Below are 66,651 nucleotides of genomic sequence, written 5' to 3'. Positions count from 1 at the left end.
GATAGGTTTAGGGTTAGGGTGAGTGTGAGAATGAGGGTTAGGTTTAGGGTGACTGATAAGGGGAGCGTGACAGTAAGAGTTAAGGGGAAGGTTAGGCTGAGGGTGAATGTTCCCCTAAGGGTGAGGGTTAGGATTAGGGTCATTGTTAGGGTAAGGGTTAGGGTGAGGTTTAGTGTGAGGGTGAGGGATAGATTGAGGATTAGAGTTAGGCTTAGTGTGAGGTTTAGGGTGAGGATGAGGGTTAGGGTTAGGGTGCGTGTTAGGGTTAGAACTAAGGTTAGGGTGGGGGCTAGGGTGACGCTGAGGGTTAGGGTTAGGGTTAGGGTGAGGTTTAGGGTTAGGGTGAGAGTTAGGGTTAATGTGAGTGTTAGTGTGAGAGTTAGGGGTAGTGTTAGGGTGAGGGTAATTGTTAGGGTGAGGGTGAGGGTTAGGGTTAGGCTTAGGGTTAGGGTGAGGATTAGGGTTAGTGTTTGGGTTAGGGTGTGGTTGAGGCTGAGGATTAGGGTCAGGTTTAGGGTTAGGGTTAGGTTTAGGTTTAGGGTTAAGGTTGGGATTATGGTGAGGGTCAGGGTTAGGTTTAGGCTTAGGCTTAGGGTTAGGCTGAGGGTGAGGGTGAGGGTGGGGGTGCGGATTAGGTTTAGCATTAGGGTTAGGGTTAGGTTTATTGTTAGTGTTATGATTAGGGTTAAGTTTGCGGTGACGGTGAGGCTTAGGGTGAGGGTTATGGTTAGGGTCAGGGTTAGGGTTAGGGTTAAGGTTAGTGTTATTGTTAGGGTTAGGGTTAGAGTTATGGTGAGGTTGAGGGTGAGGGTGAGGGTTTTGGTTAGGGTGAGGTTTAGAGTGAGTTTTAGGGTTAGGGTTAGTGTTAGGGTGAGGGTGAGGTTTAGGGTTAGAGTTAGGGTGAGGGGCAGGGTTAGAGTGAGTGTTAGGGTTAGGTTTTTTGTTAGGGTTAGGGGGAGGGTGAGGGTTAGGTTGAGATTTATGGATAGGATTAGGTTTAGGATTAGGGTTATTGTGAGGGTTATGCTTAGGCTTAGGGTTAGGCTGAGGGTGAGGTTGGGGGTGAGGATTAGGATTAGGGTGATGTTTCGGGTTTGGGTTAGTGTTATTGTTAGGGTTAGGGTTAGAGTTACGGTGAGGGTGAGACTGGAGGTGAGGGTTAGGGTTAGGGTTAGGGTGAGGTTTAGAAGGAGGATTAGGGTTAGGATTAGGGTTAGGGTGAGTGCTAGGGTTTGGGTTAGGGTTAGGGTTAGTGTTAGCTTGAGGTTTAGGGTTAGGATTAGGGTTAGGGTGAGGGTGAGTGTTAGAATTAGGGTTAGGCTTTCCGTTAGGGTTAGGTTTAGGGTTAGGGGTAGTGTTATTGTTGGGGTTAGGTTTAGGGTTATGGTGAGGGTGACGGTACTGGTGAAGGTTTGGGTTATTGTTATGATGTGGTTTAGGGTTAGGTTTAGGGTTAGGGTTAAGGTGAGGGTGAGGTTTAGGTTTAGATAGAATTTTAGTGGGAGGGTTAGGGTGAGGGTTAAGTTTAGGGTTAGTGTTAGAGTTAGTGTGAGGGTGAGGGATAGGTTGAGGTTTAGGGTTAGGATTAGGTTTAGTGTGAGGGTTATTGTTAGGGTTAGGGTTAGTGTTAGGTTGAGGGTATTTGTTAGGGTGAGGGTTTGGTTTAGGGTGAGGGTTTTGGTTCGGGTGAGGGTTAGGGTTAGGGTTAGGGTTATTGTTAGGGTTAGGGTTAGAGTTACAGTTATAGTGAGGGTCAGAGTGAGGGTTATGTTTTGGGTTAGGATGAGGTTTAGGTTTAGGGTTAGGGTTAGAGTTAAGGTTAGGGTGAGAATGAGGTTTAGGGTTAGAGTTAGCCTTAGTGTTACAGTTAGGGTTACGGTGAGGGTTAGGGGTATGATTAGGCTTAGGCTAAGGCTTAGGCCGAGCATGAAGTTGAGGGTTAAGGTTAGGGTTAGGGTTAGGGTTAGGGTTAGGGTGAAGGTTAGGGTGAGGTTTAGGGTTAGAGATAGGGTTAGGGTTAGGAATAGGTTTAAGGTGAGGGTGAGGGTGAGGGTTAGTGTTAGGTTAAGGATTAGGCTTAGGTTTAGGGTGAGGGTTAAGTTTAGGGTTTCGGTTAGGGTGAGGGTGAGGATGAGGATTAGGATAAATTTTAGGGTTAGGGTTAGGTTAGGCTTTCATTGAGAGGGTCAGGCTTAGGATTAGGCTTAGGCTTAGGTTAAGGGTGAGGGTGGGGGTGAAGATTAGTGTTACGGTTAGATTTCGGGTTATTGTTAATGTTGTGGATAGGGTTAAATTTGTGGTGAGGGAGAGGCTGAGGGTGAGGGTTATGGTTATGGTTAGGGTTAGGGTTAGTGTTATTGTTAGGGTTATGGTTAGCGTTACGGTGAGTTTGAGGGTGAGGATGAGGATTTTCGTTAGGGTGAGGTTTAGGGTGAAGTTTAGGGTTAGGGTTAGGGTTAAGTTTAGGGTGAGTGTGAGGTTTAGGGTTAGAGTTAGGGTTAGGGGGCAGTTTATGTTGAGGGTTAGGGTTAGAATTAGGGTTAGGGTAAGGGCTAGGATGAGGGTGAGTTTTAGGGTTAGAGTTAGGTTGAGGTTTAGGGTTAGGGTTAGGGTTAGGGTGAGGGTGAGGTTTAGGGTTATAGTGAGGGTTAGCATGAGGCTGAGGGTGAGGATTAGGGTTAGGGTGAGTGTTAGGGTTAGGGTTAGGGTGAGGGTTTAGCTGAGGGTGAGGGTTAGGGTTAGGGTTAAGGTGAAGGTGAGGGTTAGATTGAGGTTTAGTGTTAAGGTTAGTGTGAGGTTTAGTGTGAGGATGAGAGGTAGAGTTAGGGTGAGGGCTAGGGTGAGAGTGAGGTGTAGGGTTATTGTTAGGGTGAGGTTTAGGGTTAGGGTTATGGTTAGGGTTAGTGTGACGGTTAGGTTTAGGGTTAGGCTTAGTGTTAGGTTGAGGGTTAGGTTTACGGTGAGGGTTATGGTTATGGTTATGGTTAGGGTGAGGGTTAGGGTTAGGGTTAGGGTTATTGTTAGTGTTAGTGTTAGGGTTATGTTTACCGTGAGGGTAAGGGTGGGGGTTAGGGTTGGAGTTAGGATGAGGTTTAGGTTTAGGATTAGTTTTAGAGTTTGGGTTAGGGTGAGGGTGAGGATTAGGGTTAGAGTTAGGGTTAGTGTTAGGGTCAGGGTTAGGGTGAGAGTTAGGGTTAGGATTAGGTTGACGGTTAGGGTTAGGGTTAGGTTTACGCTTAGGCTTAACTTAGGCTTAGGCTTAGCATGAGGGTGAGGGTTAGGGTTAGGGTTAGGATGAGGTTTAGGTTTAGGCTTAGGGTTAGGGTGAGGACTTCTGGTTAGGGTGAGGGTTAGTGTTAGGGATAGGGTTAGTTTTCGGATTAGGGTTAGGGTGAGGTTGAATGTGAGCATTAGGCTTTGGGTTAGGGTTAGGCTTAGGGTGATCTTGGGAATGAGGAATAGGTTTTCGCTGATGGTTATGATTAGGGTTAAGGTGAGTGTTATGATGAGAGTTAGGGTTAGGAGTAGGTTTAGGGTGAGGGCTAGAGTGAGGTTGAGTGTTAGGGTTAGTGTTAGGCTTAGGCTTAGGTTTAGGCTGAGGGTGAGGGTGAGGGTGAGGTTAGGGTTAGGGTGATGGATAGGTTTAGGATTAGGGTGAGTGTTTGGATGAGGGTTAGGGTTAGGGTGAGTGTTAGGGTGAGGGTGAGGGATAGATTGTGGATTACGTTTAGGGTTAGTGTGAGGATTAGGGTGAGGATGAGGGTTAGGGTTTGGGTGAGTGTTAGGGTTAGATTTAAGTTTAGGGTGGGGGCTAGGGTGTAGCCGATGGTTAGGGTTAGGGTGAGGGTGAGGTTTAGGGTTAGGGTGAGAGTTAGGGTTACTGTGAGCGTTAGTGTTAGAGTTAGGGTTAGTGTTAGGGTGAGGGTAAGTGTTAGCGTGAGGGTTAGTGTTAGGTTGAGCGTTATGGTTAGGGTGAGGTTTAGGGTTAGTTTTAGGGTTATTGTGAGGCTTAGGGTTAGGGGTAGGGTGAGGGTGAGGATGAGGGTTAGAGTTAGGGGAGGTTTACGGTTAGGGTTAGGGTTATAGTTAGGGTTAGGGTGAGTGTGAGGTTTAGGGTTAGAGTTAGGGTTCAGGTGAGGATTAGGATGAGGGTTAGGGTTAGGGTTAGTTTTAGGTTTAGGGTTAGTTTGAGGTTAAGTGTTACGGTTATGGTTAGGATTAGGGTTAGGGTGAGTGTGAGTGTGTGGGTTAGGGTTAGGTTTAGGTTTGGGCTTAGGGTTAGGCTGAGGGTTAGGTTGAGGGGGAGGGTTAGGTGTCGGGTGAGGGTTACGGTTAGAGTTAGTGTGAGGGTTAGGATGAAGTTTAGGTTTAGGATTAGGTTTAGGGTGAGGGCTAGGGTGAAGTTGAGGTTTAGGGCAAGCGTTAGGGTGAGGTTAAGGGTTAGGGTTAGGGTCAGTGTGAGTTTGAGGTTTAGGGTTAGAGATTGGTTTAGGGTGAGTGTTAGGGTGAGGGTTTGGCTTAGTGTTAGTGTTATAGTTAGGGTTAGGGTGACGTTTAGGATGAGGGTGTGTGTTAGGGTTACGGTTAGGTTTAGGATTAGTGTTAGGGAGAGGGGGAGTGTGAGGGTTAGAGTTAGCCTTAGGTTTAGGCTGAGGGTGAGGTTGAGGGTGAGTGTTAGGGTTAGTTTGAGGGTTAGTGTTAGGGTTAGGGTGTGGTTTCGTGTTAGGGTTAGTGTTAGAGTTAGGATTAGGTTGAAGGTGAGGTTTAGGGGTAGAGTTAGGGTTAGGATGAGTGTTATGTTGAGTGTTAGGGTTAGGGTGAGGTTTAGGGTGGGGGTGACGATAAGGGTAAACGTGAGGGTTAGGCTAAGGGTGAGGGTTAGGGTTAGGGTTAGGGTTATGGTTAGGGTGAGATTTAGGGTTCGGGTTAAGTTTACGGTTAGGTTGAGGGTTATGGTAAGGGTTAGGATGAGGCCTAGGGTGAGGGTGAGGTTTAGGTTTAGAGTTAGGGTGAGGTTTAGGGTTAGGGTTAGGGTTAGGGTTAGGATGAGTGTGACCTTTAAGGTTAGATTTAGGTTTAGGTTGAGACTGAGGTTGAGCGTTAGTGTTTGGGTTAGTATTAGAGTTAGGGTTAGGGTGAGGGTTAGGTAGAGGGTGAGGGTTAGGCTTAGGGTTAGGATTAGGATTACGGTAAAGGTTATTGTGAGTGTGAGTGTTAGGGTTAGGGTTAGGGTTAGGCTTAGATTTAGGCTGATGGTAAGGGTGAGGGTGAGGGTTAGGTTAAGTGTGAGGGTTTATGTTAGGATTAGGGTGAGAGTTAGGGTTCGGTTAAGTTTAGGGTTAGGGTGAGGGTTAGGGTTAGGGTTAGGATGAGGTTTAGGTTTAGATTTTGGGATGGGGTGAGGGCTAGGGTGAGGCTGAGGGTGAGGGTTAGGGTTAGGGATAGGGTTAGGTTTAGGAATAGGTTTAGGGTGAGGGTGAGTTTGAGCGTTAGGTTTTGGGTTAGGGTTAGGCTTAGGGTGAGGGTGAGGGTTAGGGTTAGTATTTCGGTTAGGGTGAGGGTGCGGCTGAGGATTAGTGTTAGGTTTAGGGTTAGGGTTAGGGTTAGGGTTACAGTGAGGATTAGGGTTACGTTAAAAATCAGGGTTATGCTTAGGGTTAGGGTGAGGGTTAGGGTTCGGATTAGGGTTACAGTTACATTGAGGGTGAGGGTTAGGGTTATGGTTAGAATGAGGTTTAGTTTTAGGGTTAGGTTTAGAGTTAGGTTTTGGATGAGGGTGAGATTTAGGGTTAGAGTTACGGTTAGTTTTAGGGTTAGGTTTAGGTTGAGGGTTAATGTTAGGGTTAGGCTTAGGCTTAGGCTTAGGCCGAGCATGAGGGTAAGGGTTAGGCTTCGGGTTATGGTGAGGGTTGGAGTTAGGTTTAGGGTGAGGTTTAGGATGAGATTTAGGGTTTGGATTAGGGTAAGGGTGAGGGCTAGAGTGAGGGTTTTGGTGAGGCTAGGTATAGGGGTAGGGTTAGGTTTAGGAATAGGGTTAGGGTGAGTGTGAGTGTGAGAGGGTTAGGTTTAGGATTAGGCTTAGAGTTAGGGTGAGGGTTAGGGTTAGGGTTAGGGTGAGGGTGAGGCTGAGGATTAGGGTTAGGTTTAGGGTTACGTTTAGGGTTATGTTTAGGTTTTGGGTTAGTGTTAGCGTTAGGGTTAGGGTTAGGGTTACGGTGAGGGTTAGGGTTAGGGGTAGGGTAAGAGTTAGAATTAGGCTTAGGTTTAGGCTGAGGGTGAGGGTGAGGGTAAGGGTTAGGGTTAGGTTTATTGTGAGGGTTAGGTTTAGGTTTAGGGTTAGGGTGAGGGTTAGGATTAGCGTTAGGTTTACGGTGAGGTTTAGGGTTTGGGTTAGGGTTAGAGTTAGGTTTAGGGTGAGCGGAAGGTTTAGGGTTAGGATTAGGGTTAGGGTTAGAGTCACGGTTAGGTTGAGGGTTAGGTTTAGTGCTAGGGTAAGGGTTACAGTGAGAGTTAGGTGGAGGGTTAGGGTTTGGGTTAGGTTTAGGTTTAGGATTAATTTTAGGGTGAGGGTTCCTGTGTGTGTTAGGGTTAGGTTTACGTTTAGGCTTATGGTTAGGCTGAGGGTGAAGTTGAGGTTGAGGGTTAGGTTTAGGGTGAGGGGTAGGGTTTGGGTTCAGTTTAGGGATAGGGTGATGGTTAGGGTAAGGGTTATGGTGAAGTTGAGGGTTAGGGTTAATTTGAGGGTTAGGGTTAGAATTAGGGTGATGGTGAGGGTGAGGTTTAGCGTTAGGTTAAGAGTGAGGGTTAGAATGATTGTTAGGGTTAGGATTAGGTTATGGTGAGGGCTATAGTGAGGGTGAGGTTTAGGGTTAGGGTTAGGGTGAGGTTTAGGTTTAGGTTTAGGGTTAGAATTAGGGTTAGGGTGAGGCTGAGGGTGAGGGTTAGGGTTAGGATTAGGATTAGAGTAAGGGTTCTGGTGAGTGTGAAGGTTAGGTTTAGGATTAGGGTTAGGATAGTTTTAGACTGAGGGTGAGGGTGAGGGTGAGGGTTAGGGTTAGCGAGAGGGTTAGGTTTAGTCTTAGGGTGAGACTTAGGGTTCGGGTTAAGTTGAGGGTTAGGGTGAGGATTAGGGTTAATAATAGGGTTAGGGTGATGGTTAAGGTTTGGCTTAGTGTGAGGGTTAGGATGAGGATTAGGGTTAGGATTAGGGTTAGGGTGAGGGCTAGGGTGAGGGTGAGGGTGAGGATTAGTGTTAGGATGGGGTTTAGGTTTAGGGTTAGGGTTAGGGTGAGGGTTAGGATGAGAGTTAGGGGTACCGTGATGTGAGTGTTAGGGTTAGGTTGAGGTTTAGGGTTAGTGTTAGGGTTAGGTTGATGGTGAGTTTTAGGATTAAGGTTAGGGTTAGGGTTGGGGTTAGGTTTAGGGTTAGGATTAGTGTTATTTTTAGGTTTATGGTTAGAGTAACAGTGAGGGTGAGGATGAGGGTGAGGGTGTGGGTTAGGGTGAGGGTTAGGGTGAGGTTTATGGTTAGGGTTAGGATTAGGGCTAGGGTGAGGGTGAGGTTTAGGGTTAGATTTAGGGTTAGGGGGAGTGTTAGGTCGAGGTTTAGGGTTAGGGTTAGTGTTAGGGTTAAGGTTAGGGTGAGGGTTAGGTTGAGGTTTAGGGTTAGGGTTATGGTTAGTGTTAGGATTAGGGTGAGGGTTAGGGTTAGGTTTCAACTTAGGCTTAGGGTTAGGCTGAGGGTGAGGGTGGGGGTGAGGATTAGGGTTAGGGTGAGGTTTAGAATTAGGGTTAGGGTGAGGGCTAAGGTGAGGGTGAGGATTAGGGTTAGTGTGAGGGTTCGTGTTAGGGTTAGGTTTAGTGTTATGGTGACGATAAGTGGTAGGGTGAGGATTAGGGTTAGGGTGAGGGTTATGGTTAGGGTGAGGGTGAGGGTTTGGTTGAGGTGAGGGTGAGTGTGAGAGTTAGGGTTAAGGTTAGGCTTAGGGTTAAGCTGAGGGTTAGGGTTAGGATTTGGTTTAGGGTAGGGTTCTGCTTAGGGTTCGCGTAAGGGTGAAGGTTAGATTGAGTTTTAGGGTTACGGTTAGGGTGAGGTTTAGGGTTAGGGATAGGTTTAGGTTTAGGATTAGGGTTAGGGTGAGGGTGTCGGTAAGGTTAAAGGTGAGGGTTAGCCTGAGCGTGAGGGTTACGGTAAGGGAGAGGGTTAGGTTTAGGGTTGGCTTAGGGTGAGGGTTAGGTTTAGGGTTGGGGTGAGAGTTAGGGTTCGGGTTCAATTTAGGGTTAGGTTGGGGGTTAGGGTAATGGTTACGGTGACGGTGAGGGTTAGGGTTAGGTTCAGGGTTAGTGTTAGGATTAGGGTTAATGTGAGATCATGTTTAAGGTTAGTGTTAGGGTGAGGGTTAGGATGAGGGTTAGGGATAGGATTAGGGTTAGGGTGAGGGCTAGTTTGAGGTTGAGGTTTAGGGTTAGCATTAGGGTGAGGTTTAGGGTTAGGGTTAGGGTTCGGGTTAGGATGAGGTTGAGGTTTACGGTTAGAGTTATGGTTAGGGTGAGGCTGAAATTGAGGGTTAGGGTTAGGGTTAGTGTTAGAGTTAGTGTTAGGTTGAGGGTTAGGTTGAGGCTGAGGGTTAGGCTAAAGGTTAGGATTAGGATTAGCATAAGGGTTAGGGTGAGTGTGAGGGTTAGGGTTAGGGTTAGGCTTAGGGTTAGGCTGAGGGTGAGGTTGAGAGTGAGGGTTAGGGTTAGGTTTACGGTGAGAGTTAGGGTTCGGGTAAATTTAGGGTTATGGTGAGGTTTAGGGTTAGCTTTATGGTGAGCTTGAGTTTTAGGGTAAATTTGAGGCTTAGGGTTAGGATTATGGTTAGGGTAAGGGTTAAGGTTAGGGTTAGGGTAAAGTTAAGAATGAAGATTAGGGATAGGGTGAGGGCTAGGTTGAGGGTGAGGCTTAGTGTTAGTGTTAGATTAAGGTTTAAGGTTAGAGTTAGGCTTAGGGTGAGGGTTAGGTTCAGGGTTAGGTTTATGGTGAGGGTGAGGGTTAGGGTTAGGGTGAGGGTTAGGGTGAGGTTGATGGTAAGGGTAAAGGTGAGGTTTAGGCTGAGTTTGAGTGTTAGGGTGAGGGTTAGGGTTAGGTTTAGGGTTAGGGTAAGGGTTAAGGTTAGGTTCAGGGTTAGTGTTAGATTGAGGATTAGGCTTAGGTTTTAGGGTGAGGATGAGGGTTAGGGTGAAGGTGAGGGTTAAAATTAGGGTTATGGTGAGGGCTAGGTTGAGGGTGAGTGTTAGGGTTCGGGATAGGGTTATGGTGAGGTTTAGGATTAGGTTGAGGGTTAGGGTTAGTGTGAGGGCTAGTGTTCGGCTTAGGGTCAGTGTTAGGGTGAGGGTAAGTGTTAGGGTGAGTGTTAGGTTTTGAGTGAGGGTTATGGTTGGGTGAGGGTTAGGGTTAGGGTTATTTTTAGGGTTAGGTTTAGAGATACGTTTACGGTGAGTGTGAGGGTGAGAGTTAGGGTTAGGTTTAGGATGATGTTTAGTGTTAGTGTTGGGTTAGGGTTAGGGTTAAGGTGAGGGTGAGGTTTAGGAGTAGAGTTAGGTTTAGGGTGAGGGTTAGGGTAAAGGTTATGGTTAGGGTGCGGGTTAGGGTGGGGTTGAGGGTAAGGGTAAATTTGAGGGTTTGGCTGAGGGTGAGGGTTACAGTAATGGTGAGGGTTAGGGTTAGGGTGAGGGTTAGTGTTAGGGTTAGGATGAGGATGAGGGTTAGATTGAGGATTAGTGTTAGGGTTTGTGTGAGTTTTAGGGTGAGCTTGAGGGTTAGGGTTAGTGTTAGGATGAGGTTTACTGTTAGGGTGATGCTTAGGGTTAGTGTGAGCGTTAGTGTTAGCGTTAGGGTTTATGTTAAGGTGAAGGTAAGTGTTTGGGTGAGGGTTAGGTTTAGGGTTAGAGTTATGGTTAGGGTGAGTGTGAGGGTTAGGGTTAGGGTTATTGTTAGGGTTAGGTTTAGGGTTATGGTTAGTGTTAGTGTTAGTGTTAGGGTTAGGGTTAGGATGAGGTTTAGTTTTAGTCTTAGGATTAGAGTTAAGCTTAGGATGAAGGTGAGATTTAGGGATAGAGTTAGCTTTAGTGTTAGTGTTAGTGTTAGGGTGAGGGTTAAGGTTAGGTTTAGGCTTAGGCTTAGGCTTAGGCATTGGCTTAGGCCGAGCATGAGGGTGAGGGTTAGGGTTCGGTTTAGGGTTCGGGTTAGTGTGAAGTTTAAATTGAGGTATAGGGTTAGGATTAGGGTAAGGGTGAGGGCTAGGGTTAGGGATAGGGTTAGGTTTAGTATTAGGGTTAGGGTGAGGGTGAGTGTGAAGTTTATGGTTAGGGTTAGGCTTAGAATTAGGGTGAGGGTTACTGTTAGGGTTTGGGTTAGTGTGAGGTTGAGGTGAGGATTAGGGTTAGTTTTAGGGTTAGGTTTAGGGTTAGAGTTATGGTTAGGCTTAGGCTTAGGATGAGGGTGAGGGTGAGGTTGAGGATTAGAGTTAGGGTTTGGGTTAGGCTTAGTGTTAGGTTTATTGTTATTGTTATGATTAGGGTTAAGTTTGCGGTGAGCATGAGGCTAAAGGTGAGGGTTATGGGTAGGGTTAGGGTTAGGGGGAGGGATAGGGGGAGGTTTAGGGTTAGGGTTAGTGTTAGGGTAAGAGTGAGGGTGAGGGTTAGGTTGAGGTTTAGGGATAGGGTTAGGTTTAGGATTAGGGTTAGGGTGAGACTGAGTGTGAGGTTTAGGGTGAGGATTAGGCTTAGGCTTATGGTTAGGCTAAGAGTGAGGGTGGGGGTGAGGATTAAGGTTAGGGCTAGGCTTGGGCTTATGGTTAGGCTGAGTGTGAGGATGGAGGTGAGGATTAGGGTTAGTGTGATCGTTTGGATTAGGGTAAGGGTGAGGGCTCGGGTGAGGGTAAGGGTTAGGGTAAGGCTTAGGCTTAAGCTTCCAGTTAGGCTGAGGGTGAGTTTGAGGGTGAGGGTTAGGGTTATCGTGATGGCTAGGTTTATTGTTAGGGTGAGGGTTAGGATGAGGTTTAGGGTTCGGGTGAGGTTAGGGTGAGGATGATGGTAAGGGTAAAGGTGAGGTTTACGCTGAGGGTAAGGGTTAAGATGAGGGTGAGGGTTAAGGTGAGGGTGAGGGTTAGGATTAGGGTTAGGGTGTGGGCTAGTGGAAGGTGAGGTTTACGGTGAGGGTTAGGGTGAGGTTTACGGTTAGGTTAGGGTTAAGGTTAGGGGGAAGTTGAGTTTAGGGTTAGAGTTAGGGTTAGGGTGAGGCTGAGGTTGAGGGTTAGGGTTAGGGTGAGGTTTAGTGTTAGGATTAGTGTTAGAGTTAGGGTTAGAACAAGGGTTAGGTTGTGGGTGAGGGTTACGCTTAGCATTAGGATTAGGTTTAGGCTGAGGGTGAGGGTTAGTTTGAGGGTTAGGGTTAGGTTGAGGGTTAGGGTTAGGTTGAGGGTTAGGGTTAGGATTAGGGTTAGGGTGAGGGTTAAGTTTAGGGTTAGGGTGAGGGTAAGGATGAGGATTAGGGTTAGGATTAGGGTTATGGTGAGGGCTAGTATGAGGGTGAGGGTTAGGGTTAGTGTTAGATTAAGGTTTAGGGTTAGGGATAGCTTTAGGTTGAGGGTTAGGTTGAGGTTAGGGTTACAGTGAGTGTGAGGGTTAATGTTAGGGTGAGGGTTAGGGTTAGGATTAGGGTTAGGGTGAGAGTGAGTGTTAGGATTAGGGTTCGGTTTAGGGTTAGGTTTAGGTTTAGGGTTAGGGTGAGGGTTAGGGTGAGGATGATGGTAAGGGTAAAGGTGAGGTTTAGGGTGAGGGTGAGGGTTAAGATAAGGGTGAGGGTTAGGTTTAGGCTTAGGTTTAGAGTAAGGGGTAGTATTAGGGTCAGGGGGATTGTTAGATTGAGGATTAGGGTTAGGGTTAGTGTGAGGTTTAGAGTGAGGATGAGGGTTAGGGTTAGGGTGAGGGTGAAGGTTAGAATTAGGGTTAGGGTGAGGGCTAGGGTGAAGGTGAGGGTGAGGGTAAGGGTTAGGCTTAGGCTTAGGATTAGGCTGAGCGTGAGATTGAGGGTGAGTGTTAAGGTTAGGGTGATGGTTAGGTTTACAGTTAGGGTGAGGGTTAGGATGAGGTTTAGGGTTAGGGTGAGGGTTAGGTTGAGGTTTAGAGTTAGGGTTAGGGTTAGACTTAGGGTTATGGTGAGGATGAGGTTCAGGGGTACAGTTAGGGTTAGGATGAGGGTTAGGGTTAGGGTGCAGGTTAGCCTAGGGGTGACGGTAAGGGTAAAGGTGAGGGTTAGGCTGAGGGTGAGGGTTCCGGTAAGGGTGAAGGTTAAGGTTAGGGTGAGGGTTAGATTGAGGATTAGTGTTAGGGTTAGTGTGAGATTTAGGGTGAGGATGAGGGTTAGGGTTAGGGTGAAGGCTAGGGTGAGTGTGAAGGTTAGGGTTAGGTTTAGGGTGAGGATAAGTGTTAGGGTGAGGGTTAAGGTTAGGGTGAGGGTTATGCTTAGGGTGAGGGTTAGGGTTAGGGTTAGGTTTATTGTTAGGTTTCGGGGTAGGGTTACGGTTGCTGTGAGGGTGAGGGTGAGGATTAGGGTTAGGGTTAGGATGAGGTTTAGGTTTAGGTTTAGGTTTAGAGTCAGGGTTAGGGTGAGGGTTAGGCTTAGGCTTAGGCTTAGGCTTAGGCTTTGGCCGAGCATGAGGTTGAAGGTTCAGGTTCGGGTTCGGGTGAGGGTTAGGGTTAGGTTTAGGGTTAGGTTGAGAATTAGGTTGAGGTTTAGGGTTAGGATAAGTTTAAGGGTGAGGGCTAGGCTGAGGTTTAGGGTGAGGGTTAGGGTTAGAGATAGGGTTAGGTTTAGGATTAGGGTTAGGGTGAGGGTGAGTGTGAGGTTTAGGATTAGGGTTAGCGTTAGGGTTAGGGTGAGGTTTAGGGTTAGGATTTCGGTTAGGGTGAGGATTAATGTTAAGTGAAGGTTATTTTTAGGGTTAGGCAAAGTGTTCGGGTGAGAGTTAGGGTTAGGTTGAGGGTTATGGTTAGGTTGAGGGTTAGGGTTATGGTTAAGGTTATTGTTAGGGTTAGGGTTAGGCTTAGGGATAAGGTGAGGGTGAGGGTGAGGGTTACGGTTATGGTTATGTTGAGGTTAAGGTTTAGGGTTAGGCTTAAAATTAGGGTTAGGGGGACAGTGAGTTTTAGGATTAGAGTTAGGGATTGTGATAGGGTTAGGGTTAGGGTGAGGTTTAGGGTTAGGGTTAGGCTTAGGCTTAGGCTTAGGCCGAGCATGAGGGTGAGGTTTAGGGTTAGGGTGATGGTTCTGGTTAGGATTAGTGTTATTGTTAGGGTTAGGTTTAGAGTTACAGTGAGGTTGAGGGTGCAGGTGAGGGTTAGGGTTAGGGTTAGGGTGGGGTTTACGGTTAGGGTTAGGGTTAGTGTTAGGTTGAGGGTGAGGTTTAGGGTTAGATTTAGGGTTAGTGTTAGGTTGAGGGTTAGTGTTAGCGTTAGGTTTAGTTTTAGGGTGAGGCTAAGGGTTATGGTGAGGGTTTGGGTTAGGGTGAGGGTTATGGTTAAGCTGAGGTTTAGGAATTGGTTTAGAGTTATTGTTAGGGTTCGGTTTAATTTTACGGTTATAGTGAGGGTGAGGATGAGGGTTAGGTTTAGGCTTAGGGTGAGGTTTAGTGTGAGGGTGAGGTTTAGGGTTAGAATCAGTGTGAGGGTTAGGTTGAGGGTTTGGGTTAGGGTTAGTGTTAGTGTTAGGGTTAGGGTGAGAGTTAGGGGGAGGTTTAGGGTTAGGGTTAAGTTTAAGATTAGGTTTAGGATGAGGGTGAGTGTGTGTGTTAGTGTTTGGTTTAGGGTTAGGCTTAGGGTTAGGCTGAGGGTGAGGTTGAGGGTGAGGGTTAGGGTTAGGGTTAGCGTTAGGATTAGGTTTAGGGGGAGGGTTAGGATGAGGGTTAAGGTTAGGATTAGGGTTAGGGTGAGGGCTAAGGTGAGGGTAAGGTTTAGGGTTAGGGTAAGTGTGAGGGTTAGGGTTTTGTTTAGGGTGAGCGTTAAGGTTTGGCTTAAGTATAGGGTTAGGGTGAGCGTTACGGTAAGAGTTACACTGAGGGTGAGGTTTAGGATTAGGTTGAGGGTTAGGTTTAGGATAAGGGTTAGTGTGAGGGTGTGGATAAGGGTTAGGGTTAGGTTTAGGGTGATGGTTAGGATGAGGTTTAGGGTTAAGATTAGGGTTAGGGTTAGGGCTAGATTGAGGGTGAGGGTTAGGGTAGTGTAAGGCTTACTCTTAGTGTTAGGCTGAGTGTGAGGTTGAGGGTGAGGGTTAGGGTTAGGGTGATGGTTATGTTTACAGTTAGTGTTAGAGTTAGTATGAGGTTTAGTGTTTGGAGGATTTTTAGGGTGATGATGATGGTAAGGGTAATGGTGAGGTTTAGGCTGAGGGTGAGGGTTAAGATAAGGGTGAGCGTTAGGGTTAGGTTTAGGGTTAGATTAAGGGCTAGAGTTAGGGTTAGGGTGAGGGTTAGATTGAGGATTAGGGTTAGGGTTAGTGTGAGGTTTAGAGTGAGGATGAGGGTTAGGGTGAGGGTGAGGGTTAGGGTGAGAGTTATTGCTAGGTTGAGGGTTAGGGTTAGGGTGAGGGTGAGGTTCAGTGTTAGGGTTAGGGTTAGAGTTAGGGTTAAGGTGAGGTTGAGGTTTAAGGTGGAGTTAGGGTTAGGGTGAGGGTTAGGATGAGGGTTAGTGTTAGTGTTAGGGTTAGGGTGAGAGTTAGGGGGAGGGTTAGGGTTAGGGTTAAGTTTAAGATTAGGGTTAGGATGAGGGTGAGTGTGTGTGTTAGGGTTTGGTATAGGGTTAGGCTTAGGGTTAGGCTGAGGGTGAGGTTGAGTGTGAGGGTTAATGTTAGGATTAGGGTTAGGGGGAGGGTTAGTATGAGGGTTAAGTTTAGGATTAGGTTTAGGGTGAGGGCTATGGTGAGGGTAAGGTTTAGGGTTAGGGTTAGGGTGAGGGTTAGGGTTTTGTTTAGGGTGAGCGTTAGGGTTCGGGTTAATTTTAGTGTTAGGGTGAGCGTTAGGGTAAGGGTTACAGTGAGGGTGAGATTTAGGGTTAAGTTGAGGGTTAGGGTTAGGATTAGGGTTAGTGTGAGGTTGTGGGTGAGGGTTAGTGTTAGGGTTAGGGTGAGGGTTTGGATGAGGGTTAGGGTTAAGATTAGGGTTTGGGGGAGGTCTAGGGTGAGGGTTAGGGTAAGTGTAAGGCTTAGTCTTAGTGTTAGGGTGAGTGTGAGGTTGAGGGTGAATGTTAGGGTTAGGGTTATGGTTAGGTTTACAAGTAGTGGTAGAGTTAGTATGAGGTTTAGGGTTAGGGGGATTTTTAGGGTGAGGATGATGGTAAGGGTAATGGTGAAGTTTAGGCTGAGGGTGAGGGTTAAGATAAGGGTGAGCGTTAGGGTTAGGTTTAGGGTTAGATTAAGGGCTAGAGTTAGGGTTAGGGTGAGGGTTAGATTGAGGATTAGGGTTAGGGTTAGTGTGAGGTTTAGAGTGAGGATGAGGGTTAGGGTGAGGGTTAGGGTTAGGGTGAGAGTTATTGTTGGTTGAGGGTTAGGGTTAGGGTTAGGGTGAGGTTCAGTATTAGGGTTAGGGTTAGAGTTAGGGTTAGGGTGAGGGTGAGGTTTAGGGTGGAGTTAGGGTTAGGGTGAGGGTTAGGATGAGGGTTAGTTTTAGAGTTAGGGTTACCGTGAGGTTTAGGGTTAGGGTTAGTGTTAGTGTTAGGTTGAGAGTTAGGGGGAGGTTAGAGTTAGGGTTAGGTTTAGGTTTTCGGTGAGGGTGAGGGTGAGGGTTAGGATTAGGGTTAGGGTGAAGATGAGGTTTAGGGTTAGAATTAGGGTTAGGGTGAGGCTGAAGGTGAGGGTGAGGGTTAGGGTTAGGGTTAGGATTAGGATTAGGGTTAGGGTTAGGGTGAGTGTGAGGGTTAAGTTTAGGGTTAGGGTTAGCATTAGGTTTAGGCTGAGGGTTTGGTTGAGGGTGAAGTTTAGGGTTAGTTTGAGCGTTAGAGTTAGGGTTAAGGTGAGGCTTAGTGTTAGGGTTAGGGTTAGAGTTATGGTTTGGGTGAGGGTGAGGTTTAGGCGTAGAGTTAGTTTTAGGGTGAGGGTTAGGGTGAGTGTTTGGGTTAGGGTGAGGGTTAGGGTAGGGGTGACGATAAGGGTAAAAGTGAGGGTTTGGCTGAAGGTGAGGGTTACGGTAAGGTTGAAGGTTAGGGTTAAGGTGTGGGTTAATGTTAGGGTTAGGGTTAGAGTTAAGGTTCGGGTTAAGTTTAGGGTTAGGGTGAGGGTTAGAGTAAGGGTTACGGTGAGGGTGACGGTTAGGTTTAGGTTGATGGTTAGGGTTAGGATTATGGTTAGGGTGATAGTGAGGTTTAGGATTAGTGTTAGGGTGAGGGCTAGGAAGAGGTTTAGGGTTAGGATTAGGGTTAAGGTGAGGGCTAGGGTGAGGGTGAGGTTTAGGGTTAGGATTAGTGTGAGGTTTAGGGTTAGGGTTAGGGTTAGGGTGAGGGTGAGGTTTAGGGTTAGATTTAGGGTTAGGGTTAGGCTGACGTTGAGGGTTAGAGTTAGGGTTAGTGTTAGAATTAGGGTTAGGGTGAGGGTTTGGATGAGTTTTCGGGTTAGGATTAGGGTAAGGGTGAGGGCTAGGGTGAGGGTTAGGGAGAGGGCTAGGGTTATGGATAGGGTTAGTTTTAGGATTAGGGTTATGGTGTGGGTGAGTGTGAGGGTTAGGGTTAGGCTTAGGTTTAGGCTTAGAGTTAGGGTGAGGGTTAGGGTTAGGGTTTGGTATATGGTGAGGCTGAGGCTGAGGATTATGGTTAGGTTTAGGGTTAGGGTTAGTGTTAGTGTTAGGGTTAGGGTTAGGGTGAGAGTTACGATTAGGGTGAGGGTTGGGGTTAGGACTAGGATTAGGGTTAGGGTTAGGCTGAGGGTGAGAGTGAGGGTGAGGGTTAGGGTGAGGATGAGGGTTAGGGTTAGAGTGAGGGCTAGGGTGAGGTTGAGGGTTAGGGATAGGGTTAGCTTGAGGTTTGGCGTTAGGGTGATGATTAGGGTTAGTGTGAGTGTTAGTGTTAGGGTTAGGGTTAGTGTTAGGGTTAGGGTAAGTTTTAGGGTGAGGGTTAGGTTTAGGGTGAGTTTAGGGTTAGGATGAGGGTTAGGGGTAGGGTGAGGGTGAGGTTTAGATATAGGGTTAGTTGGAGGGTTAGAGTGACGGTTAGGTTTAGGGGTAGTGTTAGGGTTAGGTTGAGGGTGAGGGTTATGTTGAGGTATAGGGTTAGTGTTAGGGTTAGTGTGAGGGTTAGTGTTAGGGTTAGGGTTAGTGTTAGGGTGAGAGTAAGTGTTAGGGTGCGGTTATGGGTTAGGGTGGGAGTTATGTTTAGGGTGAGGGTTTGGGTTAGGAATAGGGTTATTGATAGGTTTTGGTTTAGAGTTACGGTTACGGTAAGGGTGAGGTTGAGGGTTAGTCTTAGGGTTAGGTTGAGGTTTAGGGTTTGGGTTAGGGTTAGAGTTAGGGTTAGGCTGAGGGTGAGGTTTAGGGTTAGAGTTAGGGTTAGGGTGAGGGATAGGGTTAGTGTTAGTTTGAGAGTTAGTTGGAGGGTTATGGTTATGATTAGGTTTAGGGATAGGATTAGGTTTAGTGTGAAGTTGAGTGTGTGTGTTAGGGTTAGGTCTAGGGTTAGGCTTAGGGTTAGGCAGAGGGTGAAGTTGAGGGTGAGGTTTAGGGTTAGGGTGAGGTTTAGGGTTAGGATGAGGGATAGGGTTAGCATTAGGGTTAGGGCAAGGGCTAGGTTGAGGGTGAGTTTTAGGGTGAGGGTTAGGGTGAGGTTTATGGTTACGGTTAGGGTGAGAGTGAAGTTTAGGGTTAGATTTAGGGTTAGGGTGAGGCTGAGCTTGAGGGTTATTGTTAGGGTTAGTGTTAGGTTTATGGTTAGGGTTAGGGTGAGGGTCAGGTTTAGGGTTAGTGTTACGTTAAGGGTTACGGTTAGGGTGAGGGTTAAGGTTAGGGTGAGGATTATGCTTAGGATTAGGATTAGGGTTAAGGTTAGGCTGAGGGTGAGGGTGAGGGTGAGAGTGAGGGTTAGGGTGAGGATGAGGGTTAGGGTGAGGGTGAAGGCTAGGGTGAGGGTGAGGTTTAGGGATACGGTTAGCGTGAGGTTTGGGTTTAGGGTGATGGTTAGGGTTAGTGTGAGGTTTAGTGTTAGGGTTAGGGTTAGTGTTAGGGTTAGGGTAAGTGTTAGGGTGAGGGTTAGGGTTTGTTTTATGGTTAGGATTAGGGTTAGGGTTTAGGTTTTAGTGAGGATGAGGGTGAAGTTTAGGGTTAGGTTTAGGATGAGGTTTAGGTTTAGGTTTATGGTTAGAATTAGGGTTAGGTTGATAGTGATGTTTAGGGTTAGAATTTGGGTTTGTGATAGGGTTAGGGTTAGTGTGGGGTTTACAGTTAGTGTTAGGATTAGGGTTAGTTTGAGGGAGAGGTTTAGGGTTAGATTTAAGGTTTGTGTTAGGTGGGGGTTAGTGTTAGGGTTAGAGTTAGTGTTAGGGTTAGGTAAAGAGTTAGGGTGAGGGTTTGGGTTAGGGTGAGGGTTATGGTTAGGGTGAGGGTTAGGATGAAGTTGAGGGTTATTGTTAGGGTTCGGTTTAAGGTTAAGTTTACTGTGAGGGTGAGGATGAGAGTTAGGTTTAGGGTGAGGTTTAGGGTGAGTGTGAGGTTTAGGGTTAGTGTTAGGTTTAGGGTGATGGTTAGGTTGAGGGTTAGGGTTTGGGTTAGGGTTAGGGTGATAGTTAGGGGGAGGGTTAGCGTTAAGGTTAGGGTTAGGGTTAGGGTGAGGGTGAAGGTGAGTGTGTGTGTTATGTTTAGGTTTAGGTTTAGGCTTAGGGTTGGGCTGAGGGTGAGGTTTAGGGTGAGGGTTAGTTTTAGTGTGAGGGTTAGGTTTAGGGTTAGGCTTAGGGTGAGGGTTAAGTTTAGGATTAGGGTTAGGGTGAGGGTTAGAGTGAGGGTGAGGGTAAGGGTTAGGGTTAGGGTGAAGGTTAGGGTTAGATTTAGGGTGAGAGTTAGGGTTCGGGTTAGGTTTAGGTTTAGGGTGAGGGTTAGGGTAAGGGTTATGGTGAGGGTGAGGTTTAGGGTTAGGTTGAGATTTAGGGTTAGGATTAGGATTAGGGTGAGTGTGAGTGTGAGGATTAGGTTTAGGGTTAGGGTGAGGGCTAAGGTGAGAGTGAAGGTTAGAGTAAGGGTTAGGCTTAGTCTTAGGTTTAGGCTGAGTGTGAGGTTGAGGGTAAGGGTTAGGGTTAGGGTGATGGTTAGGATTACGGTTTGGGTTAGGATGATGTTTACGTTTAGAGGGAGGTTTATGGTGAGGATGATTGTAAGGGTAATGGTGAGGTTTAGGCTTAGGGTGATGTTTAAGATAAGTGTGAGACTTAGCTTTAGGTTTAGCGTTAGGTTAAGGGTTAGGGTTAGGGTTAGGGTTAGTGTTAGATTGAGGATTAGGGTTAGGGTTAGTGTGAGGTTTAGAGTGAGGATGAGGGTTAGGGTGAGGGTTAGGGTTAGGGTGAGGGTGATGGTTATGGTGAGGGTTAGCATTAGTGTTAGGGTGAGCTTTAGGGTTAGGGTGACGTTTTTAGGGTGGGGGTGATTATAAGTGTAAACGTGAGGGTTAGGCTGAAGGTGAGGGTTATGGTGGGGTGAGAGTTAAGGTTAGGGTGAGGTTAGGGTTAGGGGAAGGGTGTGGCTGAGGTTTAGATTGAGGATTAGTTTTAGGGTTAGTTTGGGGTTTAGGGTGAGAATGAGGGTTATGGTTAGTGTGAGGGTTAGGGTGAGGGTGAGGGTTAGGTTTAGGTTTAGGGTGAGGTTTAGGGTTAGGGTGATGGTTAGGGTTAGTGTGAGGGTTAGTGTTAGGGTGAGGGTAAATGTTAGGGTGAGGGTTAGGGTTAGGGTTATGGTTAGGTTGAGGGTTAGGGTTAGGTTTAGGATTATTGTTAGGGTTAGTTAGGTTTACGTTTACGGTTATGGTGAGGGTGAGGGTGAGGTTGAGGGTTAGTGTTAGGCTTAGGGTTAGTGTTAGGGTGAGGGTAAATGTTAGGGTGAGGGTTAAGGTTAGGGTGAGGGTTATGGTTAGGTTGAGGGTTAGGTTTAGGGTTAGGATGAGGTTTAGGTTTAGGGTTAGGGTTAGAGTTAGGGTCAGGTTGAGAGTGAGGTTTATGGTTAGATTTAGGGTTAGTGTTAGGGTTAGGGTGAGAGTGAGGGTTAGGTTAGGCTTAGGCTTAGGCTTAGGCCGAGCATGAGGGTGAGGGTTAGGGTTAGGGTTAGGTGAGGGTTAGGTTTAGCGTTAGGGTGAGTGTTAGGATTAGTTTTAGTGTTAGGATTAGGGTTAGGGTGAGGACTAGGGTGAGGGTTATGGTGAGGGTTAGGTTTAGGGTTAGGTTCAGGATTAGGGTTAATGTGAGAGTGAGAGTAAGTTTTAGGGTTGGCGTTAGACTTAGGGTTAGGGTGAGGGTTAGGGTTAGGGCTTGGTTTGGGTCAGGGTGAGGCAGAGGATTAGTGTTAGCTTTAGGGTTAGGGTTAGTGTTAGGTTTAGGTTTAGGGTTAGGGTTAGGGTTACAGTGAGGGTTAGGGATAGATTTAGGGTTAGGCTTAGTGTTAGGCTGAGGATAAGGGTGGGGGTGCGGATTCGGGTTAGGGTTAGGGTTAGGGTTAGGGTTAAGTTTGCAGTGAGGGTATGGCTGAGGGTGAGGGTTATGGTTAGGGTTAAGATTAAGGTTAGGGATAGGGTTAGCGTTATTGTTATTGTAAGGGTTAGAGATACAGTGAGGTTGAGGGTAAGGGTGAAGTTTAGGTTTAGGGTGAGGTTTACTGTGAGGTTTAGGGTTAGGGTTAGGGTTAGGGTGAGGGTGAGGTTTAGGGTTAGAGTTAGGATTAGGGGAAGGGTTAGGGTGAGGTTTCAGGTTAGGGTTAGTGTTAGGGTTAGGGTGAGGGTGAGGCTTAGGTAGAGATTTAGGGATAGGGTTACGTTTAGGATTAGAGTTAGAGTGAGGGTGAGTATGAGTGTTAGGGTGAGGGTTAGGCTTAGGCTTAGGATTAGGCTGAGGGTGAGGGTGGGTGTGAGGATTAGGGTTAGAGTGATGGTTTGGTTTAGGGATAGTGTTATTTTTAGGGTTAGTTTTAGAGTTACGGTGAGTGTGAGGGAGATGCTTAGGGTTAGATTTAGGGTTAGTGTTAGGGTGAGTGTTAGTGTTAGTGTTAGGGTTAGTGTTAGGGTGAGGTAAGTCTTAGGATGAGGGTTTTGGTTAGGATGAGGGTTATGGTTAGGTTGAGGGTTAGGATTAGGGTAAGGGTTATTTTTAGGTTTCAGTTTAAGGTTAAGGTTACGGTGAGGGTGAGGGTTAGGCATAGGGTTAGGGTGAGGTTTAGGGTGAGGGTGAGTTTTAGGGTTAGAGGTAGGTTTAGGGTGAGGGTTAGGTTGAGGTTTAGGGTTAGGGTTAGTGTTAGTGTTAGGGTTAGGGTGAGAGTTAGAGGGAGGGTTAGGATTTAGGTTAGGGTTAGGATTTGCGTTAACATGAGGGTGAAGGTTAGGGTTAGGATTAGTATTAGGGGTAGGGTTAGGCTGAGTGTGAAGGTTAGGGTTAGGGTTAGGCTTAGTGTTAGGCTGAGGGTGAGGGTGAGGGTGAGGGTTAGGGTTAGGGTGAGGTTTAGGTCAAGGGTGAGGGTTAGGTTTAGGGTTAGGCGGAAGGTTAGGATGAGGGTTAGGGTTAGGATTAGGGTTAGGGCTCGGGCTCGGGTGAGGGTGAGGCTTAGGGTTAGGGTTAGAGTGAGGTTTATGGTTAGGGTTACTATAGGGTTAGGGTGAGGGTGAGTTTTAGGGTTATAGTTAGGGTTAAGGTGAGGCTGAGATTGAGGGTTAGGGTTAGGGTTAGGATTAGGATTAGGGTAAGGTTTCGGGTGAGTGTGAGTGTTAGGGATAGGGTTAGGTTTAGGCTTAGGGTTACACTGAGGGTGACGGTGACGGTGAGGGTTAGGGTTATTCTTAGGGTTAGGGTGAGGGTGAATGTGTGTGTTAGAATTAGGTTTAGGGTTAGGCTTAGGGTTAAGCTGAGGGTGAGGTTGAGGGTGAGGGTTAGGGTTAGGTTGAGGGTGAGGGTTATGGTTAGGTTTAGGGTGAGGGTTAGGGTTAGGATTCTGGTTAGGGTGAGGGCTAGTTTGAGGGCGAGGTTTAGGATTAGGTTTCAGGGTGAGGTTTAGTGTTAGAGTTAAAGTTAGGGTGAGGCTGAGTCTGAGGGTTAGGGTTAGGATTAATGTTAGGCTTTGGCTTAAGATGAGGGTTAGTTTGAGGGTGAGGGTTAGGATTAGGATTAGGAGTAGGATTAGGGTTAGTGTGAGGGTGAGTGTTAGGATGAGGATTAGGGTTAGATTTAGGTTGAGTGTGAGGGTTCGGGTTAGGGAATGGGTTAGGCTTAGGTTTAGGATGAGGGTGAGGGTGAGGGCTAGGTTTAAGGTGAGGGTTAGGGTTAGAGTTAGTGTGAGGGTTAGGGTTAGGGTTAGGGTGAGGGTTAGGATGAGGATTAGGGTTAGAATTAGGGTTAGGGTGAGAGCTAGGGTGAGGGTGACGGTTAGGGTTAGTGTTTGGGTGAGGTTTAGGGTTAGTGTTAGGGTGAGGGTGAGGGTTAGGATGAGGGTTAGAGTTACAGTGAGGGTGAGGATTAGGTTTACCGTGAGGGTTAGTGTTAGGGTTAGGGTTAGGGTGAGGTTGAGTATTAGCATTAGTGTTAGGGTTATGGTTAGGGTTAGGTTGAGGGTTAGGATTACTGTTATTGTTAGGTTCAGGGTTAGAGTTATGATGAGGTTGAGGGTGAGGTTGAGTGTTACCGTTAGGGTGAGGTTTAGGGTCAGGGTTAGGATTAGGGTTAGTGTGAGGGTGAGGTTTATGGTTAGATTTAGGTTTAGTTGGAGGATTAGGTCGAGGGTTAGGGTTAGGGTAAGTGTTAGGATTAAGGTTAGGTTGAGGGTTAGGTTAAGGTTTAGGGTTAGGGTTAGCATTAGGGTGAGGGTGAGTGTGAGGTTTAGGGTTAGGGTTAGGCTTAGGTTTAGGGTTAGGCTGAGGGTGAGGGTTGGGGTGAGGATTAGGGTTAGGGTGATTGTTAGGTTTAGGGTTATGGTGTGTGTTAGTGTTAGGGTTATGGTTAGAGTTAGGCTTAGGGTGAGGGTGAGGTTTCGGGGTAAAGTTAGGATTAGGGTGAGGGTTAGGGTTAGAGTGAGGGTTAGGGTTGGAGGGACGGTAAGGGTAAATGTCAGGTTTAGGCTGAGGGTGAGTGTTATAGTAAGGGTGAGGGTTAGGTTAGGGTGAGGGTTAGGGTTAGGGTTAGGGCGAGCGTGACGATTAGATTGAGGATTAGTGTTAGGTTTAGTGTGAAGTTTAGGGTGAGGATAAGCTTTGGAGTTTAGGGCGAGGTCTAGGGAGAGTTTGAGGTTTAGGGTTAGTATTAGGGTGAGATTTATGGTTAGGGTGATGGTTAGGGTTAGTGTGAGGTTTAGTATTAGTGTTAGGGTTAGTGTTAGGGTGATGGTAAGGGTTAGGGTGAGGGTTAGGGTGAGGGTGAGGGTTATGTTTAGGGTGCAGTTTAGGGTTAGTGTTAGGGTTATTGTTAGTGTTAGGGTTAGGGTTAAGGTTATGGTGAGGGTGAGGTTGAGGGTTAGGTTTAGGTCTAGGATGAGGTTTAGGGATAGGGTTAGGGTTAGGGTCAGGGTGAGGTTCAGTGTTAGAGTTAGTGTTCGGGTGAGGCTGAGGGTGAGGGTTAGGGTTAGGATTAATGATAGGGTTAGGCTTAAGGTGAGGGTTAGGTTGAGGGTGAGGGTTAGGGTTAGGCTCAGGAGTAGGATTAGGGTTAATGTTAGGGTAAGCCTGAGTGTTAGGTTTAGGGACAGGCTTAGGGTTAAGCTGAGGTTGAGGGTCAGGTTTAGGGTTAGGGTGAGGTTTAGGGTTAGGGTTAGGGTGAGTGTGAGGGTTAGAGTTAGGGTTAGGGTGAAGTTTAGGTTGAGGGTTATGGTAAGGGTTAGTTTTAGGGTTAGGGTTAGGGTGAGAGTTAAGGGAAGAGTTAGGGTTAGGGTTAGGGTTAGGGATAGGATTAGGGTTAGAGTGAGGGGGAGTTGTGTGTTAGGTTTTGGTTTAGGGATAGGCTTAGTGTTAGGCTGAGGGTGAGGTTGAGTGTGAGGGTTAGGGTTAGGGGGAGGGTTAGGATGAGGGTTAGGGTTAGGATTAGGGTTAGGGTAAGGTCTAGCGTGAGTGTGAGGGTGAAGTTTAAGGTTATGGTTAGGGTTAGGGTGAGGGTGAGGGTGAGGTTTAGGGTTAGATTTAGGGTTAGATTGAGGCTGAGGGTGAGGGTTAGAGTTAGGGTTAGGATTAGGTTTAGGGTAAGGGTTAGGGTGAATGTGAGGGTTACGGTTATGCTTTGGGTCAGGCTGAGGGTGAGGGTGATGGTGAGGTTTAGGGTTAGGGTTAGAGTGAGAGTTAGGGTTCGTTTATGTTTAGGGATAGGGTGAGGGTTAGAGTTACAGGGAGCGTGAGGTTTAGGGTTTGGTTGAGGGATATTGTTAGGGGTAGGGTGAGGGTTAGGGTTAGAATTAGGGTTAGCAAGTGGGTGAGTGTTAGGATTACAGTTAGAGTTAGTGTTAGGGTTAGGTTTAGGTTTAGGATTAGTGTTATTGTTAGGGTTAGGGTTAGAGTTATGGTGAGGGTGAGATTGAGGGTGAGGGTGAGGGTTAGGGTTAGGGTTAGGGTGAGGTTTAGGGTTAGGGTTAGGATTAGGGTTAGGGTGAGATTGAGGTTTAGGGTTAGATTTAGTGTTAGTTGGAGGGTTAAGTCGAGGGTTATGGTTATGGTTAGTTTTAGGCTTAAGGTTAGAATGAGGGTTAGGTTGAGGTTTAGGGTTAGGGTTAGGATTAGGGTTAGGATCAGGGTGCGGTTGAGGGTTAGGGTTAGGCTTAGGCTTAGGCTAAGGGTTAGGCTGAGCATGATGTTGAGGGTGAAGGTTAGTGTTAGGGTGATGGTTAAGTTTACAGTTAGGGTGAGGGTTAGGATGAGGTTTAGCGTTAGGGTGAGAGTTAGGGTGATGATAATGGTAAGGGTAAAGATGAGGTTTAGGCTGAGGTTGAGGGTTAAGATAAGGGTGAGGATTAGGGTTAGGTTTAGGTTTAGGGTAAGGATTAGGGTTAGGTTAGGGTTAGGATGAGGGTTAGATTGAGGATTAGGGTTAGGGTTAGTGTGAGGTTTAGTATGAGGATGAGGGTTACTGTTAGGGTTAGGGTTAGGTTGAGGTTTAGGATTAGGGTGAGGGTTAGGGTAGTGCGAGGGTTAGTGTTAGGGTTAGGGTTAGTGTTAGGGTGAGGGTAAGTGTTAGGGTGATGGTTAGGATTAGGGTGAGGGTTATGGTTAGGGTGAGGGTAAGGGTTAGGATTAGGGTTAGAGTGAGGTTTAGTGTTAGGGTTAGGGTTAGAGTTAGGGTTAGGGACAGGGTGAGGTTTAGGGGTACATTTAGGGTTAGGGTGAGGGTTAGGGTTAGGGTGCGGGTTAGCGTGGGGGTGATGGTAAGGGTAAAGGTGAGGTTTAGGCTGAGGGTGATGGTTAGGATTAGGGTTAGGAGTAGGATTAGGGTTAGGGTGAACGTGAGTGTGAGGATGAGGATTAGGGTTAGATTTAGGATGAGTGTGAGGGTTTAGGTTAGGGTGTGGTTTAGGCTTAGGGTTCGGTTGAGGGTGAGGGTGAGGGTTAGTGTTAAGGTGAGGGTTAGGGTTACCGTTACCATGAGGCTTAGGTTTAGGATTACGGTGAGGGTTAGGTTGAGGATTAGGGTTAGAATTAGGGTTAGGGTGAGGGCTAGGGTGAGGGTGACGGTTAGGGTTAGTTTTTGGGTGAGCTTTAGGGTTAGGGTTAGGGTGAGGGTGAGAGTTAGGATGAAGGTTAGGGTTAGGGTGAGGGTGAGGATTAGGGTTAGGGTGAGGGTTAGGGTTAGGATTACCGTTAGGGTGAGGTTGAGTGTTAGCATTAGTGTAAGGGTTATGGTTAGGGTTAGGTTGAGGGTTAGGATTACTGTTATTGTTAGGTTTAGGGTTAGAGTTAGGGTGAGGGTGAGGGTGAGGGTGAGTGTTACGGTTAGGTTGAGGTTTAGGGTCAGGGTTAGGATTAGGGTTAGTGTGAGGGTGAGGTTTATGGTTAGATTTAGGTTTAGATGGAGGGTTAAGTCGAGGGTTAGGGTTAGGGTAAGTGTTAGGATTAAGGTTAGGTTGAGGGTTAGGTTGAGGTTTAGGGTTAGGGTTAGCGTTAGGTTTAGGATTAGGGTGAGGGTGAGGGTGAATGTGAGTTTTAGGGGTAGGGTTAGGCTTATGCTTAGGGTTAGGCTGAGGGTGACGTTGGGGGTGAGGATTAGGGTTAGGGTGATGGATAGGGTTAGGGTTATGGTGAGGGTTAGTGTTAGGGTTAGGGCTAGAGTTAGGGTTAGATTGAGGGTGAGGTTTAGGGGTAGAGTTAGGGTTAGGGTGAGTTTTAGGGTTAGAGTGAGGGTTAGGGTGGGGGTGATGATAAGGGTAAAGGTCAGGATTAGGCTGAGTTTAAGTGTTACAGTAAGGGTGAGGATGAGGGTTAGGGTTAGGGCGAGGTCTAGTGAGAGATTGAGGGTTAGGGTTAGATTTAGGGTGAGTTTTATGGTGAGGGTGATGGTTAGGTTTAGTGTGAGGTTTAGTGTTAGGGTTAGGGTTAGTGTTAGAGTGAGTGTAAGGGTTAGGGTGAGGGTTAAGGTTAGGGTGAGGGTTATATTTAGGGTGAAGTTTAGGGTTAGTGTTAGGGTTATTATTAGTGTTAGGGTTAGGGTTAAGGTTATGGTGAGGGTGAGGATGAGGGTTAGGTTTAGGTCTAGGATGAGGTTTAGTGATAGGGTTAGGGTTAGTGTGAGTTTTAGTGTTAGTGTTAGGGTTAGGTTGAGGCTGAGGGTGAGGGTTAGGGTTAGGATTAATGTTAGGGTTAGGCTTAAGGTGAGGGTTAGGTTGAGAGTGAGGGTTAGGGTTAGGATTAGGAGTAGGATTAGGGTTAGTGTTAGGGTGAGGTTTAGGGTTAGGGTTAGGGTTAGGGTTAGGGACAGGCTTAGGGTGAAGCTGAGGTTGAGGGTGAGGGTTAGGGTTAGGGAGACTTTTAGGGTTAGATTTAGGGTGAGTGTGAGAGTTAGGGTTAGGGTTAGGCTTAGGATTAGGCTTAGTGTTAAGGTGTGGATTAGGGTTAGGCTTAGTGTTAGGGTGAGGTTTAGGGTTTGAATTAGGGTTAGAGTTAGGGTTAGGGCGAGGGTGAGGTTTAGGTTTAGAGTTAGGGTTAGGGTGAGTTTTAGGTTGAGGGTTATGGTAAGAGATAGTTTTAGGGTTAGGGTGAGAGTTAGGGGAAGGGTTAGGTTTAGGGTTAGGGTTAGGTATAGGATTAAGTTTAGAGGGAGGGGGAGTGTGTGTGTTATGTTTAGGTTTAGGGATAGGCTTAGGTTAGGCTGAGGGTGAGGTTGAGGGTGAGGGTTAGGGTTAGGGGGAGGGTTAAGATGAGGGTTAGGGTTAGGATTAGGATTAGGCTAAGGTCTAGGGTGAGTGTGAGAGTGAGGTTTAACGTTATGGTTAGGGTTAGGGTTAGGGTGAGAGTGAGGTTTAGGTTAGAGTTAGGGTTTCGGTGAGCCTGAGGGTGAGGTTTAGAGTGAGGGTTAGGATTAGGTTTAGGGTAAGGGTTAGGGTTTGTGTGAGGGTTACGGTTACGCTTAGGGTCAGGCTGAGGGTGAGGGGGAGGGGGAGGGGGAGGGTTAGGTTTATGGTTAGGGTGAGTGTTAGGGTTCGTTTATGTTTAGGGTTAGGGTGAGGCTTAGAGTTAAGGGGAACATGAGGTTTAGCGTTATGGTTAGGGTTAGGGTGAGGGTTAAGTTTAGGGTTAAGGTGAGGGGAAGGATGAGGATTAGGTTTAGCATTAGGGTTACGGTGAGGGCTAGGATGAGGGTGAGGGTTAGGGTTAGTGTTAGGTTACGTTTTAGGGTTAGGGTTAGGTTGGGGTGAGGGTTAGGTTGAGGGTTAGGGTTACAGTGAGGGTGAGGATTAGGGTTAGGGTGAGGGTTAGGGTTAGGATTAGGGTTAGCAAGAGGGTGAGTGTTAGAATTACAGTTAGGGTTAGGGTTAGGTTGAGGGTTAGGATTAGAGTTATTGTTAGGGTTAGGTTTAGAGTTATGGTGAGGGTGAGGATGAGGGTGAGGGTGAGGTTTAGGGTTAGGGTGAGTTTTATTGTTAGGGTTAGGATTAGGGTTAGGGTGAGGGTGAGGTTTAGGGTTAGATTTAGGGTTAGTTGTAGGGTTAGGTCGAGGGTTAGGGTTAGTTTTAGGGTTAAGGTTAGAGTGAGGTTTAGGTTGAGTTTTAGGGTTATGGTTAGGGTTAGGGTTAGGATTAGGGTGAGGGTGAAGGTGAGGTTGAGGGTTAGGTTTAGGCTTAGGCTTAGGCTTAGGGTTAGGCTCAGCATGAGGTTGAGGGTGAGGGTTAGGGTTAGGGTGATGGTTAGGTTTACAGTTAGGGTGAGTGTTAGGATGAGGTTTAGCGTTAGGGTGAGGGTTAGGGTGATTATGGTGGTAAGGGTAAAGATGAGGTTTAGGCTGAGGTTGAGGGTTAAGATAAGGGTGAGGTTTAGGGTTAGGTTTAGTGTTAGGGTAAGGATTAGTGTTAGGTTAGGATTAGGGTGAGGGTTAGATTGAGGATTAGTGTTAGGGTTAGTGTGAGGTTTAGGGAGAGGATGAGGGTTAGGGTTAGGGTTAGGGTGAGTTTTAGGATTAGGGTGAGGGTTAGGGTTAGTGTGAGGGTTAGTGTTAGGGTTAGGGTTAGTGTTAGGGTGAGGGTAAGTGTTAGGGTGATGGTTAGGGTTAGGGTGAGGGTTATGGTTAGGGTGAGGGTAAGGGTTAGGATTAGGGTTAGAGTGAGGTTTAGTGTTAGGGTTAGGGTTAGAGTTAGGGTTAGGGAGAGGGTGAGGTTTAGGGGTACATTTAGGGTTAGGGTGAGGGTTAGGGTTAGGGTGCGGGTTAACGTGGGGATGACGGTAAGGGTAAAGATGTGGGTTCGGCTGAGGGTGAGGGTTAGGATTAGATTTAGGAGTAGGATTAGTTGTTAGGGTGAACGTGAGTGTGAGGATGAGGATTAGGGTTAGATTTAGGGTGAGTGTGAGGGTTCGGGTTAGGGTGTGGGTTAGGCTTAGGGTTAGGATGAGGGTGAGGCTGAGGGTTAGGGTTATGGTGAGGGTTAGGGTTAGGATTACCATGAGGGTTAGATTTAGGGTTAGGGTGAGGGTTAGGTTGAGGATTAGGGTTAGAATTAGGGTTAGGGTGAGGGCTAGGGTGAGGGTGATGGTTAGGGTTAGTGTTTGGGTGAGCTTTAGGGTTAGGGTTAGGGTGAGGGTGAGGGTTAGGATGAAGGTTAGGTTTAAGATGAGTTTGAGGATTAGGGTTAGGGTGAGGATTAGGGTTAGGATTAGAGTTAGGGTGAGGTTGAGTGTTAGCATTAGTGTTAGGGTTATGGTTAGGGTTAGGTTGAGGGTAGGATTACTGTTATTGTTAGGTTTAGGATGAGAGTTATGGTGAGGGTGAAGGTGAGGGTGAGTGTTACGGTTCGGGTGAGGGTTATGTTTAGGGTGAAGGTTAGGGTTAGTGTTAGGGTTATTGTTAGTGTTAGGGTTAGGGTTAAGGTTATGGTGAGGGTGAGGATGAGGGTTAGGTTTAGGTCTAGGATGAGGTTTAAGGATAGGGTTTTGGTTAAGCTTAGGGTTAGGGTGAGGTTTATTGTTAGTGTTAGTGTTAGGGTGAGGCTGCGGGTGAGGGTTAGGGTTAGGATTAATGTTAGGGTTAGGCTTAAGGTGAGGGTTAGGTTGAGAATGAGGATTAGGATTAGGATTAGGAGTAGGATTAGGTTTAGTGTTAGGGTGACGGTTAGGGTTAGGGTTAGGGTTAGGCTTAGGGACAGGCTTAGGGTCAAGCTGAGGTTGAGGGTGAGGGTTAGGGTTAGGGTGAGGTTTAGGGTTAGGATTAGGTTGAGTGTGAGGATTAGGGTTAGGGTTAGGCTTAGGATTAGGCTTAGTGTTAGGGTGTGGATTAGGGTTAGGCTTAGTGTTATGGTGAGGTTTACGGTTTGGATTAGGTTTAGAGTTAGGGTTAGGGTGAGGGTGAGTTTTAGGGTTAGAGTTAGGGTTAGGGTGAGGTTTAGGTTGAGGGTTATGGTAAGGGTTAGTTTTAGGGTTAGGGTTAGGGTGAGAGTTAGGGGAAGGCTTAGGAATATTGTTAAGGTTAGGTATAGGATTAAGATTAGAGTGAGGGGGAGTGTGTGTGTTAGGTTTAGGTTTAGGGATAGGCTTAGAGTTAGGCTGATGATGAGGTTGAGGGTGAGGGTTAGGGTTAGGGGGAGGGTTAGGATGAGGGTTAGCGTTAGGAATAGGGTTAGGGTAAGGTCTAGGGTGAGTGTGAGGGTGAGGTTTAAGGTTATGGTTAGGGTTAGGGTTAGGGTGAGGGTGAGGTTTAGGTTAGAGTTAGGGTTACAGTGAGGCTGAGGGTGAGGGTTAGAGTTAGGGTTAGGATTAGGTTTAGGGTAAGGGTTAGGGTGAGTGTGAGGGTTACGGTTACACTTAGGGTCAGGCTGAGGGTGAGGGTGAGGGTGAGACTTAGGGTTAAGGGAGGGTTAGGTTTAGGGTTAGGGTGAGAGTTTGGGTTCGTTTATGTTTAGGGTTAGGGTGAGGGTTAGAGTTACGGTTTGCGTGAGGTTTAGGGTTTGGTTGAGGGTCAGGGTTAGGATTAGGGTTAGGGTGAGGCTTAAGGTTAGGGTTAGGGTGAGCGTAAGGATGAGGAGAAGGTTAAGCATTATGGATAGGGTGAGGGCTAGGTTGAGGGTGAGGGTTAGGGTTAGTGTTAGGTTAAGGTTTAGGGGTAGGGTTAGGGTTAGGGTGAGGGTTAGGTTGAGGGTTAGGGTTACAGTGAGGGTGAGGATTAGGGTTAGGGTGAGGGTTTGTGTTAGGATTAGGGTAAACATGAGGGTGAGTGTTAGGATTACAGTTATGGTTAGGGTTAGGGTTAGGTTGAGGGTTAGGAGTAGTGTTATTGTTAGGGTTATGGTTAAAGATATGGTGAGGGTGAGGGTGAGGGTGAGGGTTAGGGTTAGGGTGATGTTTAAGTTTACGGTTAGGGTGAGTGTTAGGATGAGGTTTAGCGTTAGGGTGAGGGTTAGGGTGATGATGATGGTAAGGGTAAAGATGAGGTTTAGGCTGAGGTTGAGGTTAAGATAAGGGTGAAGGTTAGGGTTAGGGTTAGGTTTAGGGTTAGGGTAAGGGTTAGGGTTACGGTTAGAGTTAGGGTGAGGTTTAGATTGAGGATTAGGGTTAGTGTGAGGTTTAGGGTGAGGATGAGGGTTAGGGTTAGGGTTAGGGTGAGGTTTAGGATTAGGGTTAGGGTGAGGGCTAGGGTGAGGGCTAGTGTTAGGGTTATGATTAGTGTTAGAGTGAGGTTAAATGTTACGTTGAGTGTTAGGATTAGGGTGAGGGTTATGGTTAGGGTGAGGGTGAGGGTTAGGGTTAGGATTAGAGTGAGGTTTAGTGTTAGGGTTAGGGTAAATGTTAGGGTTAGGGAGAGGGTGAGGTATAGGGGTACATTTAGGGTTAGGGTTAGGGTTAGGGTTTGGGTGCCGGTTAACGTGGGGGTGACGGTAAAGGTAAAGGTGAGGGTTAGGCTGATGCTGAGGGTTACGGTAATGGTGAGTGTTAGGGTTAGGGTGAGGGTCAGTGCTAGCGTTAGGGTGAGATTGGGATTTCGATTGATGATTAGTGTTAGGGTTAGTGTGAGATTTATGGAGAGGATGAGGGTTGGGGTTACCCTGAAGTCTAGTGTGAGTGTGAGGGTTAGGTTTAGTGTTAGGGTGAGGTTTAGGTTTACGGTGATATTTAGGGTTAGTGTGAGAGTTAGTGTTAGGGTGAGGGTAAGTGTTAGGGTGAGGTTTAGGGTTAGGGTGAGTTTTATGGTTAGGGTGAGGGTTAGGGTTAGTATAAGTTTAAGGGTGAGGACTAGGCTAAGGGTTAGGCTGATGGTTAGGGTTAGGGATAGGGATAGGTTTAGGAGTAGGGTTAGGGTGAGGGTTAGGACTAGGGTTATGGTTAGGCTTAGAGTTAGGATGAGGTTTAGGGTTAGGGTTTGGGTTAGGGTGAGGGTGAGGCTGAGGATTAGGTTTAGGTTTAGGGTTAGGTTTGGGTTAGGTTTAGCGTCAGTGTTAGTGTTAGGGTTAGTGTTAGGGATCCAGTGAGGGTTGAGATTAGGGTTAGGATTAGGTTTTGGCTTAGAGATAGGGTGAAGGTTAGAATGAAGATTAGGCTTATGATTAGGGTTAGGGTCAGGGCTAGGGTGAAGGTGAGGATTAGGGTTAGTGTTAGGGTAAGATTTAGGGTTAGTGTTAGAGTTAGGGTGAGTGTTAGGATGAGCGTTAGGGCTACAGTGAGTATGAGGGTTAGGGTGAGGGTGAGGATTAGGGTTAGGTTTAGGGTTAGGGTGAGGTTGAGTGTTAGCATTAGGGTTAGGGTTATGGTTAGGGTTAGGTTTAGGGTTAGGATTACTGTTATTGTTAGGGATAGGGTTAGAGTTATGGTAAGGGTGAGGGTGAGGGTGAGTGTTAAGGTTAGGGTGAGGTTTAGGGTTAGGGTTAGGATTAGGGTTAGGGTGAGGGTGAGGTTTATGATTAGATTTAGGTTCAGTTGGAGGCTTAGGTGGAGAGTTAGTGTTATGGTAAGTGTTAGGGTTAAGTTTAGGTTGAGGGATTAGGTTGAGGTTTAGGGTTAGGGTTATAATTAGGTTTAGAATTAGAGTAAGGGTGAGGGTGAGGGTGAGGTTTAGCGTTAGGCTTAGGCTTAGGCTTAGGGTTAGGCTTATGGTGAGGGTGGGGGTGAGGATTAGGGTTAGGGTGATGGTTAGTGTTAGGGTTAGGTTTAGAGTTAGGGTTAGGGTGAGTGTTAGGGTTAGGATTAGGTTTAGTGTGAGGTTGAGTGTTAGCATTAGGGTTACGGTTAGGGATAGGGTTAAGTTTAGGGTTAGGATTATTGTTATTGTTAGGGTTAGGGTTAGAGTTATGGTGAGGGTGAGGGTTGGGGTGAGGGTTAGGGTTAGGGTTAGGGTGAGGTTTAGGGTTAGGGTTAGGATTAGGTGAGGGTGAGGGTGAGGTTTTGGTTAGATTTAGGTTCAGTTGGAAGGTTAGGTCGAGGGTTAGGGTTAGGGTTAGTGTTAGGTTTAAAGTTAGGGTCAGGGTTAGGTTGAGGTTTAGGGTTAGGGTTAGGTTTAGGGTTAGTATTAGGGTTAGGGTGAGGTTGAGTGTGAGGTTTAGGGTTAGGGTTAGGCTTAGGCTTATGGTTAGGCTGAGGGTGAGGGTTGGGGTGAGGATTATGGTTATGGTTATGGTTAGGGTTAGGGTTATGTTGAGGGTTAGTGTTAGGGTTAGGATTAGAGTTAGTTTTAGGGTGTGGGTGAGGTTTAGGGGTAGAGTTAGGGTTAGGGTGAGGGTTAGCGTTAGAGTGAGGGTTAGGGTTGGGGTGACGGTAAGGGTAAAGGTGAGTGTTAGGCTGAGGGTGAGGGGTACAGTAAGGGTGAGGGTGAGGGTTAGATTGAGGATTACTGTTAGGGTTAGTGTGAAGTTTAGGGTGAGTATGAGGGTGAGGGCTAGGGAGAGGGTGAGGTTTAGGGTTCAGGTTAGAGTGAGGTTTAGGGTTAGGTTGATGGTTAGGGATAGTGTTAGGGTTATGGTTAGTGTAAGGGTGAGGTTTAGCGTTAGGGTGAAGGTAAATGTTAGGGTGAGGGTTAGGGTTAGGGTGAGGGTTATGCTTAGGGTGAGGGTTAGGGTTAGGGTTAGGATTATTGATAGCATTAGGGTTAGGGTTAAGATTATGGTGAGGCTGAGGGTGAAGGTTAGGTTTAGGGCTAGGAAGAAGTTTAGGGATAGGGTTCTAGTTAGGGTTAGGGTCAGGGTAAAGTTTAATGTTAGAATTAGGGGTAGGGTGAGGCTGAGGGTGAGGGTTAGGGTTAGGATTAATGTTAGGGTTAGGCTTAAGGTGAGGGTTAGGTTGATGGTGAGGGTTAGGGTTAGGGTGAGGAGTAGGATTAGGGTTAGGGTTAGGGTGAGTGTGAGGGTTAGGGTTAGGGTTAGGGATAGGCTTAGGGTTAGGCTAAGGTTGAGGGTTAGGTTTAGGGTTAGGGTGAGTTTTAGGGTTAGGGTTAGGGTGAGTGAGAGGGTTAGGGTTAGGCTTGTGAGGATTAGGGTTAGAGTTAAGGTTAGGGTGAAGCTGAGGGTGAGGGTTAGGGTTAGGGTTAGGATTAGGATTAGGGTAAGGTTTAGGGTGAGTTTGAGGGTTACAGTTAGGCTTAGGGTTAGGCTGAGTGTGAGGGTGAGGGTGAGGGTTAGGGTTACAGTGAGCGTGAGGATTAGGGTTAGGTTGAGGGTTAGGTTTAGGGGTAGGGTTAGGGTGAGGGTTAAGGTTAGGGATAGGGTGAGGGTAAGCATAAGGATTAGGGTAAGGATTAGGGTTAAGATCAGGGCAAGTTTGAGGGTGAGTGTTAGGTTTAGTGTTAGATTAAGGTTTAGTGTTAGGGTTAGGGTTAGGGTGAGGGTTAGGTTGAGGGTTAGGGTTATGGTGAGGGTGAGGATTAGGGGTAGGGTGAGGGTTAAGTTTAGGATTAGGGTTAGCATGAGCGTGAGTGTTAGCATTACAGTTAGGGTTAGGGTTAGGGTTAGGTTTAGGGTTAGGATTAGTGTTATTGTTAGGGTTAGCCTTAGAGTTATGATGAGGGTGAGGGTGAGGGTGAGGGTTAGGCTTAGGGTTAGGGTGAGGTTTAGGTTAGGATTAGGATTAGGGTTAGGGTGAGGGTGAAGTTTAGGTTAGATTTAGGGTTAGTTGCAGGGTGAGGTTGAGGGTTAGGGTTAGGGTTAGTTTAAGGGTTAAGGTTAGGGTGAGAGTTAGGTTGAGGTTTAGGGTTATGGTTAGGGTTAGGGTTAAGAGTAGGGTGAGGGTGAAGGTGAAGATGAGTGTGCGGGTTAGGCTTAAGCTTAGGCTTAGGGTTAGGCAGAGGGTGACAGTGGGGTTGAAGATTAGGTTTAGGGTGATTGTTAGGGTTGGGGCTAGGGTGAGGGTTAGGATGAGGGTTAGGTTTAGGATTAGTGTTAGGGTGAGGGCTAGGTTGAGGGTCAGGGTTATGGTAAGGATTAGGCTTCGTTTTAGGGTTAGGCTGAGCATGAGGTTGAGGTGAATGTTAGGGTTAGGGTGATGGTTAGGTTTACAGTTAGGGTGAGGATTAGGATGAGGTTTAGGGTTAGGGTGAGTGTTAGGGTGAGGATGTTGGTAAGGGTAAAGGTTAGGTTTAGGCTGAGGGTGAGGGTTAAGATAAGGGTGAGGGTTACTGTTAGGGTTAGGGTTAGGGTAAGTGTTAGGGTTAGGGTTAGGGTGAGCGTGAGGGTTAGATTGGGGATTAGGGTTAGGGTTAGTTTGAGGCTTAGGTTGAGGATGAGGGTTAGGGTGAGGGTTAGGGTTAGAATTAGGGTTAGGGTGAGGGCTAGTGTGAGGATGAGGATTAGGGTTAGGCTTAGAGTTAGGGTGAGGGTTAGGATGAGGGTTAGGGTTAGGATTAGGGTTAGGGTGAGGGCTAGGGTGAGGGTGAGGTTTACGGTTAGGGTTAGGATTAGGGTTAGGGTGAGGGTGAGGTTTATGGTTACATTTAGGTTTAGTTGGAAAGTTAAGTCGAGGGTTAGGGTTAGGGTAAGTGTTAGGGTTAAGGTTAGATTGAGGGTTAGGTTGAGGTTTATGGTTAGGTTTAGGGTTATAATTAGGGTTAGGGTGAGGGTGAGTGTGAGGTTTAGTGTTAGGGTTAGGCTTAGGATTAGGCTTAGGCTGAGAGTGAGGGTGGGGGTGAGGATAAGGGTTACGGTGATGGTTTGGGTTAGGGTTAGGTTGAGGGATAGTTTTAGGGTTAGGTTTAGAGTTAGGTTTAGTGTGAGGGTGAGGTTTAGGCGTAGAGTTTGGGTTAAGTTGAGAGTTAGGGTTAGAGTGAGGTTTAGGGTGGGGGTGACCGTAAGGTTAAATGTGAGGATTAGGCTGAGTGTGAGGTTTATGGTGAGAGTGAGGGTTAGGGTTAGGGTGAGGGTTAGGGTTAGGGTGAGGGTTAGGGTGAGGGTTATGTTTAGGGTGAGGGTTAGGGTTAGGGTTAGCGTTATTGTTAGCGTTAGTGTTAGGGTTAAGGTTATAGTGAGGGTGAGGTTGAGGTTTAGGTTTAGGGCTAGGATGATTTTTTAGGGATAGGGTTAGGGTTAGGGTTAGGGTCAGGGTGAGGTTTAGTGTTAGAGTTAGGGTTAGGGTGAAGCTGAAGGTGAGGGTTAGGGTTAGGATTAATGTTAGGGTTAGGCTTAAGGTGAGGGTTAGTTTGAGGGTGAGGGTTAGGGTAAGGGTTAGGAATTGGATTAGGGTTAGTGTTAGGGTGAGTGTACGAGTTATTGTTAGGGTTAGGGATAGGCTTAGTGTTAGGCTGAGGTTGATGATGAGGGTTAGGGTTAGGGTGAGATTGAGGGTTAGGGTTAGGGTGAGTGTGAGGTTTAGGGTTAGGGTTATGCTTAGGATTAGGCTGAGGGTGAGGGTGTGGTTTAAGTTTAGGGTGACGGTTAGGGTTATGGGGAGGGTTAGGATGAAGGTTCGCGTTAGGATTAGGGTTAGGGTGAGGGTGAGTGTGTGTGTTATGGATATGTTTAAGGTTAGGCTTAGGTTTAGGCTGAGGGAGAGGTTGAGGATGAGGGCTAGGGTGAGGGTGAGGTTTAGGGTTAGGGTTAGGGTGAGGGTTAGGGTTAGGTTAAGGGTGAGAGTTAGGGTTCGGTTTAAGTTTAGGGTTAGGTTGAGGGTTTGGGTTCAGATTAGGGTTAGGGTGCGGGTGAGGGTGTGGGTTAGGTTTAGTGTTAGGGTGAGCTTTAGGGTTAGGATTAGGGTTAGGGTTAGGGCTATTGTGAGGGTGAGGTTTAGAGTTAGGGTTAGGGTTAGGGTTAGTGTTAGATTTAGGGTTAGTGTTAGATTTAGGGTTAAGTTGAGGGTGAGGTTTAGGCTTAGTGTAAGGATTAGTTTTAGGGTAAGGGTTAGGGTTGGTGTGAGCGTTATGATTAGGGTTAGGCTTAGTGTTAGGCTGAGCTTGAGGTTTAGGGTTAGGTTGAGAATTAGAGTTAGGGTTAGGGTTTGGGTGAGGTTTAAGGTTAGGGTTAGGGTGAGGGTATGGATGATGATTAGGGTTAGGATTACAGTTAGGGTGAGGGCTAGGGTGAGGCTGAGGGTTAGGGTTAGTGTTAGATTAAGGTTTAGGGTTAGGGTTAGTGTTAGGGTGAGGGTTAGGTTGAGGGTTAGGGTTACAGTGAGGGTGAGGATTAGGGTTAGTGTGAGGGTTAGGGTTAGGATTAGGGTTAGGGTTAGGGTTAGGTTTCCGGTTAGGGTTAGTGTTATTGTTAGGGGTATGGTTAGAGTTATGGTGAGGGTGAGGGTGAGGGTTAGGGTTAGGATTAGGGTGAGGTTTAGAGTTAGGGTTAGGATTAGGGTTAGGGTGTGGGTGAGGATTAGGGTTAGATTCAGGTTAGTTGGATGGTTAGGTCGAGGGTTAGGGTTAGGGTTAGTTTTAGGTTTAAGGATAGGGTGAGGGTTAGGGTGAGGTTTAGGGTTATGGTTAGGATTAGTGTTAGGATAGGGGTGAGGGTGAGTTTGAGGGTTATGTTTATGGTTAGGTTTAGGTTTAGGGTAAGGCTGAGGGTGTGGGTGGGAGTGAGGTTTACGTTTAAGGTGATGGTTAGGGTTAGGGTTAGTTTGAGTTTAGGATGAGATTTAGGATTTGGATTAGGGTTAGGTTGAGGGCTAGGGTGAGGGTGAGGTTTAGGGTTAGGGTGATGGTTAGGTTTACGGTTGGGGTGAGGGTTAGGATGAGGTTTAAGGTTAGGGTGAGAGTTAGGGTGAGGATGATGGTAAGGGTAATGGTGAGGTTTTGGCTGAGGGTGAGGGTTAAGATAAGGGTGAGTGGTAGGGTTAGGTATAGGGTTAGGGTAAAGGTTAGGGTTATGATTAGTGTGAGGGTTAGATTGAGGATTAGGGTTAGGGTTAGTCTGAGGTATATGGTGAGGATGAGGGTTAGGATTAGGGTAAGGGTGAGGGTTAGGATGAGGGTGAGGATTAGGGTTAGGGTTAGGTTTAGGGTGACTTTTAGGATTAGTGTGAGGATTAGGGTTAGTTTGAGGGTTAGTGTTAGGGTTAGGGTTAGTGTTAGGGTGAGGGTAAGTGTTAGGGTGAGGGTTAGGTTTAGGGTGAGTGTTATGTTTAGGGTGAGGGTTTGGGTTAGTTTTAGGGTTACTGTTAGGTTTAGGTTTAGGGTTACGGTTACGGTGAGGGTGAGCATTAGGTTTAGGGTTACAGTGAGGTTTAGTGTTAGGGTTAGGGTAAGAGTAAGGGTTAGGTTGAGGGTGAGGTTTAGGGGTACAGTTTTAGTTAGGGTGAGGGTTAGGGTTAGGGTGCAGGTTAGCGTCGGGTTGACTGTAAGGGTAAAGTTGACGGTTAGGCTGATTTTGAGGGTTACGGTAAGGGTGAGGGTTAGGGTTAGGGTGAGGGTTAGTGTTAGCGTTAGGCTGAGTTTGAGGGTTAGATTGAGGATTAGTGTTAGGTTTAGTGGGAGGTTTATGGTGGGGATGAGTGTTAGGGTTAGGCTGAAGGCTAGGGTGAGGTTGAGGGTTAGGGTTAGTGTTAGGGTGAGGTTTAGGGTTAGGGTGATGTTTAGGGTTAGTGTAAGGGTTAATGTTAGGATTAGGGTTAGTGTTAGGTTGAGGGTAAGTGTTAGGGTGAGTTTTAGGGTTAGGGTGAGGGTTATGGTTAGGGTGAGGGTTAGGGTTAGGGATAGGGTGAGGTTTAGGATTACGTTTAGGGTGAGGGTGAGTGTGAGAGTTAGGATTCGGGTTAGCATTAGGCTTAGAGTTAGGATGAGGGTTAGGGTGAAGGTTTTGGTGAGGGTGAGGCTGAGGCTGAGGATTAGGGTTAGGTTAAGGTTTAGTGTTAGTGTTAGGGTTAGTGTTAGCGTTACAGTGAGGGTTGGGGTTAGGGTTAGGGTTAGGATTAGGGTTAGGGTGAGGTTGAGTGTTAGCTTTATGGTTAGGGTTAGGGTTAGGTTTAGGGTTAGGATTACTGTTATTGTTAGGGTTAGGGTTATAGTTATGGTGAGGGTGAGGGTGAGGGTGAGTGTTAGGGTTAGGGTGAGGTTTAGGGTTAGGGTTAGGTTTAGGGTTAGGGTGAGGGTGAGGTTTATGGCTAGATTTAGGTTATTTGGAGGTTTAAGTCGAGAGTTAGGGTTAGGGTAAGTGTTGAGGTTAAGGTTAGATTGAGGGGTAGGTTGTGGTTTAGGGTTAGGTTAGGCTTAGGGTGAGGGTAAGGTTTATGGTTTAGGGTTAGGATTAGGGTTAGGGTGAGGGTGAGTGTGAGGTTTAGGGTTAGGGTTAGGCTAAGGCTTAGGGTTAGGCTGAGGGTGAGTGTGGGGGTGAGGATTAGGGTTAGGGTGATGGTTAGGTTTAGGGTTAGGTTGAGGTTTAGTGTTAGAGTTAGGTTTAGAATTAGGGTTAGGCTGAGGGTGAGGTTTCGGGGTAGAGTTAGGGTTAGGGTGAATGTTAGGGTTAGAGTGAGGGTTATCGTGGAGGTGACGGTAAGGGTAAAGTTGAGGTTTAGGCTGAGGGTGAGGGTTACGGTAAGGGTGAGGGTAAGGGTTAGGGTGAGGGTTAGTGTTAGTGTTAGGGTGAGGTTGACGGTTAGATTGAGGATTAGTGTTAGGGTTAGTGTGAGGTTTATGGTGAGGATGAGAATTAGGGTTAGTGTGAAGGCTATGGTGAGGGTGAGGGTTAGGTTTAGTGTTAGGGTGAGGTTTAGGTTTAGGGTGATGTTTAGTGTTAGTGTGAGTGTTAGTGTTAAGGTTAGTGTTAGTGTTAGGTTGAGGGTAAGCGTTAATGTGAGGGTTAGTGTTAGGGTGAGGTTTATGGTTAGTGTGAGGGTTAGGGTTAGGATAAGTGTAAGGGTGAGGGCTAGGCTGAGGGTTAGGGTGAGTGTTAGGGTTAGGGATAGGCTTAAGTTTAGGATTAGGTTTAGGTTGAGGGTGAGTGTGAGGTTTAGGATTAGGGTTAGATTTAGGCTTAGAGTTAAGAGGAGGGTTAGGGTTAGGGTTTGAGTTAAGGTGAGGGTGAGTCTGAGGATTAGGGTTAGGTTTAGTTTTAGGTTTAGGGTTAGTGTTAGTGTTAGGGTTAGTGTTAGTGTTACAGTGAGGGTTGGGCTTAGGGTTAGGGTTAGGGTTAGGCTTAGAGTTAGGGTGATTGTTAGGATGAGAATTAGGTTACAATTAGGGTTAGGGTGAGGGCTAGGGTGAAGGTGAGGTTTAGGGTAAGTGTTAGGCTAAGGTTTAGGGTTAGGGTTAAGGTGAGGGTGATGGTTAGGTTTAGGATTAGGGTTAGGTTTAGGATTAGGGTTAGGGTTAGGATTAGGGTTAGGGTGAGGTTGAGTGTTAGCATTAGGTTTAGGGTTAGGGTTAAGGTTTGGTTTAGGGTTAGGATTACTGTTATTGTTAGGGTTAGGGTAAGAGTTATGGTGAGGGTGAGGGTGAGGGTGAGTGTTTGGGTTAAGATGAGGTTGAGGTTTAGGGTTAGGTTTAGGAGTAGGATTAGGATTAGTGTAAGTGTGAGTGTGAGGGTTAGGGTTAGGTTTAGGAATAGGCTTAAGGTTTTGCTGAGGTTGAGGGTGAGGGTTAGGGTTAGGGTGAGGTTTAGGGTTAGGGATTGGGTGAGTGTGAGGGTTAGGTTTAGGGTTAGGCTCAGGATGAAGGTGTGGGTTAGGTTTAGGGTTAGTGTTAGGGTGAGGTTTAGGTTTTGGGTTAGGATTAGAGTTAGGGTTAGGGTGAGGGTGAGGTTTAGGGTTAGAGTTAGGGTTAGGGTGAGGTTTAGGTTGAGGGTTAGGGTAAGGGTTAGTTTTAGGGTTGGGGTTGCGGTCAGAGTTAGGGGGAGTGTTAGGGTTAGACTTAGGTTAGGGACAGGATTATGGTTAGAGTGAGCGTGAGTGTGTGTGTGGTAGGTTTAGGTTTAGGGTTAGGATGAGGGTTAGGCTAAGGGTGAGGTTGAGGGTGAGGGTTAGGGTTAGGGGGAGTGTTAGGGTGAGGGTTAGGTTTAGGGTAAGGGCTAGGGTGAGTGTGAGGGTGAAGTTTAATGTTAGGCTTAGGGTTAGAGTTAGGGTGAGGGTGAGGTTTAGGGTTAGTGTTAGGGTTAGGGGGAGGGTTAGCGTTAGGGTTATTGTTAGGTTTAGGGTTTGGTTTAGGGTGAGGGTTAGGGTGAGGGTGAGGGTTAGGATTAGGATTAGGGTTAGGGTTAGGCTGAGGTTGAGGATGAGGGTGAGGGTTAGGATTAGGGTGAAGGCTAGGGTGAGGGTGAGGGTTAGGGTTAGTGTTAGGGTGAGGGTTAGGGTTAGGGTGACGTTTAGGGTTAGTGTGAGAGTTAGTGTTAGGGGTAGGCTTAGTGATAGTGTGAGGGTAAGTGTTAGGGTGAGGGTTAGGGTTAGGGTGAGGTTTATGGTTATAGTGAGGGTAAGGGTTAGGATAAGTGTAAGGTTGAGGGCTAGGCTGAGGGTTAGGGTGAGGTTTAGGGTTACTTATAAGGTTAGGTTTAGGATTATCGTTAGGGTTAGGGTGAGTGTGAGGGTTAGGATTAGGGTTAGGGTTAATCTTAGAGTTAGGATGTGGGTTAGGGTTACGGTTTCTATTAGGGTGAGGGTGAGGCTGAGGATTAGGATTAGGTTTAGTGTTAAATTTAAGGTTAGGTTTAGGGTTAGGGTTAGTGTTAGGGTTAGTGTTAGGGTTACAGTGAGGGTTGGGGTTAGGATTAGGGTTAGGCTTAGAGTTAGGGTGAGGGTTAGGATAAGGATTAGGTTTACAACTAGGGTTTTGGGTGAGGGCTATGGTGAAGTTGAGGATTAGGGTTAGTGTTAGGGTAAGGTTTAGCTTTAGGGTTAGGTTTAGGGTGAGTGTTAGGATGAGGGTTAGTGTTACAGTGAGAGTTAGGGTAAGGGTTAGTCTTAGGGTTAGGGTTAGGGTTAGGGTTAGGGTGAGGGTGAGTGTTAGCATTAGGTTTAGGTTATGTTTAGGTTTAGGATTACTGTTATTGTTAGGGTTAGGGTTAGAGTTATGGTGAGGGTGAGGGTGAGGGTGAGGGTGAGTGTTAGGATTAGGGTGAGGATTAGGGTTAGGGTTAGGATTAGCGTTAGGTTGAGCTTGAGGTTTAGGGTTAGATTTAGGTTTAGTTGGAAGGTTATGTCGAGGGTTAGGGTTAGGTTAAGTGTTAGGGTTAAAGTTAGGTGAGGGTTAGGTTGAGGTTTAGGGTTAGGTTTAGGGTTAGGATTAGGTTAGGGGAGGGTGAGTGTGAGGTTTAGGTTTAGGTTTAGGCTTAGGCTTAGGGCTAGGCTGAGGGTGACGGTGGGGGTGAGGATTAGGGTTAGGGTGATGGTTACAGTTAGGGTTAGGGTTAGGGTTAGTATTAGGCTCAGGGTTAGAGTTAGGGTTAGGGTGAGGGTGAGGTTTAGTGGTAGAGTTAGGGGTAGGGGGAGGGTTAGGGTTAGAGTGAGGGTTATGGTGTGGGTGACAGTATCGGTAAAGATGAGGGTTAAGCTGAGGTTGAGGGTTACGGGAAAGGTGACCTTTAGGGTTAGGGTGAGGGTTAGGGTTAGGGATAGGGTGAGGGTGATGGTTAGATTGAGGATTAGTGTTAGGGATAGTGTGAAGTTTAGGGTGAGGATGAGGATTAGGGTTAGGGCAAGGTCTAGCAAGACGGTGAGGTTTAGGGTTAGTGTTAGGGTGAAGTTTATGGTTAGGGTAATGTTTAGGGTTAATGTGAGGTTTAGTGTTAGGGTTAGGGTTAGTATTAGGGTGAGGGTAAGCGTTATGGTGATGGTTAGAGTTAGGGTGAGGGTTAGGGTTAGGGTTAGGGTTATTGTTAGTGTTAGGTTTAGGGTTAAAGTTATGGTGAGGGTGAGGGTTAGGGATAGGGATAGGATGAGGTTTAGGGATAGGGTTAGGTTTAGGGTTAGGGTCAGGGTGAGGTTTAGCGTTAGAGTTAGGGTTAGGGTGAGGCTGAGGGTGAGAGTTCGTGTTAGAATTATTGTTTGGGTCAGGCTTAAGGTGAGGTTTAGGGTTAGCGTTAGTGTTAGGGTGAGGGCTAGGGTGAGGATGAGGTTTAGGTTTAGGTTCAGGGTGAGGTTTAGTGGTATAGTTAGTGTTAGCGTGAGGCTGAAGGCGAGGGCTAGGGTTAGGATTAATGTTAGGCTTAGCCTTAAGTTGAGGTTTAGGTTGAGGGTGAGGTTTAGGATTAGGGTTAGTAGTAGGATTAGGGTTAGGGATAGGCTTAGGGTTAGGCTAAGGTTGAGGGTGAGGGTTAGGTTTAGGGTGAGGTTTAGGGTTATGTTTAGGGTGAGTGTGAGGGTTAGGGTTAGGGTTAGGCTTAGGTTTATGCTGGGGGTGAGGGTGTTGGTTAGTGTTAGGGTTAGGGTTAGGGTTATGGGGAGGGTTAGGATGAGGGTTAGGGTTAGGGTGAGGTTTAGGGTGAGGGTGAGTGTGTGTGTTAGGGTTAGGTTTAGGGTTAGGCTTAGGGTTAGGCTGAGGGTGAGGTTAGTGTTAGGGTTAGGCTTAGGCTTAGGCTTAGTGTAATGCTGAGAGTGAGGGTGAGGCTGAGAGTTAGTGTTAAGCTGAGAGTTAGGGTAAGGTTTAGGGGGATGGTAAGGAAGAGGGATAGGGTTAGGATTAGGGTTGGGTGGGGCTAGGGTGAGAATGAGTTTTAGGGGTAGGGTTAGCTTGAGGGTTAGGATTATTTTAAAGGTGAGAGTTAGTGTTGGGGTTAAGTTTAGGGTTAGGTTGAGGATTAAGGTAAGGTTTACAGTGAGGGTGAGGGTTAGGGTTAGACTGAAGGTGAGGGTTCGGATTAGGGTTAGGGTGAGCGTGAGAGGTTATGGTTAGTGTTAGGGTGAGGGTTAGGATGAGGGTTAGGGTTAGGATTAGTGTTAGGGTGAGGGCTTGGGTGAGGGTGAGGTTTAGGGTTAGGGTTAGAGTTAGGGTGAGGTTTAGGTTTAGAGGTAGGGTTACTGTTAGGGTGAGGGTGACGTTTAAGGTTAGAGTTAGGGGTAGGATGAGGCTGAGGTTGAGCGTTAGGGTTAGGGTTAGTGTTAGATTTAGGGTTAATGTGAGGGTTAGGTTCAGGGTGAGGGTTAGGCTTAGGGTTAGGATTAGGTTTAGGGTAAGGGTTAGGGTGAGTGTGAGCATTACTGCTAGGGTTAGGGTTTGGCTTAGGGTTAGGCTGAGGGTGAGGGTGAGGGTTAGGGTTTGGTTATGTTTATGGTTAGGGTGAGGGTTAGGGTTAGGGTTAAGGTGAGCATGAGGTTTATGGTTACTTTGAGGATTACCTTTAGGGTTAGGGCTAGGTTGAGGGTTAATTTTAGGGTGATGATGAGGGTAAGGATGAGGATTAGGGTTAGGATTAGGGTTAGGGTGAGGGCTAGGGTGAGGGTGAGGGTTAGGGTTAGTGTTAGATTAAGTTTTAGGGTTAGGGTTCGGGTGAGGGTAAGTTTGAGGGTTCGGGTTCCAGTCAGGGTGATGATTAGGGTTAGGGTGAGGGTTAGGTTTAAGATTAGGTTTAGCTTGAGGATGAGTGTTAGGATTAGTGTTAAGTTTAGGGTTAGGGTTAGGTTTAGGGTTAGGATTAGTATTATTGTTAGGGTTAGGGTTAGAGTTATGGTGAGGGTGAGGGTGAGGGTGAGAGTAAGGGTTAGGGTTAGGGTGAGGTTTAGGGTTAGGGTTAGGATTAGGGTTAGAGTGAGGGTGAGGGTTAGGGTTAGGGTGAGTGTTAGGTTTAGGGTTAGGGTGAGAGTTAGGGTTTGGTTATGTTTAGGGTTAGGGTAAGGGTTAGAGTTAGGGTTATGGTGACCATGAGGTTTAGGGTTATGTTGAGGATTAGTCTTAGGGTTAGGGCTAGGGTGAAAGTTAAGGTTAGGGTGAGGGTAAGGATGAGGATTAGGGTTAGGATTATGGTTAGGGTGAGGGCTAGGGTGAGGGTGAGGGTTAGGGTTAGTGTTAGAATAAGGTTTTGGTTTAGGGTTAGGTTTAGGGTGTGGGTTAGGTTGAGGGTTAGGGTTACGGTCAGGGTGATGAATAGGGTTAGGGTGAGGGTTAGGTTTAGGATTATGGTTAGTGTAAGGGTGAGTATTAGGATTAGGGTTAGGGTTAGGGTTAGGGTTACAGTGAGCATGAGGTTTAGGGTTACATTGAGTATTAGGGTTAGGTTTAGGGCTAGGGTGAGGGTTAAGGTTAGGGTTAGGGTGAGGGTAAGGATGAGGATTAGGGTTAGGATTAGGGTTAGGATGAGGGCTAGGGTGAGGTTCAGGTTTAGGGTTAGTGTTAGATTAAGGTTTAGGGTTAGGGTTAGAGTTAGGGTGAGGGTTAGTTGTTATGGTCTGGGTAATGATTAGGGTTAGGTTGAGGGTTTGGTTTAGGATTAGGGTTAGCTTGAGGGTGAGTGTTAGGATTAGGGTTAGGGTTAGTGTTAGGGTATGGATTGGGGTTAGGGTGATGGTGAGGGTTAGGTTTAGAGTGAGTGTTAGTGTTAGGGTTAGGGTGAGAGTTAGGGTTCAGTTATGTTTAGGGTTAGGGTGAGGGTTAGGGTTAGGGTTACAGTGAGCATGAGGTTTAGGGTTACGTTGAGGATTAGACTTAGGGTTAGGGCTAAGGTGAGGGTTAAGGTTACTGTTAGGGTGAGGGTAAGGATGGGGATTAGGTTTAGGATTAGGGTTAGGGTGAGGGCTAGGCTGAGGGTGAGGGTTAGGTTTAGTGTTAGATTAAGGTTTAGGTTTAGGGTTTGGGTTAGGGTGAGGATTAGGTTGAGGGTTAGGGTTATAGTGAGGGTGAGGATTAGGGTTAGGATGAAGGTTAGGGTTAGGATTAGGGTTAGTTTGAGGGTGAGTGTTAGTATTAGGGTTAGGGATAGGGTTAGATTTAGGGTTAGGATTAGGGTTAGCATGAGAGGGAGTGTTAGGATTACAGTTAAGGTTAGTACTAGGATTAGTGTTATTGTTAGGTTTAGGTTTTGAGTTATGGTGAGGGGGAGAGTGAGGGTGAGGTTTAGGGTTAGGGTTAGGGTGAGATTTAGGGTTAGGGTTAGAATTAGAGTTAGGGTGAGGGTGAGGATGAGGGTTATTGTTAGGGTGAGGGTTAGGGTTAGGGTTAGGGGCAGGATTAGGTTGAGGGTTAGGGTAAGGATTAGGGTTAGGGTGATGGCTAGGGTGAGGGTGAGGTTTAGGGTTAGCGTTAGGGTTAGGGTGAGGGTGAGGTTTAGGTTTAGAATTAGGGTTAAGCTGAGGCTGAGGGTGAGGGTTAGGGTTAGGTTTAGGATTAGGATTAGGGTAAGGGTTAGGGTGAGTATGAGGTTAGGTTTAGGATTAGGGTTAGGCTTAGGGTTACACTGAGGATGAGGGTGAGGGTGAGGTTTAGGGTTAGGATTAGGGTTATGGTGAGGTGAGTGTGTGTGTTAGAGTTACGTTTAGGGTTAGGCTTAGGGTTAGGCTGATGTTGAGGTTGAGGGTAAGGGTTAGGGTTAGGGTGAGGGTTATGGTAAGGGTTGGGGGAGGGTTAGGATGAGGTTTAGTGTTAGGATTAAGGTTATGGTGAGGGCTAGAGTGAGGGTGAGGTTTAGGTTTAGGGTCAGGGTGAGGTTTAGTGTTAGAGTTAGTGTTAGGGTGAGGCTGACAGTGAGGGTTAGGGTTAGGATTAATGTTAGGGTTATGCTTAAGCTGAGGTTTAGGTTGAGGGTTAGGATTAGGGTTAGGAGTAGGGAAAGGCTTAGTGTTAGGCTGAGGTTGAGGGTGAGGGTTAGGGTTAGAGTGAGGATTAGGGTTAGGGTTAGGGTAAGTGTGAGGGTTAGGGTTAGGCTTAAGCTTAGGATTATGCTGAGGCTGAGGGTGAGGTTTAGTGTTAGGATTAGTGTTAGTGTTATGGGGAGGGTTAGGATGAGGGTTAGGTTTAGGTTGAGGGTGAATATGTGTGTTAGGCTTACATTTAAGATTATGCTTAGAGTTAGGCTGAAAGTGAGCTTGAGGCTGAGGTTTAGTTTTAGGGTGAGGGTTAGGATAAGGTTTAGGGGGAGGGTTAGGAAAAGGGATAGGGTTAGGATTAGGGTTGGGTGAGGTTAGGGTGAGAATGAGGTTTAGGGTTAGGGTTAGCTTGAGGGTTAGGATTATGGTAAGTGTGAGAGTTAGTGTTCGGGTTAAGTTTAGGGTTGGGTTGAGGGTTAAGGTAAGGGTTACGGTGAGGGTGGGGGTTACGGTTAGGTTGAGGGTGAGGGTTCGGATTAGGGTTAGGGTGATCATGAGGGTTATGGTTAGTGTTAGGGTGAGAATTAGGATGAGGGTTAGGGTTAGGATTAGTGTTAGGGAGAGGGCTAGGGTGAGGGTGAGTTTTAGGGTTAGGGTTAGGGTTAGGGTGAGGTTTAGGTTTAGGGTTAGTGTTAGTGTTAGATTTAGATTTAGGCTGAGGGTTAAGTTGAGGGTAAGGGTTAGGGTAAGTTTAGGATTAAGGTTAGGGTAAGGGTTAGGGTAAGTGTGAGCATTAGGGCTAGGGTAGGGTTTCGCTTAGGATTAGGCTGAGGGTGATGGTGAGGATGAGGGTTAGGGTTAGTGTTAGATTAAGGTTTAGGGTTAGGGTTAGGGTTAGGGTGAGAGTCAGTGTACCGTTATGTTTTGGGTTAGGGTGAGTGTTAGGATTAGGGTTAAGGTGAGCATGAGGTTTAGGGTTACGTTGAGGATTAGGCTTAGAGTTAGGGCTAGGGTGAGGGTTTAAGTTAGGGTTAGGGTGAGGGTAAGGATGAGGATTAGGGTTAGGATTAGGGTTAGGGTGAGGGCTAGGGTGAGGGTGAGGGTTAGGGTTAGAGTTAGATTAAGGTTTAGGGTTAGGGTTGCGGTTAGGGTGAGGGTTAGGTTGAGGGTTAGGGTTTCGGTGAGAGTGAGGATTATGGATAGTGTGAGGGTTAGGGTTAGGATTAGGGTTAGCATGAGAGTGAGTGTTAGGATTAGGGTTAGGTTTTCGATTAGGTTTAGGGTTAGGATTAGTGTTATTGTTAGGGTTAGGGTTAGAGTTGTGGTGAGGGTGAGGGTGAGGGTGAGGCTTACGGATAGGGTTAGGGGGAGGTTTAGGATTAGGTTTAGGATTAGGGTTAGTGTGAGGGTGAGGTTTAGGGTTAGATTTAGGGTTATAGGAGGGTTAGGTCGAGGGTTAAGTTTAGGGTTAGTTTTAGGGTTAAGGTTAGGGAGAAGGTTAGGTTGAGGTTTAAGGTTATGGTTAAGGTTAGGGTTAGGATTAGGATGAGGGTGAAGGTGAGTGTGAGGGTTAGGGTTAGGGTTAGTCTTAGGCTTAAGGTTAGGCTGAGTGTGAGGGTGGAGGTGAAGATTAGGTTTAGGGTGATGTTTAGTATTAGGGCTAGGATGAGTTTTAAGATGAGGGTTTGGATTACTATTATGGTTAGGGCGAGGTCTAGGGTTAGGGTGAAGGTTAGGGTAAGGTTTAGGCTTAGGCTTAGGGTTAGTCTGAGCATGAGGTTGAGAGTGAGGTTTAGGGTTAGGGTGATGGTTAGGTTTACGGTTAGGGTGAGGGTTGGGCTGAAGTTTAGGGTTATGTTGAGAGTTAGGGTGAGGATCATGGGTAGGGTAAGGGTGATGTTTATGTTGAGGTTGAGTGTTAATGTGAGGGTGAGGGTTAGGGTAAAGTTTAGGGTTAGGGTTAGGGTTAAGGTTAGGGTTAGGGTGAGGGTTAGGGTTAGGATTAGGTTTAGGGTGAGGTTGAGTGTTAGCATTAGGGTTAAGGTTAGGGTTAGGGTTAGGGTTAGGATTAGTGTTCTTGTTAGGGTTAGGGTTAGAGTTATGGTGAGGGTGAGGGTTAGGGTTAGTGTTAGGGTTAAGGTTAGGGTGAGGATTAGGTTGAGGTTTAGGGTTAGGGTTAGGTTTAGGGTTAGGATTAGGGTTAGGGTGAGGGTGAGTGTGAGTTTTAGGGTTAGGGTTAGGCTTATGCTTAGGGTTAGGCTGAGGGTGAGGGTGGGGGTGAGGATTAGGGTTAGGGTGATGTTTAGGGTTAGGGTTATAGTGAAGGATAGTGTTAGGGTTAGGGTTACAGTTAGGATTAGGGTGACGATGAGGTTTAGGGGTAGAGTTAGGGTTAGGGTGAGGGTTAGCATTAGAGTGAGGGTTAGGGTGGCATTGACGGTAAGGATAAAGGTGAAGGTTAGGCTGAAGTTGAGGGTTACAGTAAGGGTGAGGGCTAGGGTTAGGTTGAGGGTTAGGGTGAGGGTTCAGGTGAGGGTGAGGGTTAGATTGAGGATTAGTGTTAAGGTTAGTGTGAAGTTTAGGGTGAGGATGAGGGTTAGGGTTAGGGTGAGGGCTTCGGAGGGTCAGGTTTAGGGTTAGTGTTAGGGTGAGGTTTAGGGTTAGGATGATGTTTAGTGTTAGTGTGAGGGTTAGTGTTAAGGTTAGGGTTAGTGTTAGGGTGAGGGTAAGTGTTAGGGTGAGGGTTAGGGTTAGGGTGAGTTTTATGGTTAGGGTGATGGTTATGGTTAGGGTTAGGATTATTGTTATTTTTAGGGTTAGGGTTTCGGTTATGGTGAGTATGAGGATTACATTTAGGGCTAGGATGAGTTTTAGGGATAGGGTTATGGTTAGGGTTAGGGTCAGGTTGAGGTTTAGTGTTAGAGTTACGGTTTGGGTGAGGCTGAGGGTGAGGGTTAGGGTTAGGATTAATGTTAGGGATAGGCTTAAGGTGAGGGTTAAGTTGAGGGTGAGGGTTAGAGTTAGGGGTAGGAGTAGGATTAGGGTTACGGTTAGGGTGAGTGTGAAGGTTAGGGTTAGGGTTAGGGATAGGCTTAGGGTTAGGCTGAGGTTGAGTGTAAGGTTTAGGGTTAGGGTTAGGGTTAGGATGAGTGTGAGTGTTATTGTTAGGATTAGGGTTAGGGTGAGGATGAGTGTGTGTGTTAGTTTTAGGGGTAGGGTTAGGGTTAGGTTTAGGCTGAGTGTGAGGTTTAGTTTGAAGGTGAGGTTTAGGGTTAGGTTTAGGTTGAGGTTTGAGGTTTGGTTTAGGGTTACAGTTAGGTTTATGGTGAGGGTGAGGTTTAGGGTTAGGCTGAGGGTGAGGGTGGGTTTGAGGATTAGAGTTAGGGTTAGGATTAGGCTTAGGGTTAGGGATATTGTTAGTGTTATGTTTAGGGTTAAGTTTGTGGTGAGGGTGAGGCTGAGGGTGCAGGTGAGGGTGAGGGTTAGGGTTAGAGTTAGGATGAGGTTTAGGGTGAGGGTGATGTTTAGGGTTAGATTTAGGGTTAGGGTGAAGTTTAGGTTGAGGTTTAGGGTTAGTGTTAGTGTTAGGGGTAGGGTTAGCGTGAGAGTTAGTGGGAGGTTTAGGGTTAGGGTAAGGGTGAAGGATAGGATTAGGGTTAGGGTGCAGGTGAGTGTGTGTTTTAGGGTCAGGTTTAGGGTTAGGCTTAGGGTTAGGCTGATGGTGAGGTTGAGGGTGAGGGTTAGGGTTCGGTTTGGGGTGAGGGTTAGGGTTAGGTTTAGGGGTAGGTTGAGGGTTAGGATGAGGTTTATGGTTAGGATTTGGATAAGGCTGAGGGCTAGGCTGAGGGTTAGGTTGAGGGTTAGGTTTAGAGATAGGTTTAGGTTTAGGATTAGGGTTAGGGTGAGGTTGAGTGTGAGGGTTAGTGTTAAGTTTAGGGTTAGGCTTATAGTTAGTGTGAGGGTTAGGGTTAGGTTTTGGTTTAGCCTGAGGGTGAGGCTGAGGAATAGGTTTAGGGTTAGTAATAGGGTTAGGGTTAGTGTTAGGGTTAGGGTTAGTGTTAGGGTTATGTTAAGGGTTAGGAATAGGATTAGGGTTAGGGTTAGACTTAGTGTTAGGCTGAGGGTGAGGGTGGGTGTGATGATTAGAGTTAGGGTTAGGGTTAGGCTTAGGGTTAGGGTTATTGTTAGTGTTATGTTTAGGGTTAAGTTTGTGGTGAGGGTGAGGCTGAGGGTGAGGGTTATGTTTATGGATAGGGTTAGGGTTACGGTTAGTGTTAGGGTTATTATTATTGTTAGGGTTAGAGTTAGATTTACGGTGAGGGTGAGGATGCGGGTGAGGGTTAGGTTTAGGGTTAGGGTGGGTTTTACCGTTAGGGTTAGGATTAGGGTTCGGGTGAGGTTGACGTTTAGGGTTAGATTTAGGGTTAGTGTTAGTGTGAGGGTTAGTGTTAGTGTTAGGGTTAGTGTTACAGTGAGGGCAAGACTTAGGGTGAGGGTTTGGGTTAAGGTGACGGTTATGGTTAGGGTGAATTTTAGCATTAGGGTTAGGGTTGTTGTTAGGTTTCGGTTTAAAGTTACTGTTATGGTGCAGGTGAGGGTGAGGTTTAGGGTTAGGGTTAGGGTGAGGTTTAGGGTGAGGGTGAGGTTTAGGGTTAGAGTTAGGGTTAAGGTAAGGGTTAGGTTGAGGGTTAGGGTTAAGGTTAGGGTTAGGGTGAGATTAGGGCTAGGTTTAGGGTTAGGGTTAGGGTGAGGGTTAGGATTAGGGTTAGCATGCGGGTGAGTGTGTGTGTTAGGGTGAGGTTTAGGTTTAGGTTAAGGTTTAGGCTTAGGCTTAGGGTTAGGCTGAGCGTGAGGTAGAGGTTGAGGGTTAGGGTTATGGTGATGGTTAGGTTTATGGTAAGGGTAAGGGTTAGGATGAGGTGTAGGTTAGGGGGAGGTTTAGGGTGAGGATGATGGTAAGGGTAAAGGTGAGGTTTAGGCTGAGGGTGAGGGTTAAGATAATGGTGAGTGTTAGGGTTAGGTTTACGGTTAGGGTGAGGGCTAGGATTAGGCTTAGGGTGAGGGTTAAATTGAGGTTTAGGGTTAGGGTTAGTGTAAGGTTTAGGGTGAGGATGAGGGTAAGTGTTAGGGTTAGGATTATTTTTAGGTTTAGGGTGAGGGTGGGGTTTTCTGTTGGAAAGAGGGTTAGGGTGAGGGTTAGGGTGAAGGTTAAGGTTAGGTTAAGGGTTATCATGGGGGTGATGGTAAGGGTAAACGTGAGGGTTAGGCTGAGGGTGAGGGTTACAGTGGGATGAGGGTTAGGGTTAGGGTGAGGGTTAGGGTTAGGGGAAGGGTGTGGGTTAAGGTTAGATTGAGAATTAGAGTTAGGGTTAGTGTGAGGTTTAGGGTGAGGATCAGGGTTAGTGATAGGGTGATGGCTAGGGTGAGATGAGGGTTAGGTTTAGCTTTAGGGTGAGGTTTCGGGTTAGGGTGATGATTAGGGTTAGTTTGAGGGTTAGTGTTAGGCTTAGGGTTAGTGTTACGGTGAGAGTAAGTGTTAGGGTGAGTGTTATGTTTAGGGTGAGTGTTGTGGTTAGGTTGAGGGTTAGGGTTAGGGTTAGGGTTATTGTTAGGGTTAGGGTTACAGTTATAGTGAGGTTGAGGGTGAGGGTCAGGGTTAGGGTTAGGATGAGGTTTAGGTTTAGGGTTAGGGTTAGAGTTAGGGTTAGGGTGAGAGTGAGGTTTATGGTTAGAGTTAGGGTTAATGTTAGGGTTAGGGTTATGGTGATTGTTTGTGTTACAGTTAGGCTTAGGCTTAGGTTTATGCCAAGCATCAGGGTGAGGGTTAGGCTTATGGTTAGGGTGAGGTTTAGGGTTCGGTTTAGGGTGAGGGTTAGGATGAGGTTTAGGGTTAGGATTTGTGTTAGGGTGAGGGTTAGGGTGAGGGTTAGCTTTAGGGAGACGGTTAGGTTTAGGAGGGTTAGGGTTAGGCTTAGGATGAGTGTGAAGGTCAGGGTTAGGGTTAGGCTTAGGTTTAGGGTGAGGGTTAGGGTTAGGGGTTTGGTTAGGGTGAGGGTGAGGCTGAGGATTAGGGTTAGGTTTAGGGTTAGGTTTTGGGTTAGGTTTAGGGTTATGGATTGGGTTACAATTAGGGTTAGCGTTAGGGCTAGGGTTAGGCTTAGGTGAGGGTGAGGTTGTGGTTGAGGTTTAGAGTTAGGGTTAGGATTACGATTATTGTTAGTGTTATGGTTAGGGTTAAGTTTGCAGTGAGGGTGAGGATGAGGGTGAGGGTTTATGGTTATGGTTAGGGTTAGGGTTAGTGTTATTTTTAGGGTTAGGGTTAGAGTTACGGTGAGATTGAGGGTGAGGGTGAGGGTTGGAGTTAGGGTGAGGTTTAGGGTGAGGTTTAGGGTTAGGGTTAGGGTGAGGGTGAGTTTTAGGGTTAGATTTAGTGTTATGGGGAACGTCAGGCTGACGTTTATGGTTAGGGTTAGTGTTAAGGGGAGGGTGAGGTATAGGTTGAGGTTTAGGGATAGGGTTAGGTTTAGTATTAGGTTTAGGGTGAGGGTGAGGGTGAGTGTGAGGGTTAGGGTGAGGTTTAGGCTTAGGCTTAGGTTTAGGCTGAGGGTGAGGGTGGAGGTGAGGATTAGGGTTTGGGTGATGGTTCGTTTTAGGGTTAGTGTTATTGTTAGGGTTAGGGTTAGAGTTACGGTGAGGGTGAGGGTGCGGGTGAGGATTAGGCTTAGGGTTAAGTTGGGGTTTAGGGTTAGGGTTAGGGTTAGTGTGAGGGTGAGTTTTAGGTTTAGATTTAGGGTTAGGGGAAGGTTAGGGTTAGGGTTAGGCATAGGGTTAATATTCGGGTTAGGGTGAGGGTGAAGGTTAGGTTGAGGTTTAGGGTTATGGTTAGGGTTAGTGTGAGGTTTAGGGTTAGGGTTAGGGTTAGTGTTAGGGTGAGTGTAAGTTTTAGGGTGAGAGTTTTGGTTAGGGTGAGCATTATGGTTTGGGTGAGGGATAGGATTAGGTTAGGGTTATTGTTAGGGTTAGGTTTAGGGTTTTGGTTACGGTGATGGTGAAGTTGAGGTTTAGGTTTTGGGTTAGGTTTAGAGTGAGGGTTAGGATGAGGGTGAGGTTTACCGTTGGATTTAGGGTTAGGGTGAGGGTTAGGTTGAGGATTAGGGTTTGGGTTACTGTTATGGTTAGGGTTAGGGTGAAAGTTAGTTGGAGGATTAGGGTAAAGTTTAGGGTTAGGTTTAGGTTTAGGGTTTCAGTTTCCGTGAGTGTGAGGGTTAGGATTAGGGTTAGGGTGAGGGTGAGGTTTAGGGTTAGACTTAGGGATAGGGTGAGGCTGAGGGTGAGGGTGAGGATTAGGGTTAGGGTTAGGATGAGGTTTAGGGTTAGGTTTAGGTTGAGTGTGAGGGTTATGGTTAGGGTTAGGGTTAGCCGTAAGTTTAGGCTGAGGGTTTGGCTGAGGGTGAGGGTTAGGCTTAGTTTGAGGGTTAGGGTTAGGGTTAGGATGAGGTTTAGTGTTAGGGTTAGGGTTAGAGTTATGCTTAGGGTGAGGGTGAGATTTAGATGTACAGTTAGTTTTAGGATGAGGGTTAGGGTGAGTGTTAGGGTCAGGGTGAGGGTTAGATTAGGGGTGACGGTAAGGTTAAATGTGAGGGTTAGGCTTGAGGGTGATGGTTACGGTAAGGTTGAGGGTTAGGGTTAGGGTGAGGGTTAGGGTTAGTGTTAGGGTGAGTGTTAGGGTTCGGGTCAAGTTTAGGGTTAGGGTGAGTGTTAGAGTAAGGGTTATGGTGAGGGTGAGGCTTAGGATTAGGTTGAGGGTTAGGGTTAGGATTAGGGTTAGGGTGAGGGTGAGGGTTAGTGTTAGTGTTAGGGTGAGGGTAAGTCTTAAGTTGAGGGTTAGGGTTAGGTTGAGGGTTATGTTTAGGTTGAGGGGTAGAGTTAGGGTTAGGGTTATTGTTAGTGTTAGGGTTAGTGTTACAATTACGGTGAGGGTGAGGGTGAGGGTTAGGTTTAGGATTAGGATGAGGTTTAGGTTTAGAGTAAGTGTTAGAGTTAGGGTTAGTGTGAAAGTGAGGTTTAGGGATAGAGTTAGGGTTAGTGTTATGCTTAGTGTTATGATTAGGGTTAGGGTTAAGGTGAGGGTTTGGGTTAGAGTTAAGCTTAGGCTTAGTCTTAGGCCAAGCATGAGGGTGATGGTTGGGGTTAGGGTTAAAGTGAGGGTTAATATGAGGTTTAGGTTTAGGATTAGTGTTAGGGTGATTACTAGGGTGAGGGTTAGGTTTAGGGATAGGTTTAGGTTTAGAATTAGGGTTGGGTTGAGCGTCATTGTGAGAGTCAGGGTTATGGTTAGGCTTAGGGTTAGGGTGAGAGTTAGGGTTAGGGTTTTGGTTAGGGTGAGGGTGAGGCTGAGGATTAGGGTTAGGTTTAGGATTAGGTTTTATGTTAGGTTTAGGCTTAGGCTTAGAGTTAGGGTTAGGGTTAGGGTTAGGGTTAGTCTTAGGATTAGGCTGAGTGTGAGGTTGGGGTTGAGGATTAGGGTAAGGGTTAGGATTAGGGTTATTGTTATTTTTATGGTTAGGGTTAAGTTTGCAGTGAGGGTGAGGCTGAAGTTGAGGCTTATGGTTAGGGTTAGGGTTAGGGTTAGTGTTATTTTTAGGGTTAGGGTTAGATTTACGGTGAGATTGAGGGTTAGGGTGAGGGTTAGGGTTAGGGTGAGGTTTAGGCTTAGGGTTAGGGTGAGGTTTAGGGTTAGAGTTAGTGTTAGGGGGATGGTTAGGTTGAGGTTTATGGTTAGTATTATTGTTAGGGTTAACGGGGAGGGTGAGGGTAAGGTTGAGGTTTAGGGATAGGGTAGATTTAGTATTAGGGGTAGGGTGAGGGTGAGTGTGACAGTTAGGGTGAGGGTTAGGCATAGGCTTAGGGTTAGGCTGAAGGTGAGGGTGGGGGTGAGGATTAGGGTTAAGGTGATGGTTTGGGTTAGGGTTAGTGTTATTGTTAGGGTTAGGGTTAGAGTTATGGTGAGGGTGAGGGTGCGGGTGAGGTTAGGCTTAGGGTTAGGGTGGGCTTTCGGATTAGGGTTTGGGTTAGTGTGAGGGTGAGGTTTAGGGTTAGAATTAGGGTTATGATTAGGGTTAGGGTGAGGGTTAGGGATAGGGTTAGTGTTAGAGTTAAGGTGAGGGTGAGGGTTAGGTTGAGGTTTAGGGTTATGGTTATGGTTAGGTTTAGTGTGAGGGTTAGTGTTAGGGTTAGGGATAGTGTTAGGGTGAGGGTAAATTTTAGGGTGAGGTTTTGGGTTAGGGTGAGGGTTATGGTTAGGGTGAGGGTTAGGATTAGGGTTAGGGTTATTGTTAGGGTTAGGTTTAGGCTTTTGGTTTCAGTGAGGGTGAGGTGAGGTTTAGGGTTAGGGTTAGGGTGAGGTTTGGGGTTAGGGTTACTGTTAGGGTTAGGGTTAGGGCGAGAGTTAGGAGTACAGTTAGGGTTAGGGTTAGGCTTAATGTTAGAGTTAGGTTTAGGGTTTCGGTTACGGTGAGGGTGAGTTTCAGTATTAGGGTTAGCGTGAGTGTGAGGTTTAGGGTGAGAATTAGGGTTAGGGTGAGGCTGAACGTGAGGGTGAGGGTTAGGGTTAGGGTTAGGATTAGGATTAGGTTTAGGATTAGGGTGAGTGTGAAGGTTATGGTTAGGTTTAGTGTTAGCCTTAGGTTTAGGCTGAGGGTTTGCTTGAGGGTGAGGGTTATTGTTAGTTTGAGGGGTAGGGTTAAGTTTAGCATGAGGTTTAGTGTTAGGGTTATGGTTAGAGTTATGGTTAGGGTGAGGGTGAGGTTTAGGGCTAGAGTTAGTTTTAGGGTGAGGGTTATGGTGAGTGTGAGGGTTAGGGTAGGGGTGAAGTTAAGGGTAAACATGAGGGTTAGGCTGAGGGTGACCATTACTGTAAGGTTGAGGGTTAGGGTTAGGGTGACATTTAGGGTTAGGTTTAGTGTGCGAGTTAGGGTACACTTTAAGTGTATGGTTAGGGTGAGGGTTAGGGTAAGGGTTACAGTGAGGATGAGTGTTAGGTTTAGGTTGAGGGCTAGGTTGAGGGTGAGGGTTAGGGTTAGAGTTAGGGTGAGCGCTAGGGTGAGGGTTAGGGTTAGGGATAGGGTTAGGTTTAGGATTAGTGTTAGGTTGAGGGTGAGTGTGAGGGTTAGGGTTAGGGTTAGAGTTAGGCTTAGAGTTGGGGTGAGGATTAGGGGTAGAGTTTGGGTTAGGGTGAGGCTGAGGCTGAGGATTAGTGTTAGGTTTAGGGTTACGGTTACGCTTAGGGTTAAGCTGAGGGTGAGGGTGATGGTTAGGATTAGAGTTAGGGTTAGGTTAGGCTTAATTTTAGGGTTATTGCTAGTGTTATGGTTCGGGTTAAGTTTGCAGCGAGGGTGAGGCTGAGGGTGAGGGTTATGGTTAGAGTTAGGGTTAGGGTTAGGGTTAGTGTTATTGTTAGGTTTAGGTTTAGGGTTACGGTGAGGGTCAGGGTGAGGGTTAGGGTTAGGGTTAGGGTGAGGTTTAGGGTTAGGGTTAGGATTAGGGTTAGGGTGAGTGTGAAGTTTAGGGTTAGATTTAGACTTAGTTGGAGGGTTAGGTCGAGCGTTAATGTTAGGGTTAGTGTTAGGGTTAAGGTTAGGGTGAGGTTTAGGATGAGGTTTAGGGTTAGGTTTAGGGTTAGGATTAGGGTTATGGTGAGGTGAGTGTGAGAGTTAGGGTTAGGCTTAGGCTTAGGCTGAGGGTTAGGCTGAGGGTGAGGGAGTGGGTGAGGATTAGGCTTAGCGTGATGTTAGGATTCAGGTTAAGGTGAGGGCTAGGATGAGGGTTAGGGGTAGGCTTAGGGTTAGGGTGAGGGCTAGGGTGATGGTGAGGGTTAGAATAAGTGTTATGCTCAGGCTTAGGGTTAGGCTGAGCATGAGGTTGAGGGTGAGGGTTAGGGTTAAGGATAGGGTGAGATTTAGTGTTAGGTTTAGTGTTAGAGTTAGGGTTAGGACGAGAGTGAGGTTTAGGAGTAGGGTTAGGGTCAGCGTGAGGATTGGGGTTTGGGTGAGGGCTAGGGTGGGGGTGACGGTAAGGGTAAAGGTGAGAGTTAGGCTGAGGGTGAGGGTTATGGTAAGGGTGGGGGTTAGGTTTAGGATGAGGGTTAGGGTTAGGGTTAGGGTGAGGTTAAGGGTTAGATTGAGGTTTAGTGTTAGGGTTAGTGTGAGGTTTAGGGTGATGATGAGGGTCAGGGTTAGGGTGAGGGTGAGGGTTAGGGTTAGGTTTAGGGTTTGGGTGAGGTTTAGGATTAGGGTGATATTTAGGGTTAGTGTGAGGGTTATGGTTTGTGTTAGGATTAAGATTAGGGATAGGGTTAGGGTGAGTGTGAGGTTTAGTGTTAGGGTTAGGGTTAGGCTTAGTGTTAGGCTGAATGTGAGGGTGAAGTTGAGGGTTACGGTGAGGGTGAGGGTTAGCTTTAGGGTTAGGGTGAGAGTTAGGGTTAGGGATAGGGTTAGGGTTAGGATGAAGGTGAAGGTGAGGGTGAGGGTTAGTGTTAGGGTGAGGGTTAGGATGAGGGTTAGGGTTAGGATTAGGGTTAGGGTGAGGGCTAAGATGAGGGTGAGGTTTAGGGTTAGGTTTAGGGTGAGGTTTAGGGTGAGGATGAGGGTCAGGGTTAGGGTGAGGGTGAGGGTTAGGGTTAGGTTTAGGGTTTGGGTGAGGTTTAGGATTAGGGTGATGTTTAGGGTTAGTGTGAGGGTTATGGTTTGTGTTAGGATTAAGATTAGGGTTAGGGTTACGGTGAGTGTGAGGGTTAGTGTTAGGGTTAGGGTTAGGCTTAGTGTTAGGCTGAATGTGAGGGTGAAGATGAGGGTTACGGTGAGGATGAGGGTTAGGTTTAGGGTTAGGGTGAGAGTTAGGGTTAGGGTTAGGGTTAGGGATAGGGTGAAGGTGAGGGTGAGGGTGAGGGTTAGTGTTAGGGTGAGGGTTAGGATGAGGGTTAGGGCTAGGATTAGGGTTAGGGTGAGGGCTAAGGTGAGGGTGAGGTTTAGGGTTAGGTTTAGGGTGAGGTTCAGGGTTAGGTTTAGGGTTAGGGTTAGGGTGAGGGTCAGGTTTAGGGTTAGAGTTAAGTTTAGGGTGAGGCTGAGGTTGAGGGTTAGGGTTAGGGTTAGTGTTAGAGTTAGGGTTACAGTGAGGGTGAGGGTGAGTGTGAGGATTAGGCTTAGTGATAAGATTAGGTTTAGGGTACACGTTAGGGTGAGTGTGAGGGTTAAGGTTAGGGTGAGGGTGAGAGTTAGGGTTAGGATGAGGGTTAATGTTAGGGTTATGGTTAGGGTGTGGGTTAGTGTTAGTGTTAGGGTGAGGGTTAGGATGAGGATTAGGGTTAGGATTAGGGTTACGGTGAGGGCTAGGGAGAGTGTGAGGGTTAGGGTTAGTGTTAGGGTGAGGTTTAGGTTTAGGGTTTAGTGTTAGGATCAGGGATAGGATGAGAGTTAAGGTTACTGTAACTGTGAGGGTTTGCATTAGGGTGAGGGTTAGGGTTCGGATTAGGCTTAGAGTGAGGGTGAGTATTAGGATTAGGTTAGGGTTAGGCTTAGGGTTATGTTTAGGCTTAGGATTAGTTTATTGTTTGGGTTAGGGTTAGAGTTACAGTGATGGTGAGCTTGAGGGTGAGGGATAGACTTAGGCTTATGCTTAGGGATATGCTGAGATTGAGGTGGAGGTTGAGGGTTAGGGTTAGGGTGATGGTTAGGTTTATGGTTAGTGTGAGGGTTAGGTTGAGGGTTAAGGTTAGGGTTAGGTTTAGGGTTAGGTTTAGGTTTTGGGTTAGGATGAGGATGATGCTCAGGATTACTGTTACTTTTAGGGTTAGGGTTAGGTTTAGGGTTAGGGTTAGTTGTAGGGTTACGGTGAGGGTTTGGGTTAAGTTTAGGGTTATGGTTAGGTTTAGGGTGAAGGCTAGGGTGAGGCTTAGGGTGAGGTTTAGGGTTAGGGATAGGGTTAGGGTGAGGGTTAGTTTGAGGGTTATGGTTAGGGTTAGTGTTAGGGTTAGGGTTAGGGTGAGAGTTAGGCGGAGTGTTAGGGTTAGGGATAGGGTTAGGATTAGGGTTAGGGTGAAGATGAATATTTGTGTTTAGGTTAGCTTTACGGTTAGGCTTAGGTTTAGGCTGAGGGTGATGTTGAGGATGAGGGTTAGGGTTATGCTGAGGGTTAGGGTTAGGGTTAGTGGGAGTGTTAGGGTGAGGGGTAGTTTTAGGATTAGGGTTAGGGAGAGGGCTAGGTTTTGGGTGAGGTTTAGGGTTAGTGTTAGGGTGAGATTTAGGGTTAGGGTTAAGGTTAGGGTGAGGGTTAGGATTAGGCATAGAGTTAGTGTTATGGTGAGGCTGAGGGGGAGGGTTAGGGTTAGGGTGAGTGTTAGATTTAAGGTTAGGGAAAGGGTTAGCTGAGGGTGAGGGTTAGGGTTAGGGTTAGGATTAGGCTTAGGGTTAGGCTGAGGGTGAGGGTGAGAGTGAGGGTTAGGGTTAGGGTGAGGATTAAGGGGAGAGTTAGTGTTCGCATTAAGTTTAGGGTTAAGGTGAGGGTTACGGTTAGGCTTACATCGAGCATGAGATTTAGGGTTAGGTTGAGGGTTAGGATTAGGGTTAGGATTAATGTGACGGTTAGTGTTAAGGTTAGTGTGAGGTTTAGGATGAGGATTAGGGTTAGGATTATGGTTAGTGTGAAGGCTAGTATGAGGTTGCGGGTTAGGGTTACTGTTAGGTTACTGTTAAGTTTAGGTTAGGGTTAGGGTTAGGGTGAGTGTTAGGATGAGGGTTAGGGTTATGGTGATATGAGTGTTAGGGTTAGGTTTGGGGTTAGGGTTAGAATTAGTGTTAGGGTGAGGGTGAGTATTAGGATTAGGGTTAGGGTTAGGGTTAGGGTTAGGTTTAGGATTAGGATTAGTGTTATTGTTAGTGTTAGTGTTAGAGTTAAGGTGAGGGTGAGGGTGAGGGTGAGGTTGAGGGTCAGGGTTAGGGTGAGGTTTAGGGCTAGGGTTAGGGTTAGGCTTAGGGTGAGGGTGAGGTCTAGGGTTAGATTAAGGTTAGGGTGAGGGCTAGGGTGAAGCACAGGGTGAGGGTTAGGGCTAGGGATCGGATTAGGTTTAGGATTAGGGTTAGGGTGTGGGAGAGTGTGAGGGTTAGGTTTAGGGTTAGGGTTAGGCTTAGGGTTAGGGTGAGGGTTAGGTTTAGGTATTGGGTTTTGGTTGAGTGTGAGGCTGAAGATTAGGTTTAGGCTTAGGGTTAGGGTTAGGTTTAGGTTTAGGGTTAGATTTATGGTGAGATTTAGGGTTAGATTAGGGTTAGGGTTATTGTTAGTTTTTTGGTTAGTGTTAAGTTTGGTGTGAGGTTGAGGCTGAGGTTGAGGGTTATGGTTAGGGTTAGGGTTAGGGTTTGGGTTAGTGTTATTGTTAGGTTTAGAGTTAGAGTTACTTTGAGGTTGAGGCTGAGGGTGAGGGTTAGGTTTAGGGTGAAATTTTGGGTGAGGTTTAAGGTTAGTGTTCGGGTTATGTTTAGGATTAGTGTTAGGTTGAGGGTGAGTGTGAGGGTTACAGTTAGGTTTAGGCTTAGGTTTAGGGTTAGGGTGTGGGTGAGGTGTGGGTGAGGATTAGGTTTAGGGTGATGGTGAGGATTAGGGATAGAGTGTTGGATAGGGTGGGGGTGAAGGTTAGGGAGAGGGATAGGCTTAGTTTTAGTCCCAGCATAAGGGTGAGGATTAGGGTTAGGGTTAGGGTGAGGGTTAGGCTTAGGGTTATTGTGAGGGATAGGATGAGGTTTAGGGTTAGGATTAGGGTTAGGGTTAGGGTTAGGGTTAGGGCTAGGGTGAGGGTTAGGGTGAGGGTTAGGGTTAGGGATAGGTTTAGGTTTACAATTAGGGTTAGGGTGAGGGTAAGTGGGAGGGTTAGGATTAGGTTTAGGTTTAGGGTGAGGGTTAGGATTAGGGTGAGGCTGAGCCTGAGGATTAGGTTTAGCTTTAGGGTTAGGGTTAGTTTTAGGTTTAGGGTTAGGGTTAGGTTTATGTTTAAGTTTAGGGTTACGGTGAGGGTTAGGGTTAGGTTTAGGCTTAGGGTTAAGCTGAGGCTGAGGGTGGGGGTGAGGTTTAGAGTGAGGGTTAGAGTTAGTGTTAGGGTTATTGTTAGTGTTATGGTTAGGGTTAAATTTGCGGTGAGGGTGAGGCTGAGTGTGAGGGTTATGTTTAGGGTTAGGGTTAGGGATAAGGTTCGTGTTATTGTTAGGGCTAGGATTAGGGTTACAGTGAGTTTGAGGGTGAGGGTGAGGGTTGTTTAGGTTAAGGTGGGGTTTAGGGTTAAGGTTAGGGTTAGGGTTTGGGTTAGGGTGAGGTTTACCGTTAGATATAGGGTTATGGGGAGGGTTAGGAGGAGGGTTAAGGTTAGGGTTAGGATTTGCGTTAGTGGGAGAGTTAGTGTTAGGGTAGGGTTAGTGTTAGGGTGAGGGTAAGTGTTAGGGTGAGGGTTTGGGTTAAGGTGAGGGTTAGGGTTAGGTTAGGGTTAGGGTAATGGTTAGGGTTAGGGTCAGGTTGAGGGTTACATTGAGGATTAATGTTAGGTTTAGTGTGAGGTTAGGGTGAGGATGAGGGTTGGGGTTACGGTGAAGGTGAGGGTTAGAATTAGGATTAGGGTGAGGGCTAGGGTGATTGTGAGGGTTAGGGTTAGGGTTAGCATTATGGTGAGGTTTAGGATTCGGGTAAGGGTTAGGGTTAGTGTGAGGATTAGTGTTAGGGTTAGGGTTAGTGTTAGGGTGAGGATAACTGTTAGTTTGAGATTTAGGGTTAGGGTGAGGGTTACGGTTAGGGTGAGGGTTAAGGTTAGGTTTTGGGTTATTGTTAGGGTTAGGGTTACGGTTACGGTGAGGGTGAGGGTGAGGGTTAGGGTTATGGTTTGGGTGAGGGTTGGGTTAGGTTTAGGGTGATAGTTAGGGTTCGTGTTAAGTTTAGGGTTAGTTTGAGGGTTTGGGTAATGGTTACTGTGAGGATGAGGGTTAGGTTTAGGTTTAGGGTTAGGGTTAGGATTTGGGTTAGGGTGAGGGTGAGGGTTAGAATGAGGGTTAGGGTTAGGATTAGTGTTAGGGTGAGGGCTAGGGTGAAGGTGAGGGTTAGGGTAAGGGTTAGGCTTAGGATTAGGTTTAGGCTGAGCATGAGGTTGAGGGTGAGGGTTAGGATTAAGGTGATGGTTAGGTTTAAGGGTTGGATGAGGGTTAGAATGAGGTTTATGGTTAGGGTGAGTTTTAGGGTGAGGATGATGGTAAGGTTGAAGGTGAGGTTTAGGCTGAGTGTGAAGGTTAAGATAAGGGTGAGGGATAGGGTCAGGTTTAGGGTTAGGGAAAGGGTTAGGGTTAGGGTTAGGGTGAGGGTTAGATTAAGGACTAGGGTTAGGGTTAGTGTGATGTTTATGGTAAGGATGAGTGTTAGGGAGAGGTTTAGGGTTAGTGTGGGGGTTATGATTAGGGTGAGGATTAGGGTAAGGGTGAGGTTTAGTGTTAGGGTTAGGGTTAGTGTTAGGGTTAGGGTGAGGGTGAGGTTTAGAGGCAGAGTTAGGGTTAGGGTGAGGGTTAGGGTGAGGGTTAGGGTAAGGTTTAGGGAGGGGGGTGATGTTAATGTTAAACGTGAGGTTTAGGCTGAGGGTGAGGGTTACAGTGGAGTGAGGGATAGGGTTAGGGTTTGGGGAAGGGTGAAGGTGAGTGTTAGGGTTAAGGTGATGGTTAGGGTTAGTGTGAGGGTTAGTGTTAAGGTTAGGGTTAGTGTGAGGGTGAGGGGAAGTGTCAGGGTGAGGGTTAGGGTGTGGGTGAGGGTTATGTTTAGGTTGAGGGTTAGGGTTAGGGTTCGGGTTATTGTTAGGTTTAGGATTAGGGTTAGGGTTACAGTGAGTTTGAGGGTGAGGGTTAGGTTTAGGGTTAGGATGAGGTTTAGATTTAGGGTTAGGGTTAGAGTTAGAGTTAGGGTGAGAGTGACGTTTACGGTTAGAGTTAGGGTTAGTGTTAGGGTGAGGGTTAGGGTGAGGGTTGGGTTTAGGGTCAGGCTTAGGCTGAGGCTTAGGCCGAGCATGAATGTGACGGTTAGGGTTAGGGTTAGGGTGAGGGTTAGGCTTAGGGTTAGGGTGTGGGTTAGGATGAGGTTTAGAGTTAGGATTAGGGTTAGGGTGAGGGTGAGTGTGAGGTTTAGGGTTAAGGTTAGGCTTATGTTTAGGCTGAGGTTTAGGGTTAGGTTTTGGGTTAGGGTGGGCATGAGGCTGAGGATTAGGGTTAGGTTTAGGTTTAGGGTTAGGGTTAGGGTTAGGGTTAAGGTGAGGGTTAGGGTTAGGGTTAGGATTAGGCTTAGGGTTAGGCTGAAGAGGAAGGTGGGAGTGAGGATTAGGGTTAGGGTTAGGGTTAGGTTTATTGTTAGTGTTAGGTTTGCCGTGAGGGTGTGGCTGAGGATGAGGGTTATGTTTAGGGTTAGGGTTAGGGTTAGTGTTATTGTTAGGGTTAGGATTAGATCTATGGTGATGTTGAGGGTGAAGGTGAGGTTTAGGGCTAGGGTGAGGTTTAGCGTTAGGGTTCGTGTTAGGGTTAGGTTGAGGGTGAGGTTTAGGTTTAGAGTTAGGGTTAGGGGGAGGTTTAGGTTTAGGTTTAGGGTTAGGGTTAGTATTATGGTTAGGGTGAGGGTGAGGGTTAGGTCGAGGTTTAGGGATAGGGTTAGGTTTAGGATTAGGGTTAGGGTGAGTGTGAGTGTGAGGGTGTGGGTGAGTGTTAGGCTTAGGCTTAGGGTTCGGTTGAGGATGAGGATGGGGGTGAGGAGGAGGGTTAGGGTGATGGTTCGGTTTAGGTTTAGTGTTATTGTTAGGGTTAGGGTTAGAGTTACTGTGAGGGTGAGTTTGGGGTTGGGTGTTATGTTTAGGGTTAGGGTGGGGATTAGGGTTAATATTAGGGTTACGTTGAGGGTGAGTTTTAGGGTTAGATATAGGGTTAGGGGGATGGTTAGGGTGAGGGTTAGAGTTAGGGTAAGTGTTATGGTTAGGGTTAGAGTGAGGGTTAGATTGAGGATTAGGTTTAGGGTTAGTGTGAGGTTTAAGGTGAGGATGAGGGTTAGGGTTAGGATCAGGATGAGGGTTAGAATTAGGGTTAGGGTGAGGGCTAGGGTGAGGGTGAGGGTTAGGTTTAGGGTTAGGGTTAGGGTGAGGTTTAGGATTAGGGTGAGGCTTAGTGTTAGTGTGCGGGTTAGTGTTAGTGTTAGGGTGAGTGTTAGGGTGGGAGTAAGTGTTAGGGTGAAGGTTAGGGTTAGGGTTAGGGTTAGGGTGAGGGTTAGGGTTAGGTTTAGGGTTAGGGTGAGTGTTTGGGTTGTTGTTAGGCTTTGGCTTAGGCTTAGGCCGAGCATGAGGGTGAGGTTTAGGGTTAGGGTTAGGGTTAGGGTGAAGGTTAGGATGAGTTTTATGGTTGGGATTAGGGTTAGGGTGAGGGCTATGATGAGTGTTAGAGTGAGGGTTAGAGTTAGGGCTAAGGTTAGGTTTAGGATTAGGGTAAGGGTGAGCGTGAGTGTGAGGGTTAGGTTAGGGTCAGGGTTAGGCTTAGATTTAGGGTGATGGTTAGGGCTAGGGTTTGGGTTAGGGTGACGGAGAGGCTGAGGATTAGGGTTAGGTTTTGTGTTAGGTTTAGAGTTAGGGTTAGTTTTTGGGTTAGGGTGAGTGTTAGGGTTAATTTGTGGGTTAGAGTTAGTGTTAGGGTTAGGGTTAGGCTTAGGCTTAGGCTGAGGGTGAGTTTGGGGGTGAGGTTTAGGGTTATGGTTAGGGTTAGGCTTGGGGTTAGGTTTATTTTTAGTCTTATGGTTAGGGTTAAGTTTGAGGTGACGGTGAGGCTGAGGGTGAGGGTTATGGTTATGGTAAGGTTAGGGTTAGTGCTATTTTAGGGTTAGGGTGAGAGTTACAGTGAGATTTAGGGTGAGGGTGAAAGTTAGGTTTAGGGTGGGGTTTAGAGTTAGGGTTAGGGTGAGGGTGAGGGTGAGGATTAGTGTTAGAATTAGGGTTACGGGGTGGGTTAGGGTGAGGTTTAGGTTTAGGTTTAGGGTTAGGGTTAGTCTTAGGGTGAGGATAAGTGTTAGGGTGAGGGTATGGGTTTGGGTGAGGGTTATCTTTAGGGTGAGGTTTAGGATTAGGGTTATTGTTAGGGTTAGGTTTAGGGTTATGGTTGCGGTGAGATTGAGGGTGAGGGTGAAATTTAGGGTTAGATATAGGGTTAGGGTGAGGGTTAGGTTGAGGGTTAGGGTTAGGCTTAGTTTGAGGGTGAGGGTAAAGTTGAGGTTTAGGGTTAGGGTTAGGGTTAGAGTTAGTGTTAGGGTTAGTGTTAGGGTTAGGTTTAGTCTTAGGGTGAGGGTAAGTGTTATGGTGAGGATATGGGTTAGGGTGAGGGTTAATGTTAGTGTGAGGGTATGGGTTAGGGTGAGGGTCATGGTTAGGGTGAGGGTTAGGATTACGGTTAGGGTTATTTTTAGGGTTAGATTTAAGGGTATGTTTGCAGTGAGGGTGAGGGTTACGGTTAGGGTGAGGTTTAGGTTTTGGGTTAGGGTTAGAGTTAGGGTTAGAGTGAAGGTGAGGTTTAGGGTTAGGGTTAGGGTTAGGGTGAGGGTTAGGTTGTGGGTTAGGGTTAGGGTTAGTGTTAGGGTTAGGGTTAGGTGAGTGTTAGGGAGAGGATTAGGATTAGGGTTAGTTTTAGGGAT

The sequence above is a fragment of the Dipodomys merriami genome, unplaced genomic scaffold, assembly GCF_024711535.1.
Source record: "Dipodomys merriami isolate MVZ:Mamm:240054 unplaced genomic scaffold, mDipMer1.0.p SCAF_135, whole genome shotgun sequence".
Taxonomy (NCBI): Eukaryota; Metazoa; Chordata; class Mammalia; order Rodentia; family Heteromyidae; genus Dipodomys; species Dipodomys merriami.
The sequence above is the reverse complement of the archived record's forward strand: the minus strand, read 5'-3'. Positions refer to the sequence as shown.